Raw genomic sequence first — 71613 nt, forward strand, 5'->3', positions numbered from 1 at the left:
AATGACAGAAAATATTTTTGAACAGCTGCACAATGTATTTGTGGCTTAAGCTAAGTATTATTACAAGAGTCAAAAGGTTACAAATTTTTAAAGTTTTTAAAGTAAAAAAGTTACAATAATCTGGCCGGGCACCGGTGGCTCATGCCTGTAATCCCAGCATTTTGAGAGGCCCAGGCGGGTGGATCACAAGGTCAGCAGATCAAGACCATCCTGGCTAATACGGTGAAACCCCGTCTCTACTAAAAATACAAAAAATTAGCCAGGTGTGGTGGCGGGCACCTGTAGTCCCAGCTACTCGGGAGGCTGAGGCAGAAGAATGACGTGAACCCGGGAGGCGGAGCTTGCAGTGAGCCGAGATCAAGCCACCGCACTCCAGCCTGGGCGACAGAGAGAGACTCCGTCTCAAAAAAAAAAAAAAAAAAAAAAAGTTACAGTAATCTAAGGTTAATAATATCAAAACAAGAAAACTTTAAAAAATAAATTTAGTGTAGTCCAAATGTACAGTGTTTATACATCTACAGTAGTGTGCAGTAACGTCCTGGGCCTTTACCTTCATTCACCATTCACTCACTGACTCACCCAGAACAACTTCCTTATCTTTTATACCTTATTTTTACTGTACCTTCTCTATGTTTAGACATATGCAGATACATAAATACTTACCATTCTTTTACAATCTCCTACAGCATTCAGTACAGTAACATGCGGTACAGGTTTGTATCCTAGGAGCAATAGGCTATACCACATAGCCTAGATGGGCAGTCGGCTACACCCAGGCTAGGTGTGTGTAAGTACATCCTAAGATGTTAGAACAACGACAAAAATCACTCAATGATGCACTTCTTAGAAATATTCTGTTGTTAACTGAGGCATGATTGTACCAAAACAAAAAAAAAAACAACATACCACCAGCACCAAAGGTGCGCAGAGATGAAAATTAGAAAGACGACTGATATTCATTCAACTGCTGACAACAGATGTTTTGGGGGTGAGATTACAGGGCACAGTCATCTTTCAGCAACTAGTTCGATCGGCCAGGCGCAGTGGCTCACGCCTGTAATCCCAGCACTTTGGGAGGCCGAGGCGGGCGGATCACAAGGTCAGGAGATCGAGACCATCCTGTCTAACACGGTGAAACCCCATCTCTACTAAAAAAAAATACAAAAAAATTAGCACGGCGTGGTGGCGGGCGCCTGTGGTCCCAGCAACCCGGGAGGCAGAGCTTGCAGTGAGCCTAGATCGTGCCACTGCGCTCCAGCCTGGGCAACAGAGCAAGACTCCATCTCCAAAAAGAAAAAAAAAAAAAAAAAAACTAGTTTGACCAACATGCTAATTTTAAAACAAATAAAATTTAAAAGAAAATAAACAATAATTGCAACTACTTTTATTGAGTGTTTAAATTATGTGCTATGCAATATTTTTTGTTTGTTTTGAGACAGTCTCCCTCTGTCGTCCAGGCTGGAGTGCAGTGGTGCAATCTCGGCTCAGTGCAACCTCTGCCTCCCTGGTTCAAGCAATTCTCCTGCCTCAGTCTCCCAAGTAGCTGAGATTACAGGCTTGTGCCACAATACCCGGCTAATTTTTGTATTTTTAGTAGAGGCGAGGTTTTAACCATGTTGGCCAGACTGGTCTCGAACTCCTGACCTCAAGTCATCCACCTGCCTCGGCCTCCCAAAGTGCTAGGATTACAGGTGTGAGCCATCACACCCAGCTGCAATGCAATATATTATAGTCTCATTTAATCTTAACTCTATTATGCAGTAACTAGCCATTCTGCAGATGAGGAAACAAAGGCTCAGAAAGTTTAGTAACTCTCATAAGGTTATACAGCCAGTCAGTGAGGAAGACAGGCTGGGACTAATAAGGAATGTGCCCTAACTTCTACTGTTCTTAGCAATGTTCTGTGTATTCCCAGCACACCCAGCAGGCACCTTCTGCACCTTTTCCTTTGTTCAGCCTGGTCCTTCTGCGTGAATAATACCAGCTTTGCTGACATACCACTCACCTTTCAAGTCCAGTGCAAATTCCACTTTTCCCTTAACACCTTCCTAGAACACAAACCATGATAAGCATTACCAGAGTTATCTACCCTTCTATTTCCCCCACAGCGTGGGACCTTAGTTCTCTTACTGCCACGCACAGAGCAAGCAATCGAACACTGGGTGAATTAAGTTGACAATATAAATTCTCTTTCTGACAAATGTAAAGGTAACAGATGAAGACCAAAAGTTTTAATCTGTGAGGAAAATTAATACCAAGAAAGGGTTTCCATAATCCCTACCTGCATTCTCTGCTCTGAACCTCACCTCTCACTGAGGCGTAAGGAAAGGCAGGTTAATTTTCACCTCTTCCAAAAAGTGGCTTTACATAATAAATCCCACTTCTGAAGAATAAAAGCTACCTAACTTGTTATTAAAAATGTAAGCAATGAGAATAAAAAGGTTTCTTTAGAGTTTTTAAAATTACTTTCAATGCCTCTAGCCCTTGAAAGAAAGCACTTAAGTTTAGTACAAACAAAATGTAAAAACTTGAAAACTTACTTTCCATATACATAAACATGGAGACACAAAACCAGTGAAACAGACACGTTTAAAATTCAAAATGCTCTTAACTGACCACATCCTAATTTACGAGCAGAAGTCGAGTCCAAACAAAAACACACTGCAAAACAAAAGTGCTGGCTAACAACCTTAGAAAGAAAATATAGGAGGGGACAAACAGATTTTAATGTGTCTTTGGCCTTCCTGAGCAAAGCAATGAGAAATGCAGTCAACCAAAGCATTTAGACTTGATTTTACTGGAGGTACCAACACCATAGGTCAACCTGTCAAATGAAGCAAAAAGCAGAACCGAGTTCTATGGGTTTAGTCCCCTCCAGATAAAAGCCAATGAACCTTTTTACAGTTTATGGGGTCCTCTCCATATGGCTGGGGATGCAGGCATGGGAGGAATATTGTCTGGACCATTAATTCCTGTGAAATGAACACAGGAGTTAGGAGGAGCGGAGGTGAGTCAACACACTCTACACTTCCACAGTTGCCTCAAACTCACCACAATTCCAAAATACCAAGAAACAATGTGCTAGTTCTTGCTTTTTTTAAGTGTCCATAAGCTAAAAGTCCTTCTGAAGATTGAGCGTCCCACTTAAAAGCCCAAACCAAAAAATAGTTTGCAGGATTATTTCAAATATATTAAAAACATCAAAATGCTAACTCCAAACTAAGGTGAAATAGTTACATCTAAGTATCCAAGAAGAGCATCAAGAATTAGCAAATTAATTTAGGGTCAGAAAACCTAATTAATTAGGGTCAGAAGAACAAAAAGATCATTTCGGTAGCATAAGAACTTTGTGCCGGGTGCAGTGGCTCACGCCTGTAAATCCCAGAACTTTTGGAGGGCAGGGCAGGTGGATCACGAGGTCAGGAGTTCAAGACAAGCCTGGCCAACATGGTGAAACCCCACCTCTACTAAAAAAAAATACAAGAATTAGCCAGGCATAGTGGCGCATGCCTGTAGTCCCACATACTCGGGAGGCTGAGGCAGGAGAATTGCTTGAGCCCAGGAGACAGAAGTTGCAGTGAGCCGAGATCGTGCCACTGCACTCCAGTCTGGCCAACAGAATGAGACTCTATCTCAAAAAAAAAAAAAAAAAAAAGAACTCTGTAAATGTCTGTCGCTCTAGACCTTATTTTAGGGTGCAAGCCATAACTATTATAAGGAGGGTGCCATGTATAAATATAACAGACACTGAGACAAAAGAAAACTACTCCTGACAGCAGTTTGCTGTGTTTCCCAAGAGATTTGAGGAACAGTAACCATAAAACCTTCCTCCTCCCTTCTCAACTGGGGACTTCTCTGATGTAATATCAGGGAGAAGAACAAGGGAACACTGGGTATCAACTGGTGCACACCATCTCTCTCCTGAAGTGACAGAAAGAACATTGAGTAGTACTATCTTACCTAGAGTCAAACTAAATGACTTGAACAAAGAGACCAAGAAAAACATGTTTAGAAAATCATCTAGACATAGGATTTTATTTTAGTAAGCAAAGTGAACAAAAAATACAATTTTATTTGTACATACAATTGCTTCCACTATTAAATTTGTTTTCTATTGATTCTCCTGGGTCATCTGTTGGAAAAAGTACTACATTTAGAATTAAGAAATCTAAATACTTCCTAGTCTTGCCACTTGTTCTGTGACCTGGGCAAGTTATTTAACCCATATGTCTCACATTCTTCACCTGCAAAAGTGGAGTTAACCTACCTTGCCACCACACAGGAATGTCCCACAATAAGTCTGCAAACAGCTAAGTACCATATAAATCAAAATTATCACTGTTAGAATTACCACCCTCTTTCCCTCTCTCAGGTAAAAACTTGAACCAATAATAAAATAAGTAAAAGACACCAGACATGGTGGCTCACGCCTATAATCCCAGCACTTTGGGAGGCCGAGGCAGGCAGATCACTTGAGGTCAGGAGTTCAAGACCAGCCTGGCCAACATGGTGAAACTCTGTCTCTACCAAAAATACAAAAATTAGCTGGGCATGGTGGCAGGCACCTGTAATCCGAGAATCACTTGCTTGTACCCAGGAAGCAGAGGTTGCAGTGAGCCGAGATCTCACCACTGCACACTCCAGCCTAGGTGACAGTGAGATTCCACTTCAAAAAAACAAACAAAAACAAAAAAACAAGTAAAAGATAACAAGGAAAAAAATGGAAAAGAGGTTATCAAACAAACAAAATAAACCCTAAAAAACACAATAAATAACTACTGATTGGTGTAACAGCACTCTGTGACAGGTAATTTTTGTCATTCTCGAGTTAGGAAAGATCCCACACCCTGGGATCTACAGTCCATTCAAAGAAATCACAGCAGGGTTAAATCCTCATCAATCCTCTAATTCACAATGAAGAATGCCGACGGAGCGCATTCTTAATCTATATGGCAAGAACTATAAGCCACAAGACCAATCCCCACCTTCCCCACAGAGGGACAGTGGCCTGACAGTTGGAGCTCTACTTGGAGGCAGATAGCCTCTAAAGTGCAAGAGTTTTCCCTTCTTCCCTGACCACTGGCATGCAATTAGCAAACACCCTAACCCCAGTGATTCTGAAATAAGCCAATGGAGAGTCACCTGCAATCCTAAATTTTGAAAATAAAAAAGTCAAAGAGACACAAACATTCTATGAAAAATCAGCCACAAGCATAACATTGCAGGTATTGTGGGTTTGGTTCCAGACCGCGGCAATAAAGCTAGTCACACAAATTTTCTGGTTTTCCAGCACATATTAACTTTTATATGTGTACACTATACTTCAGTCTACTAAGTGTGAAATGGTACTATGTCTAAAAGACAATGTTCATACCTTAATTTAAAAAATACTTTATCGTTAAAAAATGCTAACAATCATCTGAGCCTTCAGGGAGTCCTAATCTTTTTGCTGATGGAGGGTCTTGCCTCCATGTTGATGGCTGCTGACTAATTAGGGTGGTGGTTGCTGAAGGCTGAGGTGGCTGTGGCAAATTTCTTCAAATAACACAACCATGAAGTCTGATGCATCGACTGGCTCTTCCTTTTCTAAGAGATTTTTCTATAGCATGCCAAACTGTTTGATAGCATTTTACCCACAGTAGAACTTCTTTCAAAACTGCAGTCAGTTCTCTTCAACCCCGCCACTGCTTAATCAACTACGTTTATGTAATATTCTAAATCTTTCATTGGCATTTCAACAATGTTCACAGCATCTTCATCAGGAGTAGATTCCATCTCAATAAATCACTTTCTTTGCTCATCCATAAGAAGCAACTCCTCATCTGTTCAAGTTTTATCATGAGATTACAGCAATCCAGTCACATCTTCAGGCTCCACTTTTAATTCGAGTTCTCTTGCTATTTCTACCACATCTGCAGTTCCTGCCTCCACTGAAGTCCTGAACCCCTCAAAGTCATCCATGAGGGCTGGAATCATCTTCCAAACTCCTGTTCATGTACTGACCTCCTCCCATGAATCACAAATGTTCTTAATGGCATTTAGAATGGTAAATCCTTTCCCAAAGGTTTTCAATTCACTCTGCCCAGACCCACTAGAGGAATTATTATGTATAGCAGCTAGAGCCTTATGAAACATATTTCTTAAATAAGACTTGAAAATCAAAATGATTCCTTGATCCAGGGGCTACAGAATAGATGTTGTGTTAGCAAGCATGAAAACAACATTTATCTCCTTATACATTTCCATCAGAGCTCTTAGGTGACCAGGTATACTGTCAAGAAGTAATATTCTGAAAGAAATCTTTTGAGTAGTAGGTCTCAACAGTGGCCTTAAAATATTCATTAAACCATTCTGTAAACAGATGTGCTGTCATCTAGGTTTTGTTGATCCACTGACAGAGCACAGGCAGAGTAGATTTAGCATAAATTTATGGGCCCTAGAATTATTAGAATGGTAAATGAGCACTGGCATCAACCTAAATTCACCAGCTACACCAGCTCCTAATAACAGTCAGCCTGTCTTTTGAAGCCAGGCACTGACTTCTCCTAATTATGGAAGTCTAGATGGCATCTTTTCTGACATAAGGCTACACTGAATATCTGTTCAATATAGCCACCTTCATCAGTGATCTTGGCTACATCTTCTAGATAACTTGCTGCAGCTTCTACATTAGCACTTGCTTCAACTTGCATTTTAACGTTACAGAGATGGTTTCAAGAACTTCGGGAACCAATCTGTGCTAGCTTCAAACTTCACTTCTGCAGCTTCTTACTTTTTTCAGCCTTCACAGAAGTGAAAAGACAAAGTCTTGCTCTGGGATTAGGCTCTGGCTTAAGGGAATGTTGCGGCTGGTTGATTTTCCATCTGAGTCACTAAAACTTTATCCATATCAGCAATAAGCTGTTTCGTTTTCTTCTCATTCATGTGTTCACTGGAGTTGTACTTTTAATTTTCTTCAAGAACCTTTTCTTGCATTCATAACTTGGCCACGTTTGGTGCAATAGGCCTAGTATTCAGCCTATCTTGGCTTTTGACATGCCTTCCTCACTAAACAATCATTTCTAGCTTCTGATTTAAAAGTGAGAGATGTGCAATTCTTCCTTTCACTTGAACATTTAATGGTCACGATCAGGTTATTAACTGACCTAACTTCAATACTGTTGTGTCTGAGGTAACAGAGAGACCTGAGGAGGTGGTGAGATGGGGGAACGCCCAGTTGGCAGCAGTCTGAACACACATCTATACACAACATGTATATATTAAGTTCGCCGTCTTATATGGGAGTGCTTTGTGGCGCTCCAAAACAATTACAAAAGTAACATCAGCCCGGACGCGGTGGCTCACGCCTGTAATCCCAGCACTTTGGGAGGCCGAGGTGTGTGGATCATGAAGTCAGGAGATTGAGACCAACCTGGCTAACACGGTGAAACCCTGTCTCTACTAAAAATACAAAAAAATTAGCCAGGTGTGATGGCGGGCACCTGTAGTCCCAGCTACTCGGGAGGCTGAGGCAGGAGAATGGCGTGAACGCGGCAGGCAGAGCTTGCAGTGAGCCAAAATTGCACCACTGCACTCCAGCCTGGGCGACAGAGCGAGACTCCATCTCAAAAAAGAAAAAAAAAAGTAACATCGATGATCACTGATCACAGATCTTCATGACAGATAACAATTTTAAAAGTTTAAGGCTGGGCGCGGTGGCTCACGCCTGTAATCCCAGCACTTTGGGAGGCCGAAGCGGGTGGATCGTCTGAGATCAGGAGTTCGAGACCAGCCTAGCCAATACAGAGAAACCCCGTCTCTACTAAAAATACAAAATTAGCAGGGCGTGATGGCGCATGCCTGTAATCCCAGCTACTCGGGAGGCTGAGGCAGGAGAATCACTTGAACCCCGGAGGCGGAGATTGCAGTGAGCCAAAATCACGCCATTGCACTCCAGCCTGGGGAACAAGAGCGAAAATCTCTCTCAGAGAAAAAAAAAGTTTAAAATATTCGGGCCAGGTGTGGTGGCTCATGCCTGTAATCCCAGCACTTTGGGAGGCTGAGGCAGGCAGATCACTTCAGGTTAGGAGTTCCAGACCAGTCTGGCCAACACAGTGAAACCCCACCTCTACTAAAAATAAAAATATTAGCCGGGCATGGTGGTGCACACCTGTAATCCCAGCTACTCACGAGGCTGAGGGGGAGAATCGCTAGAACCCAGGAGGTGGAGGTTGTAGTGAGCCGAGATGGCGCCACTTCACTCCAGTGCAGCTCTGGGAGACAGAGCGAGACTCCGACTCAAAAATAAATAAAATAAAATAAATAAAATGTTTAAAATATTGGGAGAATTACCAAAATGTGGCACAAAGACACAAAGTGAGCACATGCTGTTGAAAAATTGGCACCAACAGACTTAGACTTGCTCAATGCAGGGTTGTCATAAACCTTCAATTTATAAAACAAAAAAATCCCACAATATCTGTGAAGTACAATAAAGTAGAATGCAATAAAATGAGGTATCCCTGTATTTCCAAAGCTTCTAGGTGGTAATAATAATAGCTAAAATTTATCTAATGATTACTGTAAGTCTGGCAATGTTCTAAAAGCTTTAGTTATGAACTAATTTAACTGGCACAGCCACCCACGAGGTAGGTACAATTATTATTTCCATTTTCTAGACAACGAAACAGAGGCAGAATAGTCATTTGCTTGACGTCACATTGCAAACAAGGGGCAGAGCTGGGATTCAAAAATCAGGCGACTGGCTGCAGAGATCATGCTCTAGATAGTGAGTCTTAAAGCACCCACCAACCAATACCACCCGGTTTACCCAAACAATTCAGGCATCTTAACAGTGTCACACAGAGACATAAACAATAATACAGTATAATAGTATCACTCACCATATGGTCACTTGTTTCAAGGTTAATGTTAGAATAGCATGAGTCCATGAAAATAAGACCTTGTTTTCTGTTTACAGTAATACAGACTAAATAACTGCACAAAAAACTGGATACAATATATATACATCTTTCCAAAAGTAACAAAAATCTAACAAGATAGTGAGATATTACCAAATTAATATCCTGAAAAAGATGGAAATCCAAAGAAAGAGGCAAGACCTGGGGGCATTTGTTGATTTGCCAGTGGAGGCCCAGAAAGTGCCTGGCTCACTCCAAGGCCTTGCATAGGAGATAACTTATAACTCATAACTCAGTAACGCGCTCCTCACCCCAGCGAACCTGTGAACAGAGGCCCCATAGGGCTGCATCCTAGGAGTAAGACTGAAGTAGAAGTAAATAAGCCCTCCCATGGACTCAGCTTCAAACCATCTGGATAGTCCATAAAAAACTCAAATCTTCAACTTTTTTTTTTTTCTGAGACAGAGTCTTGCTCTGTCCCCCAGGCTGGAGTGCAGTGGCGCCATCTCAGTTCACTGCGACCTCCGCCTCCCGGGTTCATACGACTCTCCTGCCTCAGCCTCCCAAGTAGCTGGGATTACAAGCACCCGCCATCACGCCCGCCTAATTTCTGTATTTTTAGTAAGGAGGGGGTTTCACCATGTTGGCCAGGCTAGTCTCGAACTCCTGACCTCAGCTGATCTGCCTGCCTCAGTCTCCCAAAGTGCTCTGGGATTACAGGCCTTAGCCACCACGCCTGGGCTTCAACTTGTATTAAAATGATCCTCGTTGGCCAGTGCTGTCAGTCACCTGGAAAAAGACATCACACCCAAAGCCTCTAATTATTTCTATAAACAATTTTTCAAATACCATGTCCAGCACACAAACATATGAACAAAGTACCATGAGTAAGAACCATGAGAGGCAGTTATAGATCCAAAGTAACTCCAAATACTGGAGATATCAGGAGACTATAAAAGAATTATATTTAGTATGTTCTAGGAAATAAAAGCGAAGTTTGAAAAATTTAGCAGGGAACAGGAATCCATAAAAAACAATGTAGCAGACTTGAAAAAAATCACAACTGAAAAATACAGTAAGATATTGGTAAGAACTATCCATTGAGTTATTAAATTAAAAGCAGATTAATCGGCTGGCATGGTGGCTCATACTTGTAATTCCAGCACTTTGGGAGGCTGGGGCAGGTGGCTCACTTGAGGCCAGGAGTTCAAGACCAGCTTGGCCATCATGGTGAAACTCCATCTCTACTAAAACTACAAAAATTGGCTGGGTGTAGGGGCACACACCTGTGGTCCCAGCTACTCGAGAGGTTAAGGCACAAGAACTGCTTGAACCCGGGAGGCAGAGGGTGCAGTGAGAGCCAAGATCGTGCTACTGCACTGCACCCCAGCCTGGGCGAAAGAGTGAGACTCTTGTCTCAAAAAAACGCAGATTAGTCAAAGAGAAGACTGATTAACTGAAAACAGGTCAAAGTAATCTACCCAGAATGAAAAATAGAAAAGAAAAAAAACACTTGTAATGGATGCCATTTAATCCCAGCACTTTAGGAGGCTTAGGCGGGCAGATCAGGAAGTCAGGAGATCGAGACCATCCTGGCTAACACAGTGAAACCCCGTGTCTACTAAAAATACAAAAAATTAGCCAGGCGTGGTAATAAGTGCCTGTAAGTCCCAGCTATTCGGGAGGCCGAGGCAGAAGAATCACTTGAACCCAGGAGGCGGAGGTTGCAGTGAGCCGAAATCGCACCACTGCACTCCAGCCTGGGTGACAGAGCGAGACTTCGTCTCAAAAAAAAAAAAAAAAAAAAAAATCAGAAAAGAAAGGGTGACTACAAGGTTGAATGTATCCCTGTATGGGTGGACTCTTAGAATGAGAAGGGAATGGAGGCAAGGCAGTAAGTGAGGAGAAGTATTGGGAATTTTCCAGAACAAATAAGAGATATCACCAAAGAATCAAGAATCTTGGTGAATACAAAACAGATGGTCTCTATTATCTAGAATGTCTTCCAAAAATAACATGAACCTGTCCTGTAAGTATAGTACCACCACAATTAAATATCTATTGTGGTCATATTAGGGGTTATCATAGGGTATACTATATAGACGAACTTATAACACTCTCAGCACGTGAGGAGCTCAAAGTCAAGGATTTAGAAGAGGTATTTTCAACTGCAAAGATCTCTCTACCCGGCCAGGCAAGGTGGCTCACACCTATAATCCCAGCACTTTGGGAGGCTGAGGCACGCGGATCACCTGAGGTCAGGAGTTCAAGACCAGCCTCGCCAACATGGTGAAACCCCATCTGTACTAAAAATACAAAACTTGGCCAAGGGTGGTGGTGGGCACCTGTAATCCCAGCTACACGGGAGACTGAGGCAGGAGAATCACTTGAACCCAGGAGGCAGAGGTTGCAGTGAGTGGAGATTGCACCACTGCACTTCAGCTTGGGTGACAGAGCAAGACTCTGTCTCAAAAAAAGAAAAAAGACATGCAGGAACCTTAAATGATTATTGCTAAGTGAAAGACATGAATCTGAAATGGCTACATGACTTTAGCTATATAATATTCTGGAAAACACCAAACTGTAAAGTCAGTAGGAAGATCAATGATTACCAAGGATCCAAGGGAAGAGGGGGAAGGATGAATACGGAGAGTACAGGTGACTCCTGGGATAGTGAAACAATTCTGTATAATACTGTATTAGCAGATGTAAGACATTATGCATTTGTCAAAACCCACAGAATATACAACAAAGAATGAACTCAAGTCAGTTGCTGTGGCTAGCACCTGTAATCTCACCTGAGTCCAGCAGCTCAAGATTACTGCGAGCTATGATTGTACCACTGCACTGGCTGGCAGAGCAAGACACTGTCTCAAAAACAAACAAACAAAAAAAAAAGTCAGGCATGATGGCTCACGCCTGTAATCCCAGCACTTTGGGAGGCTGAGGTGGACTGATCACTTGACGTCAGAAATTTGAGACCAGCCTGGCCAACACAATGAAACCCTGTCTCTACTAAAAATATAAAAATTAGCAGGCATGGTGGTGGGTGCCTGTAATCCCAGCTACTCAGAAGGCTGAGGCAGGAGAATCGCTTGAACCCTGGAGGTGGAGGTTGCAGTGAGCTGAGATCACACCACTGCACTCCAGCCTGGGCAACAGAGCAAAACTCCCTCTCAAAAACAAACAAAAAAAGGTCAAATATGAACTGGACTTGAGTTAATAATAAAATATCAATAATGTATATCAAGTGTAGCAAATGCACCACACTGATATGAGATATTAGTAATAGTGGAACCTATGGTTGGATTGAGGGAGGGTAAACAGGAACTCTCTCATTGCTCATTTTTTCTGTAAACCTAAAACTGCTCTAAGCAATAAAGTCTACTAACATTTCTCTTAAAAAGTTAATGTATCAGGAAAAACGAACCACAATGACACAGCACTTCATACCCAGCAGGATGGCTATAGGAAAGAAACCAAAAAATTACCAATGTTGGTGATGATGTGGAGAGACTGGAACCCTCACATATTGCTGGTGGGGGCCAGGCACACTGGATCACTTGAAGCCAGGAGTTAGGAGACCAGCCTGGCCAACCATGGTGAGACCCTGTCTCTAAAAATACAAAAATTAGACAGGTATGGTGGCACATACCAGTAATCCCAGCTATTTGGGAGGCTGAGGCAAGAGAATCACTCAAGCCCAGTGAGTAAAGCCTGTAGTGATCCATGATCATGCCACTGCACTCCAGCCTGGGCCACACACGGGAATATAAAATATTCAGCCACTGTGAAAAAGTCTGGTGGTTCTTCAAAAAGTTGAATACAGAACTACACGATCCAGCAACTCCATTCCTAGGTATATACTCAAAATAAGTGAAAACAGGTATCCAAACAAATAGATATACACACATGTTCACAGCAGCACTATTCAAAATAGCCAAAAGGTGGAAACAACCGAAATGTCCATCAACAGATGAACGGATGAACAGATTGTGGTATATACATAAAACTGAATATTTATTCAGCCATGAAAAGGAATGAAGTACTCATACACAATACGATGTAGATAAATCTCAAAACACTATGCACTAAGTGAAAGAAGTCAGACATGAAAGGTCACATATTGTACGATTCCATCTAATGAAATATCCAAAAGAAGTAAATCTAAAAACAGAAAGCAGATTGGTGGTTGCAAAGGACTGGCAGAAGAGGGCAAGGGGAGTAACTGCTTAATGGGTAGCAGGTTTACTTTGGGACTAGATACAGGTTGTTATGGGTGCACACATTGTGAATGCAGCAAACGCCACTTGAGTGTTCGCTTAAAAATGATTAATTTTGTCACGTGAATTTCATATCAATTTAAAAAAATCTGGCTGGGCGCAGTGGCTCACACCTGTAATCCCAACACTTTGGGAGGCTGAGGCAGGAGGATCACTTGAGTTCAGGAGTTCAAGACCAGCCTGGACAACATGGCGAAACCCCATCTCTACAAAAAAAATACCAAAATCAGCTGGGCATGGTGGTGCGCACCTGTAATCCTAGCTACTGGGGTGGTTGAGGCACAAGATTTGCTTCAGCCTGGGAGGCGGAGATTGCAGTGAGCCGTGATCATGCCACTGCACTCCAGCCTGGGCAACAGAGCCGGATCCTGTCTCAGAAGAGAAAAAGAAAAAGAAAAAAAATCTCTAAAAAGGTGTAACTGAGAAGAACCTAGGACATGCAAGAGCAAGTAATTCATTACATAGTCTTCCCCTTTAGTTATCTCCCTTACTCCTTTTTTTCTCTTTGTAGCTGGGACTACAGGCATGCACCACTATGCCCGGCTATTTTTAATTTTGTAGAGACGAGGTCTCACTATGCTGCCCAGGCTGGTCTCCAACACCTGGGTTCAAGTGATCCTCCCACCTAGCATCCCATTGTAGGCGTCAACTACTGTGTCCAGCCTCCTTTACTCCTGTCTCATTCCCATGGCTACTCATCTCGGCCCTGCAAAAACATGAAACGTGGAAGAACAAGATGCTATCCGGGAGGTTTCTAACACGAAATTAAATACTGTTTCTTTGAACACTGACCTACTTCTCCCTTAAGAACTGAGTCCAAGTACTAAAAACTAACCTTTCACCATCATCTTCCTAAAATATTCTTGTGATACCTTCTGCAATGCCCTTTTAAGGGGGTCAAGACAATTCATGTATTCACCCTAAGACAGCTTCCTCCAGCGCGATGCCAACCTTTCTGCCCACCTGCTCAGGACCTCAATTTTGCTAAGATCACTAGCTCTTACTAAGCTTTGGTAGAATTAACCAATGTTTTCTAGCGCCTTTCCCTCTCTATGGCCAATTTTATTTTTAAATTTTATTTATGTATTTTTTGGAGAGAAGGTCTCACTACGTTGCCCAGACTGGTCTCCAACTCCTCGCCTCAAGCAATCCTCCCACCTCAGCCTCTGAATAGATGGAATTACAGGCATGAGCCACCACAGCCAGCTCTATGGTCAAATTTTTACAATGTACTATCAATGATCTAGTTGTCTGTTTCCCACACAATACTGTTGAACACCCTGAGGACAAGTACTAGGACTCATCCCCAAACTCTGAAAAATGGTGCTTCTCAGTTGTTTCCCCATTTGGTTTCTTTTCTTCTACTCTAAAATACTAGACCCAATTTGCTTAATTCTTTTTCTTTTTTCTTTTTTTTCTGAGATGGAGTCTCACTCTGTCACCCACGCTGGAGTGCACTGGTGTGATCTTGGCTCACTGCAACCTCCACCTACCAGGTTCAAGTGATTCTCTTACCTCAGCCTCCGTGTAGCTGGCGTTACAGGCGCATGCCACCACGCCCAGCTAACTTTCGTATTTTTGGTAGAGACAGGGTTTCGCCATGTTGGCCAGGCTGGTCTTAAACTCTTTACCTCACCTCAAGTGACCCACCCGCCTCGGCCTCCCAAAGTGCTGGGATACAGGCATGAGTCAGCAGGCCTGGCCTCAATATACTTAATTCTTTACCTACATTGTTTCTCCTGGCTTCAAAAAGGTTCCTGACCACCAAAACTAATCCTTGGAAAAGGATAAGTCTTCCCTACACCAAAACTAAATACCATTGTTTGCCTTTTTCTCGTACGTGTTTTTCTCTACCTCTAAAATGATTGCTTGTTCATGTGTTCAATGCACCGTAGAGGATACGGCAAGTGCCAATACCATAATCTTGCCCTCAGGGAGGACTGGGGAAGGAGGGCAAGAACACATTTAGAAAGGTATAATAGGCTGGGCACGGTGGCTCACGCCTGTAATCCCAGCATTTTGGGAGGCTGAGGCAGGCAGATCACGAGGTCAGGAGTTTGAGACCAGCCTGGCCAACATGGTGAAACGCCGTCTCTACCAAAAATACAAAAATTAGCCAGGCATGGTGGCGGGTGCCTGTAATCCCAGCTACTTGGGAGGCTGATGCAGGAGAATTGCTTGAACCTGGGAAGCAGGGGTTGCAGTGAGCCGAGATTGCGCCACTGCACTCCAGCCTGGGGGACAGAGCAAGACTCTGTCTCAAAAAATTAAAAAAAAAAAAAAAAAGGAAAAAAGAAAGGTATAATAAAAAGCAAAAAGCAAAGATTAAAGGTGCACCAGAAAATTACAAACGTCATGAAGGAAACATCCAGTTAAGGGAATGTTAGATTTCGTGGAGAAAAGTAACACTTGAGAAAGGCCTTGAAATATAACTATCTCAAAAGATGGAGAACAGGCTGCACGCGGTGGCTCATGCCTGTGATCCCAGCACTTTGGGAGGCCGAGGCAGGTGGATCACCTGAGGTCAGGAGTTAGAGACCAGCCTGGTCAACATGGTGAAATCCCAACTCTATTAAAAATATAAGAATTTGCTTGGCGTGGTGGCGGGCGCCTGTAATCCCAGCTACTCAGGAGGCTGAGGCAGGAGAATGGCATGAACCCGGGAGGCGGAGCTTGCAGTGAGCCGAGATGGTGCCACTGCACTCCAGCCTGGGTGATAGAGCGAGACTCCATCTCAAAAAAAAAAAAAAAAGATAAGATGGAGAACAGAAAAGAGGACACGGACCCAGACCTGGAAATAGAGGCACCTCTGGGGACACCGAGCTGCAGCAGAGGATACAACTGGGGAAACCAGGAGATGTGGTTAGACAGGCAGGGCAGGGTCCTACCATGGAACCCTGAAGACCAAGGCAACGTGTCTAAATTTAACTCAGTACACAAATGAAAAGGATACAACAAGAGCTACCTTTCAGAAGATTTTCTGGCAGTAGTTGGGAAGACACTAGACCAGGGACTGGGGAAGAAAGGTTACTATTCACGAAGCTACAAGAGCTCAGGCAGGTCCAGCACCATGCTCATTCAAACCACTACCAATCTCTACTTCCACAAGCCTTGACCTGTCTCCTACTTGACTGGTTCCTCTGCGTCTCTTCAAGACACCTCTCTTCAATTTCCTCACTTAAAATCACTAACTAGAAAGAAAAAATTAATAGTCTGTTCTACAGAAGTGACTTTAAAAGTGAATATTGTAGACTGATACAACCTTCTGGTTCATAGCCTTTACAACAAATATGTTGGCTCCTACTGTGTGCCAGCCACTACTCTAGGAAACATGGATACAGACAGGGATGGAGTAGGCAAAGTTTCCATCCCATGGTGCTTACATTTTGTGAAGGAAACAGATACAAGACAAGACTGTCAGATAAATGCTGTGAAGGGAGAACAGGGCAGAGGGAGAGAGCACGTACTCATGTGGGCGCTGCCTGGGCTCAGGTGGGCAGGGAAAGCCTGTCAGTGTGGGGAGAAAGCAGCAGCCACATGGTGTACATTTTTACAAAGTATACATTTTACACTAAAAGGGAGAAACAGGTTTTGAAGCCACATAGAGCTGCATGCCAGCCCTGGCTCTATCACTTGGTGGCTGAGGAACCTCTTCCAAATGAATGAATCTCTCTTCAGTCTGTTTCTTTATCCCCATTTTACAGATAAAATACTGACTTTATTGGGTTATTCTGAGAGAATTAAATAATGAATATAAAACGTGCACTGTGCCTGGTATTGGGTAAGGGATCTGTAAATATTAACTACTGATTTACTACATCAGTGATTAAATATACATAGAAATTATTTTGCTGCTATATCTAAACACTAGATTTGGCAAAAACTGTCTGCAATCAGTACCAATCATAATCCCAAATGCCATAATCCTGAATGTTAAAATCCCAAAAGACTAAAGTCTAAAAATCCCTAATGTTTAAAACCACAACCCCAAAAGATTAAAATCCCAAATGATGAAATCCCAAAAGCCGAATTTTGGGGCAGGGGATTTGCATAGTTTTGGTTGTACACAATAGTTACACCATGCTAGGTGGAACTATGACCTTGCTATTGTCATTATCTGGAAATTAAGTATGGTTTAAGGAGATGCCCATGGGTACCAAGTTGCCGAGGATAGATTTGTGGACTTAATTTTAGCTATCAACTTGACAGGAACACCTAGAAACCTGGTAAAGCACTGTGTTGTGTGTGTGTCTGTGAGGATGTTTTCAGAGATTAGTGTGCGAGTCTGAGTAGGCAAGGAGAGCCCTCTATGTTGGTGGGTATCATCCAATCAGCCAGGAGCCCAGGGAGTACACAGAAAGTGAATTGCTGAGAGCTGGGACAGACTTTTCTTCTGCTGCCTTGGACATCAGAACTCCAGGCTTGCCAGCCTTTGGACTCCAGGACTTAACCAGTGGCCCCCTGAATTCTGAGGCTTTTTGACCTTGGACCGAGAGATAACAGCATTAGCTTCCCTGGTTCTGAGGCCTTTGGATTTGGACTGAGGTATGCTACTGGCATCCCAGGGTCTCAAGCCTGCAGATGATCTGTCATGGGACTTCTCAGCCACCATTAATTATATGAGCCAATTCCCCTAATAAATTCCCTCATATATCTATACACATATCCTATTGGTTCTGTCTCCCTAGGGAACCCTGACTAATACAGATTTGGTGTTGGGGAAGCTGAGTATCATTTCTTCTTACTTTATTCTTTACAGCACAATTGAAGAGATCTGTGAAACTCTTCCCTCGCAAAAAGGCTCTGATAAGTGTACACGGCTACTTAATGGCGAAAGATAAAAGTTTAAAAGCTAATTATCACTGGTGCTGCAAAAGCAGAAATTGCAATGGCCAGGCAATAATCAGGCTTTCAAATAGACAGTATATACTTACAAAATTTGTGGATCACAACCACTTTGCAAATAAAACTGGAGCAAGTGCTTTGAAGATCACAGAAGTGAAAATACAGGCAAAAAATACAAGAAATCTCCCCTGCCAAATTATTCAATGGTGTATTATTTCTGCTCCTTCACACATAGTGCCAATTTGCTATGCTATATATTTTATCTTCACATCATTTCTAATACTGGAGATATAAATTGTGTAGAGACTTTTGGAGAGTTCTAATTAATTCTATGCATTTTTTTTTGCAAACTGAACTCCACAGAAGTGCATTATCACAACACTGACTTCATGTGTAAGCTCTGGCTGTGTTCATCAAAACGTAGAAGCCAGGTGTGGTGGAGCACCTGTAGTCCCGGCTACTAGGGAGGCTGAGGTAGGAGGATCACTTGAGGCCAGGAGTTTGAGGCTGAAGTGCACTATGATCATGCCTGTGAATAGCCACTGCACTCCAGCATGGGCAACATAGCTAGAAGACTACGGTCTCTTTAAAAAAAGTTGAAACTGGCCAGGCACAGTGGCTCACATCTGTAATCCCAGCACCTGTGAGGCCAAGGCGGGCAGATCACCCAAGGTCAGGAGTTCGAGGCCAGCCTGGCCAATACGGTGAAATCCTGTCTCTACAAAAATTAATAATACAAAAATTAGCCAGGCGTGGTGGCGGGGCGCCTGTAATCCCAGCTACTTGGAAGGCTGAGGCAGGAAAATCGCCTGAACCCAGGAGACAAAGGTTGCAGTGAGCCGAGACCACACCACTGCACTTCAGCCTCAGCAACAACAGTGAAACTCCATCTCAAAAAAAAAAAAAAGTGAACCTTTAATGAGATGTCCTTTTTTAATATCTGTTTTTGTGAAAGATAAAATTCGACAATATCTCTGCTCTTCAGGAGACTGCACATACAGTGATGACCCATCCTTGTTTTTACTACCTCATCAAAAGACCTAGTTTGTCCATCATGGTATTTCAGAGGACCACAGCTACAAAATGTAACACCCATGCAACTACGGTTAGTATACTGAGTGATTAAACTTGCAAAATACATTTGTTACTATTTTATTGTGTAAAGTGGTGTACTAGGCTGTTCCTGCATTGCTATAAAGGAATACTTAAATGAAAAGAGATTTAATTGGCTTACAGTTCTGCAGGCTGTACAGGAGGCATAGTGGCACCTGCTTCCAGGAAGGCCTCAGGAAGCTTCCAATCATGGCAGAAGGCAAAGGGGGAACAGGCACATCACATGATGAGGACTGAGCAAGACAGAGTGTGAGGTGCCACACTTTTAAAACAGCCAGATCTCACGAGAAGTCGCTGTCTCGAGGACAGCATCAAGGGGATGGTACTAAACCATTCATGAAAAATCCACCCACATAATCCAATCACCTCCTACCAGCCTCCACTTCCAATATTGGGGATTACAATTCAACCTGAGATTTGGGCAGGGACACATATCCAAACTATATTAAGTGGCCTATGAAGTGTTGTCCTGTTTTTGTTTCTCAAATAAATCCCCTTTAAAAAACGTAAATAAGTGGTTTTTCTGTTTGTTTATTGAAGACAAAGTCTTGCTCTGTTGCCCAGACAGCGCCATCACAGCTCACTCCAACCTCTGCCTCCCAGACCCAAGAGATCCTCCCACCTTAGTCTCCCAAGTAGCTGGACTATAGGTGCACGCTAGCTTGCTAATTTTTGTATTTTTTTGTAGAGACAGGGTTTCTCCACGTTGCCCAGGCTGATCTTGAACTCCTGGGCTCAAGCAATCTGCCCACCTTGGCTTCCCAAAATACTGAGATTACAGGTGTGAGACTCTGTACCTGGCCAAACAAGTGTCTTTTTTTTTTTTTTTTTTTTTTGGAGACAGAATCTCACTCTGTCACCCAGGTTGGAGTACAGTGGCATGATCTCAGCTCACTGCAACCTCCGCCTCCCATGTTCAAGTGATTCTCGTGCCTCAGCATCCCGAGTAGCGGGGACTACAGGCACATGCAACCATGCCTAGATAATTTTTGTATTTTTAGTAGAGACGGGGTTTTGCCATGTTGGCCAGGCTGGTCTCAAACTCCTGAGCTCAAGTGATCTGCCCACCTAGGCCTCTCAACATGCTGGGATTACAGGAGTGAGCCACCGCACCTGGCCCAAATAAGTATTTTTTAAATAATGTTTTAAAATTATTTTTTCCAGAATTATATTGTTTGGATTTTGATATTTTGGGATTTCAGTATTTGGGATTATGGCATCAAGAACTGTGTCTTTTAGGCCAGGCGCAGTGGCTCATGCCTGTAATCCCAGCACTTCGGGAGGCTGAGGTGGGCAGATCACCTGAGGTCAGGAGTTTGAGACCAGCCTGGCCAACGTGGCAAAACCCTGCCAAGGTGGGCAGATCACCTGAGGTCAGGAGTTCAAGATCAGCCTGGGCAACATGGCGAAACTCTGTCTCCACCTGTATTTTTTTTGTAAAAATACAAAAAAATTAGCCAGGTGTGGTGGCACGCACCTATAATCCCAGCTACTACTTGGGAGGCTCAGGCAGGAGAATCACTTGAACCCAAGAGACAGAGGTTGCAGTGAGCCGAGATCGCACCACTGCACTCCAGCCTGGGCGACAGAACGAAAGTCCATCTCAAAAAAAAAAAGAAAAAAAAAAAAAAGAACTGTCTCTTTCAGAATTATGGCCTAAACCCGTCTGAAACAACTATTCAAGAAGTCTTTGGGAGAGCTAACACCTACAAACATAAACTTCGGTAATATTTTATAAAATATTCTTAAAAATCACCTTTATCCACACACAAGACAGTTTTAAAAGCTTTGGAGACTGAGTCCAGCTCTGTCGCTAGGCTGGAGTGCAGTGGCACGATCTCGACTCACTGCAACCTCCACCTCCCAGGTTTAAGCGATTCTCCTGCCTCAGCCTCCCAAGTAGCTGGGATTACAGGCACGCACCACCATGCCCAGCTAATTTTTGTATTTTTAGTAGAGACGGGGCTTCACCTTGTTGGCCAGGATGGTCTTAATTTCCTGACCTCATGATCTGCCGCTCACCTCGGCCTCCCAAAATGTTGGGATTACAGGTGTGAGCCACGGTGCCCAGCCTTTAAAAGCTTTTTTAACTGAAACACTAGAGTAACAATCTTGGCATTTTTAAACGTATATAATTATCCCTATATATAAAACTATTTCAACAAAAATAACTATTTTCATACAACCATTTTAACTCTAGAATAAAAATACTGTTATAGTGAGATTTTTTCAAATATTTAATTTAGTAGAGTCAAATGTTTAACAAAAATAAAATATTATGAAGTATATAGTATATATTTTAATAAAAGGCTAATAAACTGAATCAGGTCAATAAGAGAAGCAAAATACTGGTTTATAAAACTAAGGCCTTCAAGTGACAGGGGGCCATAGGAAAAAAACAACAAAACAAAAACTAAGGCTTTATTCATTTATAAGTGGCAAAAGAAAAAATTTCCTATTTCCCTATTCCCTAATGATTTAATGTAAACGAAAGCAAAGAGAATGCATTAGTTCACTCTTCCTTAGAAACCTACACCATCTACTAATTTGCTAATGAAATCAGATACATGAGTTCTACATGATCAGTGTTGTGACTTCACATTAGTAGAGACGCTACTTGAGTTGCACTGTCACTGGGTTCCAGAAAGAGAATTTCCTAACGAATCACTAAGAAAGCTTCTTCAACAGATACAGGATGGGCTGGTATCAAAATATATAAAAAAAAAAATAGAGATAATGCTTTGTCTGTTGAAAAATATTTATTAAACTTCTCTAAAAGGGATTACATAAATATATTATCTCAACTACTATAATTAGATGTCAATTCCAATTCCTTAGTAATATTTTCAAGATTTACCCCTTAAATATAGGCATATGAAAAACCAAAAGCATCAACAAAAGTTTTATTTATATAAAAAGATTTATGCTGGAATGTTAAAATCTAATATTTTGATTTTGAAACCAAGTTGATTTTTTAAAAACCCTGAAAACAGTAGAGTGAACTGGCATTCCTTGAAAAGCTGAACAAAATAAGTTCAGTAAAAACAAGTAATAAATTTATTAATTCAGAAAGGATCCTGAACCATGAACCAAAGAGAAAAAAGTAACTGAAGAGGCCGGGCATGGTGGCTCATGCCTGTAATCCCAGCACTTTGGGAGGCCAGGCAGGAGAATCACCTGAGGTCGGGAGTTTGAGACCAGCCTGACCAACATGGAGAAACCCTGTCTCTACTAAAAATACAAAATTAGCCGGGTGTAGTGGCGCATGACTGTAATCTCAGCTACTTGGGAGGCTGAGGCAGGAAAATCGCTTGAACCCGGGAGGCGGAGGTTGCGGTGAGCCAAGATCATGCCATTGCACTCCAGCCTGGGCAACAAGAGCAAAACTCCCTTTCAAAAAAAAAAAAAAAAAAAAAAAAAAGTAATTGAAGCTTCCACAGCATATTCCTTTGAGAGCTGGCAGCGAAATTTTATTTACTGATTCACTCAAAAATATCTGCTAAGCATTAGCTACATATCAAGCACTGTTCTAGATGCTGGGAATATGATGGGCAACAGACAAGTCCTTGCCCTCACACAGCAGACTATTCTCCCAGGTAGATCCCAGGATGGTACTTCCCAGCTCCACTCCACTTTCCTTTTCTTTGTTTCTATAATCCAAAACTAAACTCTTCCTCTTCAAATGGCCACAAACTTATCCTGCAAGTTATATTCCAGCTCATTTAAATTAAACATTCACACAGGGTACAGGTTAAGGGCACAGAGTCCAGAGCCAGGGTGCCTGTGGTGTCATGATATATACTGGGTATTGTCCAGCCCTTGTAACAGTCTTTTGTTATAATATTGGGTATGTTAAGGCCTGGGGAAACAATCTCTCACCTGTCCTCCATTCACCTGCCCTAAGGCAGGACTCTAATCCTTTCCCACCTCTCAGACTGTGGCTCTTAAGACCCTCCTCAGAGGGCGTCCAGCCCTATACCCTGGGAGAAGAAATTGACATCAGGAAACTTCCATAAAAATCCAAAAGGAGCTGGTCCCAGCACTTTGAGAGGCCGTGACAGGCAGATCACAGGGTCAGCAGATCGAGAATATCTTCACCAACACAGTGAAACCCCGTCTCTACTAAAAATACAAAAATTAGCCGGGGGTGGAGGCGGGTGCCTGTAGTCCCAAATACTCTGGAGGCTGAGGCAGGAGAATGGCGTGAACCTGGGAGGCAGAGCTTGAGAAGAGATGGCACCACTGCACTCCAGCCTGGGTGACACAGCAAGACTCCGTCTCAAAAAAAAAAAAAAAAAAAAGGTAGAGGAAAAACATGATTAGAGGTGAGAGTTTTTCCCAATTCCCAATCCTGGCTCTGCTACTTAATAGTTGGGCGACCTTTGGCAAGTCACTCAACCTCCGTGATTCAGTTTTCTCGTTTGAAAAACAGAGGTAATAACACTATCTCCTAACTTTTTGGTCAAATGTTTAGAACAAGTCCTGGCCCTTGGAATTTATTGTTTATATAAAAATATTCACATTGTTGGCTGGGCGCGGTGCTCATGCCTGTAATCTCAGCACTTTGGGAGGCCAAGGCGGGCGGATCACAAGGTCAGGAAATCGAGACCATCTTGACCAACATGGTGAAACCCCGTCTCTACTAAAAATACCAAAAAAAGTAGCCGGGCTTGGTGGTGCGTGCCTGTAGTCCCAGCTACTTGGGAGGCTAAGGCAGGGGAATCACTTGAACCCGGGAGGAGGAGACTGCCATGAGCTGAGATCGCGCCACTGCACTCCAACCTGGCAACAGAGTGAGACTTCATCTCAAAAAACAACAACAACAACAACAACAAAAAACCACATTATTTATTATTATAAATGTTTGGGTAAATAAAATATCCTTGCCGACCTGTTTTGGAATCAAAATGGGTTGATGCCAAAATTTCCTGTAAATTCATTTTATTTAAACCAACTGCTAAATTTTACAGATCCTTCTTATGCAGACTAGGGCTTTGGGCATGAGAACATCAGAACAGTAAGAGGCCAAGATGATCAATTCATCATCTGTTTCCGGCCCTCCCCTCTCCTTCCCACCACCATCTCTCCTCAGTCAGAACAACGCCCCCAACCATGTATTCACACCTCTCTTCACAAAACTTTGTTCCATTTATGAGACTCAAGTGCCCCAGCCCCAGGTTCAGCCCCTTGCTCTCATACTATTAGGCCCACGCTCCCTTCTGACCTTCCCCTCTGTCATCTCTAGGCCCTTAGCCTAAGAGCCCAGGGTTTGATTGATAATATGCTACATACTTTTGAGCCTTGGTTCCCAAAAGACCTCTCTTAGGGATGCTCTTTCTCCACTCTTCCACTTGTCTCTCTCTCTCTCGTCCATCCTTCAAGGTCTACCCAAATGCTCCCTCCTCTACCGGCTTCTCCAATATTCTTCCCATACTTGATCAGGAGGGAGCAGCCTCTTGCCTAGTTCTCCCCAGCACTCCAGCTACACCACTATTACAGCCTTATCAATCGTTCATATGTTTGATAAATGTTAATTTTCCATATTGGACTCTCCCACAGACCCCGAACTCTAAGGAAAAGTAAAGTGTTTTATTTGATTTTTGTGTGTGTGTGCCTAGCATGGCAACTACTTAGCAAACTTGGCTGAACAGAAATTTTCTTTTTTCTTTTATTTTCTCTGATGTGTTTCATTCCCATAGGCTTCATTTGGCCTGTGTCCCTTATCTTTAGGGGAAGCCAACTTTCAGCACATGCGCTAGCCAATGTAGCAAAGTTTTTTTTTTTTTTTTTAAAGAGACATTTAACAAATTATGCAGGCTGTGATGTCCTTCATTCCAGCTCAAATTTCTCCTACTGAATATGCTAGAACTTAAATCCACTTCCACGAAGACTTTCAACAAGAGAAGATGAAAATCCTATTCCTGCTATATTTAAACTCACATCTACTAGAAAAAAAAACAAAAACAAAAAACAAAAAAGTAGCATTAAGTTCAATGCATAGTGTACCTTTTCATTTACATCTGTTTAGTAATGTACAGGTACTGGTAAATCTGTTTAGGTTCATTTAAACTGACTGTATGTTGTGTTTATAGGAGTCATCTGGCTGGAATCTGGCAGGCATGTTCTCTACACTTCTGCCATGGAGTAACAATTCTATTTTATTGTTCTAAAACTCTCCAGGGGCCAGGCACAGTGGCTGATGCCTGTAATCCCAGCACTTTGGAAGGCCTAGGCAGGAAGATTGCTTGAGGCCAGGAGTTCAAAATCAGCCTGGTCAACATAGAGAGACCCCAATCTCTACAAAAGAAAATAAAATTAGCAGGGTGTGGTGGCATGCGCCTGTAGTCGCAGATACTCAGGAGGCCGAGGAAGGAAGATCATTTGAGTCCAGGAACTCAAGGCTGCAGTGAGCCATGACTGTATCACCACACTCCAGCCTGGGTGACAGTGCAAGACCCTGTCTCAAAAATTAAAATAAAACCCTCCAGGAGAAATACCCAGCATTCCTTACAGGGCAGGCAGTTCTCTGGGTTCTTCACCTAAACCGCTAATATTCCATCTGACCCTGTCTGCTATGGTTTTCCTGCTTATATTTTCTCTGGATTTTTTCCCCTATTCTTTACTGATTTTAGTTACTCTTAGAAGAGCTTTGCAAGTTTTCTACAACAAATCCAAATTCAACATTACTTTAATAGAATTATGTGAACAGGACACAAAGACATAAATTAATAAGACATGGTGATCACCTAAGAATATACAAATTTGCGATGAAACAGACACATTCTATTTTAACTCTAATATACGGCTAGAGATGGGAAGGAAGGAGAAGTATTAGAGAGCAGAGGCTCAGAGGCAAAATGGTACATTCTTTCTCAATGCACTGGCAGGCAACAATGCAGATGATGGGGCTATAAAAGCAAAACACAGCCCTGACTATAAGGACCTTAGAGCCTAGTGAAATGGTGTTTGAAAATATTCTGCAAGTCTTTTTTCAGCAAAAATCTTATGTTGATATACCCAAAAGATAAGAGAGATGATGAGCTGCTCTGGCTGGAGTTGAGAAGAGGATGACCCTCACTTCTACCCCAGCCAGGCCACCTGTTTCCCAAAATGCCTCTGCAGACCTGGGGGAGCCCAGCACGGAAGAGATGAGAGTGCCCCCCTGCCGCCTTTCTTCCATCTTATTCTGTTTTGATATAACACTTAGCACACTGCCACCTAACTATACAGCTAGTGCTACATGCATATTTTTTAAATAAAATGTGAGGGCTCTGAAATAATTTACAAGTCACTGGTCTAATAAATGGGATTGCTCTAATATATGGGGAACAGTGGAATTGCCAGACACAAGGCACAAAAAGTTGTGTCCAAATCACTGGAATCCAAAACTAGACAAAGGATTATAAAGGTCTGACCAGTTTCTCTAAAATCCCAGGAAGTAGAAAGCTCATCTTAACTACTTTCTTACTTTATCCCTACAATTACTGTTTCCTTAGTCAGCTCTATCCGCTTGGCAGGAAGTTTCTTAAAATCTTTCATGCTTTCTTGAAACCTCCAACTCTCCATACCCCCACTCCTCCTCCCTAGGCAGAGGATCTTCAGTGCGCAAAGAGTACTCCTTACATTCCTGCCCCATGCGCAGCCTGCTTCTCACCCACACACCTCTGCTCGCACCTCTGCTCTCCTGTGGGAGAAGGATATTCTTACTACCCAACGCCAATCACAGGGGATCACACTGGGTTCTGAGTTCCCAAGGAATGTCCTCAATCCAACATCCTCTCACTCTCCTGCATCTTCAACACCATCCTGTGTGCTGGCTCCTCATCAGAATTTACGCATGCTCTGGTTTCACATACACTTAGGATTTTCACTTCAGGATGGTGCCAAAGTGACAAGCATTCAGTAGAAACCCTACTTTGAGTACCCACACAACCATTCTGCTTCTCACTTTTTCAGTATAGTATTCAATAAATGCAACACTTTTATTATAAAATGAGCTTTGTGTTAGGTGATTTTGCCCAATTATAGGCTCATGTAGGTGTTGCGAGCACATCCAAGGCTAGGCTAGGTTATGACATTCAGTAGGCTAAGTGCATTAAATATACCTTCGACTTAGGACGGATGGGTTTATCAGGATGTAACTCCATAAGTATTTATATTAAAAGAAAAAAACACATAAAAGAGTTCTCTTGATCCCAGATTCTCCCTGCATCTGTATTTTACTTTTCTCTAACAGCCAAACTTTAGGAAGGTCTGATTCCCAATTTACTGTCTTCACTTCACCTTTCTCATCAATACATGACAATCTAGCTTTAGTTACCACTCCCCAGAAGCCTGCCTCCCTCTCCACCCAACTGACATTTCTCAGTAATCTTGTCTACTGCCTCTGACACGAAAAAGTCTTCCCTGGTTCCATGCTCTCTGGAGTTTCCTCCAGCCTGTCTGGTTGGTCTTAAATAGCCCTGCTGCTATTTAAGAGCCACCATGCTCCCTTAATCGCTAGCTTTTCTCAGAGTTTCTGTTCTGGGCCCTTGAGCACTTGTCATTGTTAGCAAGAATAACATAACTCCCTGGGGGGTTCTGAAACTACAAAACCTTTTAGGGGGCTGAGACCCAAGTTAAGTCTCTATTACTAGCAGGAGATGCCCATCAATTAGGAAGCAAGGAAGAAACAACTTCTCTACATACTTACATTATTAATCTACCGCTAAGGGCAATCTCATGTACTCCTAGGCTGGAATTATGATATATATGCAACCTCCAAGTCTTAATCTATAGCCCAGTTCCTTCTCCTAAATGGCAGATCTGTGCTCAAACACGTGATGTCTTACAAGCATCTCTAACTTACATTCAAAACCAAGTTCATCACTTTATACCCTATTCCAATATTTGCTTCCTCAGCTGTTTTCTATTTTAATGAATGGCAATGCCATCACCTAGTTTCCCAAAACAAGTTTTGCCTCTCCTTGGCACCTCCTCCCTCACCAAGTCCACTTTCAACAGCCCTCATCCTACCACCACTATCCTCAATAATGTCACTTAACACATCTGGCCCACTGTGTATCAAATACTGCTGCCTATATAGCAGTGAAGGAGGCACGCTTAACCCTGAGAGGAAAAGGGAGATAAACAAAAGGACAAGATAAATTCAGGCTGTTCATGGAGGCTCATGCCTGTAATCCCAGGAGGATCGCTTGAAGCCAGGAGTTCAAGACCAGCCTGGGCAAAGTGAGACCCTTGTCTCTATTTTTTAAAAATAAATTAATTAATTTAAAAATGTTTTAAAGAATAAATTCAGACTATGATAAAAGCTATGAACAAAACAAGGCAGGGTGATGTAATGGGGCACTACTTTAGACAGGAAGGGTCAGAGAAAACCTTTCAGAGAAGGTCACATTTAGGTTGAACCTGAATGACAAACAGAAACAACTCAAAGATTTGAGAAGCAGAGTGTTCCAGACACAGGAAGGAGCCAAGTGTAAAGGTCCTAAGGTAGAAATGAGCTTGAGGAGTTCAAGAAACAAGAGGGAAGGTGAACAAACCTGTAGCTTAGAGAGCAAGAAGGAGACCAGGTCAAATGGTTTCAGAAGGAGGCAAAGGTTAGATATGACCCTGTTGGCCACCATATGAAAGCAATGAAAGACCACTGGAGCATTTTAGGAAGGCAATTGACATAATCCAATTTGAATTTTTAAGAGATCACTTTAGCTGATAAGTGGAAAAAATGGTTTGGGAGGAAGGCAAAAATAGGGGGTAGGAAAAACAGGAAACTAATAATACAGTTCAGATAAGAGGGTATGGTTCTTGAGATGAGAGGGAACAAATTCATGAGAGATACATATATGTATATGGTTTTTGTGAGGCACAATCACAGCTCGCTGATGCAATACGCCCACCTCAGCCTCCCAAGTAGCCGAGACCACAGATGAACATCACCATACCTGGTTAATTTTTTAAAAATTTTAGAGACAGGGTCTCACTGTGTTGCCCAGGCCTTTCTTAAACTCCTGGACTCAAGTGATCCACCTGCCTTAGCCTCCCAAAGTGCTGGGATTACAGATGTGAGCCACCACGACTGGCCCAAACTTATGTTTTGAATATAACGCGAACAGAACCTGCTGAGCAATTAGATGTTGAGAGTGAGGGGGAAAAGGAATCTAGAACAATTCCTGGGTTGTTTTTGGCTGCAGGTTACAGGTGATTTTTACAGTCAAATCACATACAGCATATGATTTAATCAGTTTTGATGAATGCCTATCAAGACCTAACCATTTCCATACTCTAAAAAGTTCCCTCACATCTTCTCCTGGTCAATCCCTTTCTACCCAAGAAGCAACACCAATCTGAAATCTTGTACATAAATAAGTTCTGCCCATTCTGGAATGTCCATTAAGTGGGATCACCCATTACGTATGATTTTTGGTTTTTCACTGAGCATAGTATTCGTGAGATTAATCCTTATTACACGTATCTGTAGTTTGTTCCTTTTTGTTTGTGGTCTTCCATTGTATGAACATGCCAATTTGTTATCTACTGTCTCGCTGATGGACATCTGGACTGTTTAGTTTTGGTTATTATTTGGCTATTAATATTCTTATGTAAGTCTTATTTGTGGACATTTTCATTTCTCTTGGATAAATACCTAGAAATTAAACTGCTGGGTCACAGGGCAGATGTATGTTCAACTTTTTGAGAAACTGCCAGTTTTCCAAAGTGGTTGCATCATTTTATACTCCCATCAGCAGTGCATTCAAGTTCCAGCTGCCTGACTCCTACGTGTTTTGCTTAAATAACTCTTACCTATGCCACAATCAAACTCACAGTCTTTCAGCTCTTCAAACATATTTCATTCTACATTTTTTTTTTGAGACCTTTGTGGATGCACTCAGGATACATTCCTCCTTGCCCCATCCCCTTTGCTGCCTCTTATTCATTCAACAAATATCCTGAAGGATGAGAAAAAGGCTAGGCTTGCCAGAGTGCTATGGATACAGGAAACAGTATATAAAAAAGTTCCAGATGGTGGCTCACACCTGTAATCCCAGCACTTTGGGAGGCCGAGGCGGGCAGATCACGAGGTCAGGAGTTCAAGACCAGACTGGCCAACATGGTGGAACCTGTCTCTACTAAAAATACAAAAATTAGCTGGGCCTGGTGGCGGGCGCCTGTAATCCCAGCTAGTCGGGAGGCTGAGGCAGGAGAATCACTTGAACCTGGGAGGCGGAGGTTGCAGTGAGCAAAGATTGGGTCACTGCACTGCAGCCTGGGTGACAGAGCAAGACTCCATCTCGAAAAAAGTTCCAGAGGTGGGAAAGAGCTTGCTACCTACTGGGGCCTAAAAAAAGTGAATGTGACTGGAGGGCCGTGAACAAAAGCAGCAGGAGGGTCAGAGAGGCAGGCAGAAGCCAGATTATTCTGGCCCTTGTGAACCATGTGGGGGAGTTTGGAATCTAAGTGCTATGGAAAACCATTAAAAGATTTTAAGCAGACACATACGACTCTTGGCCGCTCTGGGTGAAGTGGAATAGAGGCAGACACCAGCAGAAATGAGGCGGCCATCATCATGTTCCAGGTAAGAGGTAAAGAGGGTAGTGGCAGTACAGATGAAAGAAGTTATCATCTTACGGAAATAGCACTGACAGTAACTTGATGATAGATTTAGAGGTAGAGGGTGGTGAGAGAAAAGGAGGAATCTGATTTGAGAAACCGGGTAAACGGTAGAGCCCCTTACGGAGTTGGGGACAAATGCAGGACAAAGAGTTTGTGAGGAGGCCGGGCGTGGTGGCTCACGCCTGTAATCCCAGCACTTTGGGAGGCCGAGGCGGGCGGATCATGAGGTCAGGAGATCGAGACCATCCTGGCTAACACGGTGAAACCCCGTCTCTACTAAAAATACAAAAAATTAGCCGGGCGTGGTAGCGGGCGCCTGTAGTCCCAGCTACTCGGGAGGCTGAGGCAGGAGAATGGCGTGAACCCGGGAGGCGGAGCTTGCAATGAGCCGAGATCGCTCCACTGCACTCCAGCCTGGGCGACAGAGCGAGACTCCGTCTCAAAAAAAAAAAAGAGTTTGTGAGGAGTAAGTGTTCAGTTTTGGACTTAAGCTCACAATACCAGTTTGATGGTCAAGCCGCTGTGTCGAGCAGGAGTTGAAGGCGCTAGAAGACATCTAGCTGAAGATGTGAATGTGGGGATCATCATCTTATGAACAAACAAAAGCCTGGGGAGATCAGAGATCACCGAGGGAGAAAGGACACTGAAAAAATAGGGTCTGGAGAATGCCAATGGTCAAGCATAAGAGGACAAACAACCAGAGGTGGGAAGAGACACTGAGCTCAGCAGGCTGATGAGGAAATACATGGTCCCGCTCTGAGAACCCTCCAGTGACCTCTCAAGTCAGGGTTATACACCTGGTACAGCATCTTCTATTCCCCTTATGAGAATACTTTTGATAACCCTATTTAATTGCCCTTCTCTACTATATACTAGGCCAATATTTGAGAACATAAAATCAACAGAATTAGCAGGGACCAGCCCTGCTCTAGTCCAGTGTCTTAGTACATAGCACAACATAGACTGATGGTTTAATGGACAGCTACCATTCTGAGTGCCACCTGCAGGCAGTCCACTTCACCATATACTTTTCCTATTTTAGTGCCTTCCCCCAACAGCCCAAAAGAAGATATATCTCCGTTGCACAGATAAGGAAACTACAGCTCAGGCAAAATGCCCAAAGTCACTGATAGCAAGTGATGGAGCCAGGATGAGGTTGCACATCCTCCTTCACACGCTCTGCTGCCTTCCATCACGTGGACTTTCTTCAGCAATAGTATCCTCTCACATCACTACCAAAGGGATACAGAATCTGGCCTCAGGTAATTGGTCTCCCACAGCACTAAGTCAGGGAAACGCCCAGAGAAGTACCCCTGCTTGACTTCTCAAGAATCCCTATTCTTGCCAAGCACAGTGAACATTCTCCAGACTCTCAAAGTAGTGCTTCATCCTTAGGGCACTTCTAAATGCAGCAGTGAAATCTGGCTTCCCTGAAACTGAGGTCTGGAGGTAAGCTGCTGGAGCCTTAACTCTTTCTCAATTCTAGAAACCCATTTTAGCCACCTATCAGGAGTTTCACCCTACATCTAAAAGGCCTCACTCTAAATGAACTAATCTGATCATGGCCAAGGAAGTTTCTCCATGTCACCTATTTTGGACCAAGGCATAATTAGGATGAGAGAAACCAATGGGGCCTAAGAAGACAACACTACACATCTTTGTGAAAATTAACAGCAGTACAATTTTGTCTCTGCTTTCAAGCTTGATGTGTGCCATCTGTCCTTGATATCTTAAGATTGGAACTACATAGGCTTTTTCCTAAGCGAGTACATTAACACCCAGGAGCTTCCTTTTTCCCCTCAAGAGCCACTGTCAACTATGCTGGTAAGAGCGTGGGGCATAGATGGCAAAGAATAGGTCCTACCCTTGATTCTGTCAGTATAAAGCCACATAACTTTGGGTAAATTACCAGCCTCTTGGCATCTTCCTGAGTTGTAAAGCCAAAGGGTTAGACTAGACAATTTTTTAGGTGTCTGCCAGCTCTAAAATTCTATAATCAGAGAGTATGGAAAGGATGGGAGAAGGCACGCTGGATGCCAGCTGGCTGGGAAAGACTGAGAGGATAAGCCCTCCTGGCTATGGTTAACAAAGCCTTTCTGACCCGCACAGTTCCCTCCCTTGCCAGAGCCTCTGCTTAGAGCTATCCTTGCTTTCCTTGACATCCCCACCCCCCTACCCAAACAGAAGATCCCCAACACAGAAACATGAACACATCTACAGGTCTAGATCTAAAGTGGGGCGGGGGCGGGGCGGGGGAGGGGGGAGAAACAGACATAACCAGAGAATGTTTCCTACACTGTCTAACACTCACCAATATTACAATACATCTCCACATTTTTTATCAGGATGATTTTTTAAAAAAAGCAGACAGCACTCCTCTTTCTTAGCCTTTACAAGGTACCACTAATGATCTCCCTTAAGCTCTTTTGAGCCAGGTCCCTATTCACAAACCAAAAAGATATAAACAGGGGGAACACTTCAACCAGCCCACTTCCATCCTTTGGATTAACTTCTCAAGATGCTCAGGGCTAAAACAAATTATTTACTTTATGTAATGTCATTTTCATCCAGCCCACAGATCAAGTTCGACTGCCCTACTGGCAGAAAAGGCTTCAGAACAGGGATTATCTTTGTGACCACTCTAAAGTAACATCCCCTGAGTTATTTCACATTGTTTTCTTATTTTCTTCACCGCTATTATCATCACCTGACATTTTTATTTACTGTTTACAGTCTGTCTCCAGAGTAGGCTCTTTCTTGCCCACCATCACATTTCCCATACTTAGGATGCCTGCAAATACTTGTTAATGAAAATTAGCACACACATGCACGCGGACCTTAATCCACATTCAGGGACATGACATTCAAAAGTGGAAACCATCTTCCAATCATACTGATATCAAATGTTCCAATGAATTTCTACTCTTTCCTATAGAACAGCTTACATATGCATACTGCAATAATGATATTTTCCCTAGTAGTTTTAATTCCCCACTATGAAACACCAGATAATAAGCCACGGATATACCAGCTAACTCATGTTATAGTTCATCTTCCTGCTGGGTCACGCATATTACCCAAAAAGCAAACATTGCTCTTACGCAGAAAGTACTGATTGTGTTTGTCGCCATGAGAACCTTTTCACCCATACCACATGTACCAAAGGTATTACAGGACTTTCAACAGCCTAACCAATAATCAAAAACTATCCAGTGCAATGTGACCAAATTATGCTCTACTAACTATAAATACCTTGATTTCAGTATACTGTATTCTTTTTCTTTTTTTTTTGGACAGGATCTTGCTCTGTCTCCCAGGCTGGAGTACAATGGCAACAACATGGCTCACTGTAGCCTCAACCTCTCAGGTTCAAATGATCCTCACACCTCAGCCTCCTGAATAGTTTGGACTACAGGCACCCACGCCACATCTGGCCTTTTTTATTTTGCAGAGACCAGGTCTCACTATGTTGCCCAGGCTTACTGTATTTCAAAGGTATCACTGTCACGTACCGTTTTACTTCAATAGTTTTATTGTTTTGCTTTATCTTGTTACTTTTTTACCTCCACAAAAAGAAAATGAAGACAGCAGAGACAAAGCCCCAGACAGAATGAATGAGTACTAAGGTGCCTTGAACACAAAGTCCCCATGAGTAAGAAGGCTTAAGGCATACTGTGGAAAGAACTGTCTTTGGTAAATATATCTTTTGAGTCCCACCCAGTCGAACTGAGTGAGAGCAGTCACCATACAAAATGATTCTAGTGCATTGTAAACTAGTCAGGAAGAGATAGCCCTTTACGTATTACGTTACTCTTTAAGCTGATACCAAAGTTTTCAGCTCAGGACAGAATGACGGAATTAAGTATGAAGAGAGAAATTTTTTCACAGATTAAATCTCAAGTACACTGGCAAAACTGACCAAGTATGGGCAAGGTAAAAGTTTAGGGAACTCCCAGGGGGTCACAAAACCATAAGCAGTCACAAAAACCACCCTTTCCAGTATTTCACCTAAATCTAGATTTCAGGTTCATCATAGCTTTAAAATTAAAAAAAAAAAAAAAAAAAAAAAAAGAGGGGCACAGCAGGAAGATATGGATTCCAGGGCCGCACTTACCACTGACTGATTTGTGCCTTGAGCAGGCAACAAACCTAGTACAGCACAGGCTCTGGAGACAACAGCCGGAGGGTTATATCTAAGCCTTGAACCTCATTAGCTCTACCAGCTCTCAGGGAAAGGAAAGGTCATCTACCTCTAAGGTCAGCTGGGTGGATATTGTAACACAATTTAAAATGCCTTGGACAGAGTCTAGCACAAAAGCTTGTTTTTTATACAAATGCCAGCATTTTTTCCTGCCTATATGAAAAGTTGGTTGGACTCATGAGAAAAAGTCCAACTCCAATTAAGTGTGATCATTTCAATTACATTCCATTTTATCTTACAGAGTTTTAAAAAGTTGGCCAGGTGCAGTGGCTCATATCTGTAACCCCAGCACTTTGGGAGGCTGAGGCAGGGGGATAACCTCCTGACCTCACCTGAGATCAGGAGTTCGAGACTGGCCTGGCCAAGATGGCGAATCCCCATCTCTACTAAAAATACAAAAAAATAGCCAGGCATGGTGGCAGGAGCCCGTAATCCCAGCTATTCGGGAGGCTGAGGCAGGGGAATCGCTTGAGCCTAGAAAGAGAAGGTTGCAGTGAGCAGAGACTGTGCCACTGCACTCCAGCCTGGGCAACAGAGCGAGACTCCGTCTCAAAACAAACAAACAAAAAAGTATACCACTACTAGGTTATGGAACCTAAAAGCCATGTCTCCCGATATCTTACCAACTTTGGCAACCTCTCACGTGAATACACACAAATTTCTTTGTAGAATGAAAATTTTATAACAATTTTTTCCCTTCTAAGTTTTATAAGACAAGTGTAATATACATGTGAGCATGATAACTGCTTACAATTTAATAGGCCGGGCACGGTGGCTCATGCCTGTAATCCCAGCACTTTGGGAGGCTGAGGCAGGCGGCTCACCTGAGGTCGAGTTTGAGACCAGCCTGACCAACATGGAGAAATCCCGTCTCTACTAAAAATACAAAATTAGCCAGGCGAGGTGGCGCATGCCTGTAATCCTAGCTACTCGGGAGGCTGAGGCAGGAGACTCGCTTGAACCCTGGAGGCTGAGGTTGCAGTGAGCCAAGATCGCACCACTGCACTCCCAGCTGGGCAACAAGAGCAAGACTCCATCTCAAAACAACAACAGAAAAAACAAAACCAATTTGAGTAATCAGAGTTTTTTTAACCACCACACTGAACGCAAGGTCATAATTCAAATCCTAACAAACTGTTTATTCTAGAAAATCACAAATAATCTGTGTGGCTATATAAAAGTGTCTACTTGTGGGCTGGGCACGGTGGCTCATACCTGTAATCCCAGCACTTTGGGGGCCCAAGGCGGGTGGATCATGAGGTCAAGAGATTGAGACCATCCTGCCCAATATGGTGAAATCCCATCTCTACTAAAAATACAAAAATTAGCTGGGCATGGTGGTGCGCACCTGTAGTCCCAGCTACTCAGGAGGCTGAGGTGGGAGAATTGCTTGAACCCGGGAGGCGGAGGTTACAGTGGGCCGAGATAGTGCCACTGCACTCCAGCCTGGCAACAGAGACTCTGTCTCAAAAAAACAAACAAAAAAGTGTTTACTTGTGTGATAGGCCTGATGGTAACATACAAGAAAATTACTACCAAACCGTCTCCGAAGTCAATAATTATAAGCACTCTGCCCCTATGCTGGGATCCTTTTGGAAACTGTTCAAAGAGACTGAATCAAAAAGTGATCTAGGCCGGGCGCAGTGGTTCACACCTGTAATCCCAGCACTTTGGGAAGTCAAGGCAGGCGGATCACCTGAGGTCAGGAGTTCAAGACCAGCCTGGCTAACATGGCGAAATGTTGTCTCTACTTAAAATACAAAAATTAGCCGGGTGTGGTAGTGTATGCCTCTAATCCCAGCTACTCGGGAGGCTGACGCAGGAGAATCACCTGAACCTGGGAGGTAGAGGCTGCAGTGAGCTGAGATCATGCCACTGCACTCCAGCCTGGGCAACAGAACAACATTGTCTCAAAATAAATAAATAAAATAAAAGGGGATTTAATTTTAAAAATTAAATAATATATAAAAATAAAAAGTGATCTGAGAAAGACATATTGTAACATATTGGGCTCATATCCGGCCCAGCAGCACAGTTCTAGAAATTTAAGACAAATTCTGAGGTTGGTATAGAAATACTTACCAGTCAAAAGCACAGCCTAAGGCCTTCACACACCATAAAATCAGTGAAACTAATTGCGGTTCTTCAGCATCTGCGGAGCACTGGCTACCAGTAAGGAGAAAGTTGGGGATGCAGATAATCAGTGCACCCTGAGGTGACAGTTAATTCCACTAGCATACCATTTCACAGGAGACGTTATGGCATTCTACTTCATCCCCCTACTCTGAGAATGCTGAAACTGGCTGGAAATTTCAACAGTTAGCCAAATGTCAAATGTCCTTTGAAGAACTTTAATAAAATCTGGATCCTCCAAAATCCCCTGCGTAGAAAGATCTTGGAACTCCTCTGAGCCAACATACACAGACCCAATCACATGTTATCCACACATTTTCCAAGTAGACAAATATTCTCTGAAACATTTTCTGATAACTTCTTTCACAAAGACAAAAAATATGTTAAGGTGCATTCCACCTAGGTCAGAATAATACACTTTCTGATCTGAAGCACAGAACAGCAAGTGGGATTTCAAAAAAGAGCGTACCCTGACCAACTTTTATGCTCTGTTGAAGGCAGAGGCTGGAAGCTAAAACACAGGCTTTTAAAAGCCAGCTAAGGTACAGTCTACATTTCTCAAAAAAGTTGCCTATGGCTAAAACAGAGCACAAAATGAGAGAGAAAAAAGCAAAACCACAAACCCCTGTACCGTCTGATCCGGGAGTCCTCACTTAACAGATGAGAAAATTACCAGGGAAAGTAACTTGCCCTGGGCTGCAGTTTATTTGGCGTCAAAGCTGTAAGCAGATTCCTGGTCTCCCAGGTCGGAATTCAGTGTAGCTTCCCCATCCACCAAACTGCCACCCCACGGAAGATGCTGTATAAAACTCTTCACTCTTCACTGACGCTGTTAACATAAGGGTCCAATTATCATTCAAAGATCAGCCTGTTAGATAATAGCTCGAAAATTCCATCCATTTTACAGCAGTTACCAGAGACATCTAATCTTCGAGGAAAAAAAAGCAAAAAGGAAAAGGGGGAAATCCTAATTTTGACCTGACCCCTAAGGTCAAACTAAAGGATTGAATACAGACCAGCAGACCGTATTGGTATCCGCAACCACAAAAACAGACAATAATCCCACCCACAAGCAGAGGAAGACGGCCGCTCCTCGGTACCGCCCCCCAACTCACTAAATTCCACTCCCATTCCGGCGTCCAGAGGACAGTGCACCTCCCGCCGTAGCCTGAGAGGGATCGGCCCGATTGGCCACGCTCCTTCAAACCACCACTTTCCCCCGAAAAAGGGACGAAAGCCTCAGGTCCCCAAACGAGCGCTCCCTCGCCCAGAGACCCCGGCTTGCACACCCCGCCCTGTTCCCCGCGGCGCGGGAGGAGAGGCCGCCCCACACAGGAAGTGTGTCCTGCGCCGGGACCTTGCGCCCAGCCCGCCGGTACCTGCCCTCCGCCCCCAACAGGCGAGAAGCAGCCGCGTCCACATGGCTTCAGGTGTTCACATGGCAGTAAACGGGCCCCTGCTCTCCTGGGCGCCCCAGCGCGGCGCCCTCCCGCCCACATCCCGGCCCAGCCCCGCTGGCCTCGCCTCCAGCCCGTAGCCAAGAGGCGAGCGCGGCCGGTGCCCCCGGGGCTGCCAGGGGCCCCGAAGCAGGCGGCGCTGACTCCCGGACGCCGCCCGCTCACACCCGCCGCCTTTGCACCCAAGGCCTCGCGCGACCAGCAGGTACCTTCCCTCCGCACCCTCGGGCCAGCACCGGCGCCCAAGCCCCGCCGGATCCCCGGGCCGGCCCAAGACACCTCAGCCCTCTGATGCCAGGCCTGGCCCGGGCCCCTGCCCGCACTCTCGGGTCGGGCCGGGCAGCAACACTCCCTTCAACACCCCAAGCCCTGACTCGGAGTCCAGGAGGCTCCGCACTCCCAGGTTGGGTCCGGCCGGGACCTCTGCTCCCAGCCCCCCAGGCCGGACACCCCGGCCCGGCCCCAGTCCTTCAGGCCCAACCCTCTCCCTGCCCCTCAGGCCCGGGAGGCGGTTACCTGCAGGAGCCCCCCGCCCAGTCCCTCGGCCTCCGCCGGGGGCGGGCGGGGAGGGAGCGGTGGCGACGGCGGGCGGCGCTGCGCGGGGTGGGGGTGGGGGTGGCTCCACCGCCTCCAGCTCGGGCGCCCGGGCCGGCGGCAGGGCGGGCCGGGGCCGCGGCCCCTCGAGGCTCGCTCCGGCCCGCGCGCTCGCTCCCCGGTCAGGCGCGCCTCAGGGCGGGCTCCCCTGGCGGAGGCCGCGGCCGCCTCGCAGGGGCCGAAAGCGGCTGGGCTCGGGGTTTTTTCTCTCCATTCTCCCAACACACAGGAAATAACAGAGCGTCAGGTGACGGCGCGCGGCCAATGGGGAGGCTCCGGGCCGCGGCGCGCGGGCGGGCGGGAGGGCGCGCGGCGGGGCGGGGCGCACGGCGGGGGCGGGGCGCTGGGGGCGGGGCCGGGCGCGCGCGTGCCCACCCGCGTGCGGCAGCGTCGAGGCTGGCGCGCGCCGGGTAGGGATCGCGAAGGCCCCCACCTCGCGGCAGGGTCGCAGGGGGTTCTCCTCTGCGGCCGCTGGGCGCAGCGCGCCACCCGCCCAGTGCCATCTTGGCCTGCGCCTCAGGGCCGTCTTGGGGGTGGACGCGAGCCAACTTTCTGGGGAGTTGGTGGCCCGGAATCTCTCTGGGATTTCTGGAGTTCCCTGGAGCCTCCAACTCCAGAATCGCGCCTCTTGCGGCCCGGGAAGTCCGCGGGCGAGGACCCGGTCTCCTCTCGGTGACCTGTTTAGTGGGGTCGGGCGTGGGGGCGGCTCCTGCCCGCCAAGAGCCCTCTGGGCCGGGGGCAGCCCAAGACCTAGCTGGTCCCGCCTGGGTCCCTGGCAGCCCCCGCCCATGGGTTCCAGGTGTCCGTGGAGGAACGACTTGGGTCCTCTCAGAGCCTCAGTTTCCACCGCCGAAAACGCGAGGAGGGAGGCCCACCTACCTCACCTGTAAAACGGACGCTCCAGCTGCCTTCTGCTGCGGCATTAAGAAGCTGCAATGCCAGGCTGACTGCGCCCAGGGTCCCGAATTAATTTGCCGATAAGGCGGAGGATTTGTGGTGCCAAGGCCTCAGCTTGTTCCCAGCCTTCCTTTGCAAACCTGATGTTTCTAGAGCAAAGGAAGGGCTTGACTTCTTTATAAAGAAAATCGCAATTGTAGAGCAACTAATATGTAGATGTTGGTGCCCCCACGGCCATCAAAAGTGACAAGGCCAGCAAGAGTAGGATGCGTTGAGAATTTGTGATCCTGCCCCTGACCTTTGACCTGGCCAAATTCTCTTCCCACGTTGGGCCTCAGTTTCCTGTGGGTGAGGAGAGTTTGGATTAGATGTCCCTAATGTTGGCTAAAATTGCCGATTCTAAATTAGGCTCCCATCTGTCCTAGATGTTAGGGGAGTATGTGGCTTCCTCTCCTGAAGCAACCCAACTTACAAGTTGGGATTGGAAAAGTGCTTCCGGCAGCAGGTGGGGATTGTCAGGAACCAGGTGTGGTCTGGAACCCAGATTTCCATATATTTGAGGTACACAGCTTCCCGGGGCCTGCTTTTATTTTGACCTTTCACCCCACCTAGCCATTGCCTTTTCTCAGGCTACCCAAGGAGGGTCTCAGGGTCCCAGGCAGAGCCCCAGGTGGTCCTGGGCCCCTTGGCAGGAGCATGTACTTGGGGAACGCAGTGATTTCTCCTGGCTTCTGTCCAATCTCACAAAGTGGGGGCTGGCTCCAAAGCAGGGCAGGACTATTCCTGGGGACTTGATTCCCCAACACCTCCTACATGCCAGGCTCTTCCGGGGCAGAGCTGAACAAGCCACGAGGCCCTGCCCTCTGGTTATTCCCATTGTTCTTCTGAGTTTCATTTTCAAATTCTCAGGCCTCAAGACTTTTAAAAGACCAGTACCTGGCTTCTCCTGGGATCAGGGCTGTAAAGGGAAAGGTGGAAGAGGCACTCAGCACAAATCAATGTTTTCTGGACAAAAATAGGAGAATGCAGGGCCTCCTGAAGACTGGTGTTGGGGGCACCCTTAATTTCTTGAGAGAATTCATGAAGAAAGATGAATCCTTTTTCCTTAGAGTCCCCTGCCCCATCATTCTTCCATTCTTTCCCTTCTTCATAACCTCACTTGCGTCTCAGATGCAGGGCCCGGGGGATGCTAACAATCTGTCGCAGAGCCTCATTCAAAAGGGAAAGAATAAAGAATGCAGACAGATAACTGGAGTCCAGGCGCCTGTCAGCTCCTGCCTCTTATAACCATGCAGCCCCCTCCCCGCCCTTTCAGACCCTGCCAGAACATTGCCCCAATGCCCTCCACCTGGAAACTTCCCCAGTCCTTGGACCAGGCCAGCTGGGCCTCTTTATCCCTGAAAGCCTGCCACTTTTTCTTTTGGTTCCATCTGGAAAAAGAACGTGTATGGGCATCATAGCCAACAGGAAGACGTGGGTTACTCTTGGACTGTGTGGCCTTGGACAAGTCACTTCCCCCTTTGGTTTCCTCAGCTATAAAATGGAGATAATATTATCTCACTGGGCCGGGTGTGGTGGCTCACACCTGTAATCCCAGCACTTTGGGAAGCCGAGGTGTGAGGATTGCTTGAGGCCAGGAGTTCAAGACCAACCTGGGCAACACAGTGAGACTCCCCCTCATCTCTATTTATTTAAAAGAAAAAAAAATTTTTTTAATTACCTCACTCATAAGGTGTTGTGGGACTCTCAAGAGAGCTGCATAGGCCAGGCACAGTGGCTTACACCTGTAATCCCAGCACTTGGGAGGCCAAGGGGGGGGTGGATCACCTGAGGTCAGGAGTTCAAGACCACCCTGACCAACATGGTGAAACCCTGTCTCTACTAAAAATACAAAAATTAGCCGGGCGTGGTGGCGGGCGCCTATAATCCCAGCTACTTGGGAGGCTGAGGCAGGAGAATCGCCTGAACCCTGGAGGCAAAGGTTGCAGTTAGCTGAGATTGTGCTGTTGCGCTCCAGCCTGGGCGACAAGAGCAAAACTCCGTCTCAAAAAAAAAAAAAAAAAAAAAAAAAAAATTCAGTGCAGTACCAGGCACTGTTAACACTAGCTGCATGTTCTATCACATGGACACAAAAGGACATGAGTAGACTGAGGCTCAAACAGGTTAAGTTGCTGCTCAAGATTGCACAGTGGCAGGCACTCAATAACTGAGCGCCCCTTCCTCTGAAATCACATTAGTGTTTTCTGTTGTTCTCTCATTGTCTCAAATGCATGGATCCTGTTTTTCCTACCACACTCGGAGCTCTTTAAGGAAAGAACAGTAAAAAAATAAAACAGAAAAACAAAAACAGTAGACTAGTTTTTTTCCCCCTCCCTCCTAACCCAATCCACTCAAAAATTACTCATTGAACTGAATCAGTGTATCAATTCTAGAAACAAAATTAATCCTTTCCCTCCTCCTCTGGCTCAAAGATGGCTTTTGGAAACACTGTATCACTCCTTTTATTACAAACTCCTCTGCCCTCCTCCAGGCGCCTGGGCCACTCCAGGATTACAAATGGAGCCTTCTGCCTCTAGGTCACTGATTCCACTACCATCTGTCAGCGTGGATTGATTGAGGAGACTGGCCCTGCTCGGCAGATCAGTGACTTGTGCGAAGTGAGCCAGGGTGTCGGTGCCTTCAGAGCAGGCGGATGTCCTTCCTCACTTGCCAGCTCCCGTGAGCAGACACACAGCCCTCACCTTTATCCTTCACCAAGCTCCAGCTCTCCTTCCTCTTGGGAGGCGCCGCCTGCTAACTCAGTCACACCAAGAGGGAGGCCTGGAATTCCTGCTCACAAGCTCGGGGCTTCATCTGCAGTCTGCCAGGAGGCAACTTACAAAAGCCTCTGGCTAACAGAGCGGGAAACTCCCCACAGCCTCCTGCTGTGCCTGTCCCCAAGCCACGCACTGTCCCCTTGCAAAGCACAAGGATACTGAGAGTGCACAAACAGCAGGGGTGGAGAGCCTCTGTGGGCACGCCCTCATTCTGTGCCCTCATTCCACAGGAGCCCCTGCTTTGTGCAAGTCTCTGAGCCCGCATGGAGGGAGCATGGGGGCTCAGAACAGTTCTTTCTGGGGCAAGGTCAGGGGAGGCTCTAAAGTTATGGTGGTGGGGAGGGCCTTAAAACAGAGGACCAGAGAATACCAAGACTTAGGGGTGTGGTGGAGAGCCACCTGCTGTGCCCAGGAGGACTGTGCCCAGTGCAGGGGAAAAAGATGAAGCTGCGGAGTTGGGCAAGGGTGGGATCCTGCAGGGCCTTAGAGCATTGGCATGTTTGGCATGGATTTGTTTCACAGGGTCCCACAGAAACTTCTGCTCTCCAGGTTTGCCCCTCCACTCTGCCCTCCAGGATAGAAGTGTGGCATCCTAATCTGGGATGCATCCATCTCTCCCCCTGGACTGTGAGCATATGCAGGGCAGAGACACCTCTGCTTCTCTTGGGTCTCCGGCATCCTGTGCAGGGTAGGGTACCATGTCCATTAAAATGATGTTAATGAGGATGATACAGCCCAGAGGAATCCAGGCTTACTATGAACCAGGCACTATGCAGATTTCCCTTTATCATCCCAGTTCTTCTTATTTGCAGCAGTCTAATGAGTTTGGTACTGTTATCACCCCTATTTTACAGATGGGGCCACTGAGGTGCAAAGAGTTTAACTTATCCCAAGTCACACAGTTTGGAAGAGGCTGAGCTGGTATTTGAACCCAGGTTTTCAGAGGCTGCACTCTTAACCACCAAGCTTCCCAGCACTCAGCAAACACTGGAAAGACAGAGATGGACCTAGACAGTCAGTAGGACCAAAAGTCTGCAGGCCGATAGGGAAAGAATGTAAGAGGACGGCATGGGCAGCGCCACCCCCTCCAGCAGTCATATATTAAGCCCTGGACACTGGGCAGCTGGGGCAGGTGGGGGGGCCTCAGACTCTCGGACCCCATGCCTGGAAGACCACGGTCTGCCCAACAAGCAGCAGCTGCTGTGAATCGACTTACACATCTTCCCCACAGGTGAGCAGAGAGCTAACACCTGAGGATAGGCCAAGAAACGGGAAGCCCGTGCAACCTGAGCGCACAGATCACCCCCACCTGCCCGGCACTCACTGTCCCCAGTGGCTGGACTCTCACCGGGCCAGTCACTGAGCTGGGGCCAGCCTGGTCTCACCAGTGTGTGTCTTTAAATCATCCAATTTCTTCAGCTGTAAATTGGGCTGGGAGGGGCCAGGTGAGCTGCCTGCCTCAGGGGAGTCGGCGCCCTTACCTGAGTGATCCCATTCACTCCTCACAACAAACCCATGAGGCAGGGATTGTCATCTTCATTGTACAGAGCAGGAAATGGGTGCACACAGAGGTTAAGAGACTTGCCCAGGTCACAAGCTAGGAAGAGGCTGTGATTTGAACTCAGTCTTCTGGCTCCAAAGCCCCCACAGAGTCACTCAGGGCACTACAAAGAGTTAACCTGAATATGAAATGATCTAAGAGCCGCAGTGACAAAGGCATGCTCTAAGCGCTTTTCCTGCAGTAACTTGCTTAATCCTTACAACAACCCTATAAAGTGGGTACTGTTCTCGCCTCATTTTGCAGATGAGGAAACTGAGGCACAGAGCAGCTCGGAGGGGGCAGAGTTGAATCTGACAGGCTACAGGGCCCCTGCGTTGCTTTGTTATAAGATGACAATAAGGAAGTTCCTTTCCTTTGGGATTATTTCTGCCTGAAAGCTCAAGACTTTTAGCCACATCATTGTCTGGGCTCCACGGGAAGGCAGTGCCACATGCTGAGGCATGCTGGGAAAAGACTTTGTTCCATCCTGTTTTGTTGACATGCTCTTCATTTTTAAGCCTGAAACCCAAGCTTCCTGCTAAGAATTCAAACCATGGAGAAAAACGCAGCCATGATAACGGCCACTACTTCCTGAGCCTCCAGTGTTCCCTGTGCTTGGGGATCCATATATGTCACTTAACCTTAACCTTCACAACACCAGGGCAGCCTCCATTTTCACAAGTGAAGAAATGGAGGCCCAGAGTCACTTAGAAGATGCTCGAAGGTGCACAGCTGCTAAGTGGTGGCGCTGGGATTTGTCCTCAGGTCCTCAAGAGTCCTGACTCTTATGTGCTGGCTCCCCACGGAGGCGTGGAGTCTTGTTTGCTGGGCATTTGACAGAAATGTTTCTGCTCATCTTCTGCCACAGGTTGGTCCTTCAGCATCAAGATTCCTGGGCCACTTATTAATAGAAGGCACCAGGACACAGGTGCAGGGATGCAGAGCTGGATGCTGCCTTCTCAATAGGAGAAGCCAAGAAACGCAGATGCCAATGCTCAATCAACTCCGTCTCTCCCTCTAGTGACTCGGGAATAGCTGCCCTGACGCCAAGGCGATTGTCTTCTGGAAGCAGCCACACCGTGTGAGGTTCCTCATCACTGCCCTGCATCTCTCTGCGAGCTCTCGGGGATAATTGCCAAATCATGTTTGATTCTAGGGGAGCAGAAAGCAGCAGGAGCCGTGAATTCTCCAACTCTTAACTGGTCCTCGACTGGAGCCACTTTGCCCTGCCCACCCATCCCCGTGGCGGATTCATTACAGTTATCCAAAGCCGGTTTTGACTTTGCTCCCCCTGGCTCAGAAGTCTGTCAGTGGGTCCTGAGCGGCTTCACCATTCAAGTTTATTCCTATTAGCCTGGAATACAATGCTGTATCTGGCTCCGCTTGCTTCTCCAAACCTTCTCTCCCAGGTCTCATTCTGCCTCTCTGTCTAACTAGACAAGTTGGCTTCCTGTCCTGTGCCTGTCTGCTCCCTGCAGCAGGAATGCTGTTCCCTCTTCCCTACGGATTGAAATTATATCCTCTTTCAAGTCTTACTCAAATGCCACCTCCTCCACAAACTCTTAACACTTATTCATTCATTCAACAAACATTGACTGAGCCCTTATGACAAGCATTGATCCCAAGGGTCCCTGTGGTCATGAAGTTTATGGTGCCATGGAGCTGTTAGAAAAAGAATCATCACATAAATAATCATCTGATAACAGCCATGATACAAATTAGTAAGAAAGTGTGGCAGGAGCACAGCAGATGTACAATAGGGACCCTGAGCCTTGGGGATCTAGGACATTTGAGCTGAGGCCTGAAAGACAAATAGGAAGTAACCACATGGTGAAGTTGGAGGAGAGCTCCAGGCAGAGGGCACGGCATGGGCAAAGGCCCTGCGGTAGGAGGGAACAAGTAGATTTCCAGGAAGGGCACAGGGGCCTGCAGGGTAATGTAAGTGAAATGAGAAAGCTGGAGATGCAGCTGGAGCAGGACAGTACAGGCCACAGAGGCTTTGCGACTTTATCCCTGGGCAAAAAGAGGAGATGATGAAGGATTCTGAGCACAGGACACAAGCCAGTATGTATTTAGAAGCGATCCTGCCCTATGGCTGAGCCTCTTCTGAGAAGTGCAGGCCCTGTGTCACGTCACCCTGAACCTCAGTCATCAGGGTTTTGGATGTGAGTTTCCACATCCCTCTTCCTAGGCCAAGCTCTCAAAGGCAAGGCTGACCTCTGGTCTTCAGCTTCATCCCCATCAGCCAGGCCAGTGCCCAGCACAAGGAGCTGCTCCAAAAACATATGTGGGTTGAACCAGTGACCAGGACAAGACGCTTATCAGCATTTCCCTGCGAAGGAGCAGGGCTGCCTGTAAAGCCTTCCACATTCTCTAGAAATTACAAAGTTCAAGGGTTTTAGTGAGGCCACGACTCAGGGAGCCCTTGAGAGCCAAGCTGGCATCCCACTGCTGTGCACACCCTGCCTGGGCACACAGTATGACCCTGCCCAGGCATCTGCCTGCGGCCGTCTGGTGAATGACCAGAAACAGAACCGAAAGCTCTGTAAAGTGCTCTCGAGGTTACAAAGCAAGTTTCACAGGAGCAGTTTCATCTCACATAGGCAGCCCTCTGAGCTGGGTAGTTACTGCTTTACAGATGAGGAAACCGAGGCCCGGGAGAGGGCGGGTCCTCAGCAAATCAAGAAAAAACTGAGACTAGGACCTAACGGAAGTCCAGGCTATGAATGGCCCCTGTAGGGTTAAAAGAGCTTTCTAGAAATTTCTTTGAAAACTATTGTAAAGTGACATATTTCCTCAGGATGTCTGTCACGCCAGCAGTGGGAGCCAACACACCAACTCTCAGAGGCTGTTCCCCCTGCGCGGCAGATCCAGACGCTCAGCTCCCAGGCCTGGAGGCTGGCGGCTTAGCCCAGGGCACAGGAGGAGGCTGCCTGGGTTTGGCGCTGACTTACAGCAGGTGCTGAGGGAATGCTGAGGAGAGGCAAGGCTGATTCAAGAGGCCGACAACAGAGAACATTCCTAGAGCTCTCGCACCAGCTGGGCATGGTGCTAAGTGCATTACCTGCGTTCACTCATAACATCCTCACAACACTGTGAATACGATGACCATCCCCATGTACAGGCGTGGACGCTAAGGCTCAGAGCAATAAATAATTAGCCTGAGATCACACGGCAGGTGAGTGCAGAGGCCGGATCTGAACCCACACATTGCCCTTAAGCAACCCCATGTCCTGAGCAAAGGTAAGCAGAAACATCTTGGGAAGAGGGAACCACGACTGTATCTTCCTCAGCAGACATGATGGTGCAGGGTACCCCTTCCCCTGCCCACCTGACGACCATTATTCCCATTATCAGTATATCCCTCTGTGGACAAATGATGACAGACATGCATGGTAACCACTTCTTCACAAGTTTTGTGTCTCCCCAGCCTCCTCCCCTAGGGCTCTCTAGGCTTCCTCTACCCGTCCTGCCTCAGATGGACTCCCAGCATCATCATCTGCCTCTGTGCCTTCTTGGTAGTAGGTGGGTGTTAAAAAGAAAGGAAGGGCCAGGTGCAGTGGCTCATACCTGTAATCCCAGCACTTTGGGAGGCTGAGGCGGGCGGATCACCTGAGGTCAGGAGTTCGAAACCAGCCTGGCCAACATGGTGAAACCCTATCTCTGGTGGCAGGTGCCTGTAATCCCAGCTACTTGGAAGGCTGAGGCTGGAGAATCACTTGAACCTGGGAGGCAGAGGTTGCAGTGAGCAGAGATTGCGCCACTGCACTCCAGTCTGGGCAACAGAGCGACTCCCTCTCAATAAATAAAATAAAATAAGGAAGGACAGAGGGCAATGTGACCTTCAGCAAGCTCCCTAAGCTCCTGAAGCCTCAGCCTTTTCACCTGTAGAACAGGGACATTAACATCACCCCCGACTGAGGGCTGCAGGCACACAGGGCTCAATCAGTGACTGCGCTTCTCAGTACCAGAAGTGCTGTTGCCATCATTCCAGCCTCAGGTGCTCCATGAGGTGGGATGATTCACCCCATGAGCAAACAGGCTCAGGGAGGTGTGGTGCCCACAGTCACCCAGCAGACACAGCGGAGCAAGGAGTAAGCCACACCTGTTGGATCCCAAAGCTTCTGCTGAGCGGAGGAGGGAGAGTGAATGAGCCACTGGGGGCCTCCGTGGCAATCAGGCTCACAAAGCCACGTGTGGGCTGGATGTGGCTCCCCAGCCCCGTAGACACCACCCCAGGTGCTCCTCACAGGTGATGGGGTGTGTTGTCTATGGGGCTCTTGTGCCCTCTGGGGGCCTCTGGGGAGCTGCTACTGGGCTGGGCCCTCTCGGTCCCTGAGCCTAGACCAGGTGAGTTACTAGCAGGGACAGGAGGAGAAATGGGAAAGCTAGGCAAGAGGTCACTCATCTGTGGGCTGAGTGCGGAGTGGGAGGGAAGAAAGCATCCTTTCTGGAAAAATCAATGGGCAGATGATACCGCCCAAGTCACTACCTACATGGAAACCTTCCAAGAAAACCAAAGCAACAAGAGAATCACAGCCCCTTAGAGCAGTGGCAGGCCTGAGAGGTGAACAGACCCAAGTCTGCCTCACACAGCTAGGGAAATCGAAGTCCAGGATGGTGGTCACGACTCGCTCAAGGCCCCACGGTGTGTAGGTGACTCCGCCACGTATGAGGGGCGTCCAGCCCCAGGCAGCTCATTTACAGTGGTGGGTGGGCCTTTGTGGTCTCCATGCCTCACACTCCAGCCATCCACTTCCCTCTGTTCTTGCCTTTGCTAAGCAAGGGGACTGGTTTAGCTTCACCCAGAAAATACCAAATCTCTGGGGCTTTTCCCTGCACACTTTTAGTTTCTAGGCTGCCCTGGCCCCTGCTCTGCCCCTACATGTGGCTCAGGGCGGGGAGAGACTATTAAGCTAATACATAGTTAGGCAACTAGAACACAGCCTGCAAATCTCGCAGTCAGTGCTCCTCAGTCTTGGCTATTATTACCAGACACGATGACCATCTCCATTTTACAACTAGGGAAACTGAGGCTCAGATGGATTGAGTGATTAGACCCCAGACACTAGGTGCTAGAGCCTTCACTCTCTGGAGTTATCTTTTTTTAAGCTAACAATGATTCAGTGCCCCCTGGGAGCCAGGCTCTGGCTGACTGCTTTGTGAGAATGATCTCATGTAATCCTCACCTCAGCCCTGTGATGTAGGTATTATTATTACCCAAGAACACAAAGACTCAGAGAGGGCAGGTAACTTCCTTGAAGCCACACAGCTAGGAAATGGGAGAGCCAGGATTGAACCCAGGCAGTCTGGCCTCAGGACGTTGGCCACCCCTCTGTGCTGCCATCTCCGTTGGGGATAGGTCTGGGGGACTAGCCACCCCAGTCTCCCACAGGAGCCTCCAGTCATCTCGGGGTCCCAGGCTGGAGGAGCTGCTCCTGAACCCTTCACCCCTTGATCGGCATCCAAAATGCTTCCCGCCAATTTGGTTCCAGCTCAGAATGTGGCCTGGGCTGGTCCTGAGACTCCAAATTAAAAGAAGACCCAAGCTGGTCTGTAAATTCAAATCTGAGGCCATCTGGGAATCCCAGCACAAGGCAGCCTGAGAGAGGCTGGCTTGGGAGCAGCTAGAACAAGCCAGCTTTGCAAGATCCTGAAAACGGGTCCAAAGAAGGCGAGTTTGCAATGACTGCGGTGTCCATGTGGCACCACCCAGTCTGTCATCAGGTCAGGTTCTCCCTTCCTCCACAAGTGGCTCCCCCAGCCAGTGAAACAAGGGCCCCACTTCCACTGTCACCGCCTCTCCCCACTCTTCCCTTCCAACGGCTTCAGCCACAGAGTGCAACCCGCCTCTTACACCCTGGATGCGCTGTTCTTGCACTTCCCTCTGATGGTACACCCTCTCCTGCCTTAGCACGGCAAACTCCTACTCACTCTTCAAGGCCTTCAAATGCCAACTCCTCTGTGAAGCCTCTCTTGATTTCCCTGTCAGACCTCACAGGGGTACTCAGGGAAAAGATTTCTGTGGGGAAAAAACCCCTTGGGGTGAGTTTGCCCAAAGGAAGTGAGCCCATCACACCATCTAGGACATGGGGAGAGGGCAGCTGTTCCATCCTGGTGGTCCCACTTCCTGGGGGGTCTGAGTCTGGGTCTGTTCCTCTGAGCTCTAGGCACAGGGCTCCTCTATGCCCAGCTCTGGGCAGGTGCCAGGAGTGCAGAGGGGAGGCCTTAAGTGTCCCTGTACCCAAGGATGGTCACCCAGGCTCTGCACCCAAAGGCCTAACAGGGAGACAGACCCACCTCTGTGTGGTCAGGACTGTGAGAGGGCAAAGACGGTGGGCCAGGCACAGGACCCAAGTCCACCTGAGAGGAGGACAGGGAAGGCTTCCTGGAGGAAGTGAATTGAGACCATAAGACTTGACCAGAAACGAGGAGGTGGTGAGGTCAGGTTAGGGACCAGCTCCAGGGGAAGGGAGACTGGAAGGAGAGCCACAGCCTTCCCCTGACCCTCCGCCTGTAGATGGTTCCTGCCCTGGCTTCTCAGCTTAGAACTCACAGTCTCTGCTAGGGCCTGAGCTACGGCCTGGCCCTGGTAAAACTCACTCCACCATGCACTCTCTGGAGGCCTGCTGTAAACACACTGACCACCTGCGCCCATGTCACTGCACCTGCCTGAGCCTTGTGGCAGCCCAGAGACTTGTACCATGGCCGCTTCCTGGCCCAGGGCAGGCTCAAGCTCCCTTGCCCTCATGGGCCCGTCAGAGGAGTCAAGGTCCAGGAGGCTGTGCTAACAGCCCCTGGCTGCAGAGCTGTTTGCCAACCTCCAGGCCAGCCAGGCCAGCACTGTAGCCGGGGGAGCGCCCAGCCCTGGCCTTCGTTCTGCAAAGCCCCATCCCAGCCTCGGTCCCAGGTTCTCGGTCTCTTGTCACGCTTGGGAAGCAGCTGCGGGCAGAAGTAGCCTTCAGAGACCTCAGGCTGCCCAGGCTAAGAGAATGATGGAACGGTGACCCTGGCTGGGGGCAGAGACCTGGGAGGGAGGCCGGGGAGCTGGGACAGCGCCTGGGGGTTGGGAGAGCTGCCCAGGCCTCCTCCGGGGTGAGCTGAGGAGGGGCTGCCATGCCTGGGAGGAGGGGGCCGGCTCCTCCTGCCTCGCCGGCCTGTCTGTCTCCAGCTCTTCACTGTAAAATAAATGGAAGAAGCACACGCCAGATAGAAAAAAAGGGAGGGCCAAATAAAGCCCCACGCCGCCCAGCACGGGCTCCCTCCGTGGGTCTGGGCCAGGGCCTCGGCCTGGGTTACTTGCTGCTCCTTTTCCCGGGAAACCACTGGTGCCAAATTTGCATTTACCACAAACAGAGACAACACAATGTCATAATCCTTCTCCTGTCATTCTCCGCTCTCTTCCTCCTCCCACCTCAGACACACACACGCTAACACAAAATGACGGCTCCCTCGACAGCCTGAATGAGCAAAGCCCTCGATCTGCCTCTTCATTGTTGGCGTTTCTCTCGGCCCTCGCTCCGTGCCCATCGCCCAACTCGCAGCAGACCACCCACTGCCCCTCCTTTGTCCCGCATCACCACTGACAAATGGCCTGCTGGAGGTGGAAGAACATGCCTGGAAATAGTGGAGGGGGGGAGAGGGAGCAGCCAGCCCCAACCCCCCGCCGCTCTGCACCCTCACACCCGGGCTGGCTGCGCACGGCGGCTGGATCTGGACCGGAGGGGACGGGGGCGGGCACTCGGCCCCTGGGACTGTGACCCGGGGCCCTGCCCTTCACGCCCCTGCTGCTGCCGCGCTCCCCGAGCAGCCCCCTCGGGCCCCTCCTCTCCCGGCCACCCTCCTGGGCACTGCTCTGAACATCCCCCGCCTCCCCGCCCTCCATCGCTCTTTATGGCAGTTTCAAAGCTACAGCCGCCACTCGAGCAGCTGCGGCCTTTGATGGGGACAAGGCAGTAAAGGCCGCCCGGGAGGCCCCTGCCCAGCCCTGCCCTGGCCCGGCGCGGCCCCTGCCCGCCCCCGGGGAGCCTCGGGCCAGGGCAGCGCGGCGCGGCGGAGCACCCGGCGGGCACGCCTCGCACGCCAGAGCAAACTTTCACGACCGCGGGAGAGGCACCGCGCACACCGTTACCTTTGCAGCCGCATCCTTCCCTGGCCCTTGCCCCAGACCCCCTGCCAGCCCGGCGACCACGGGGGAGGAAAACAACTCCTGAGCCGAGGCGGGGGAGGAGGGGAAAGGGAAAAAAGGAGAAGAAAAAGGAAAGGGGGGCAGTTTCTCGGCTCTCAGCCTCCTCGCGGCTCCTCCTGCCCAAGCCGGCAAGTGAAGTCACAGGGCCGGGGCGGTGACATCAGCTGAGCCTCTGACATCACGGCCCCTGCCGATCTCACCTCTGCAGGGTGGAGATGGAGGAGCAGCGGGGAGGAGGGATGGATGGATGGAGGAGGGAGGGGAGCACCCGATCCCTCCTCGCCTTCAACTGCGGAGAGCGCGTGCCAGCGTGGAGGGGGGCAGGGGAGGGGCGGGCTCATCTGAAGAGTATGTCTTATCTCTATAGATAGGGGCGATTATGTGTCTATTTATAATTGGCCCCAGAGTGAATGGCTTAAAAGGGGCCAACGCCCACCACAGGTGAGAATCGCAGCTCACTGCTGTGCTTGGAGACTGGGGTAAAGGCAAGTGTGACCGTTCATAGAGCACCTACTGTGTGCTGGGGATTTGCACCCAGCACCTTAGGTGGTCGTCATGAGGACCAGAGAGGGCTGCATTTTACCTGGCAAGGCTCAGAAAGGGAAGGGCATCTCTGAGGCTGCAGAGCAGGAACGTGAGCTGGGATGTGAGGCCAGCAAAGTGGCCCAGAGCCTGAAGGGCTAGCTGGGCAGCTCCAGGGCTAAAGCCTTCATGGGCCACTGGAGTGAGCCCTGGCTGCCCCCTACAAAGGTGGGCTTGGAAAGGGCAGGGCATGGCAGTCCCAACCACCTTTTGTCCCAAGTCCCATCTCAGGGAGGCCACAGCAAGAGGAGGCCTGGCCTGGGGTCCTGGCTCTGTTTCTCTGTGTACAACAGCAGCGTCCGTTCCGAGGGGCTGAGCACCTACTACCTGCAAGCCCAGCACAGGCGCTTCACACCCCCTTCCTACCCCATGGCAATGCCTGAGAGGTAAGCACCAACGCCCCGTGTCAAGATGGGGAAACCAAGGCCCAGGAAGCATTGGGACACAACAGAGACCCAAGTGTCCAGTGCCTGGACTCTGGGCTGTGGCCAGATCCTTGGCCTGAGCCGCCTGCTCCGTAGCTGTTCAAGCCATCCTTGGCCTGGTGGGGACTTCCCTGTCCAGTGTTCCAGCCTCTGCCCTCCAGTGAGAGGCCATGCACTTCACTCGGCCATGCTCACTTCAGCCTGAGGCTCCTGGCCCAGGGCCCCTCCAGGCCCTGCTCTGCCTACTCCACGGCAGGGCCCTTCCCCTCTTCCCTGGTGCCATGGGGCAGCCGGGCTGCTGACCACTGGCTGCCCCAAACTTGGCACACGCCTGCCACTGAGCTTCTATGCCTGGCATCTGGTGAGGGCCTACTAAGCACCAGGTCCTGGTTATCTCATTTCATCCTTCCCATATCTAGGATGTCAGGGTTACAGGCAAGGACACAAGGCAGCTCCCACCGACTATAAAGTACTTCCATTCCTCCTGGCCCTTCCCAAATCCTGGAGCTAGTATTCCCGCCTCAGTCCTTGGGACCCCCACCGAGCAATGCACCAGTCCCTACCCCTACCAAGGGCTGAGTCTGCATTTAAGACCTAACATGGTACAGAATCCACATGAGGCATTCCGTAAACCCTTCTAGATAAACTGACTACTCAAAGATTGCAACTGGAAATGCCAGTGAAGAAACCTAGAACAAACACCTTCATTCTGTTCTCTTTGGTATTTATTTTTATTTTATTTTATTATTATTATTATTATTTTTGTAGGGATAGGGTCTCACTATGTTGCCTAAGCTGGTCTCGAACTCATGGGCTCAAGTGATCCTCCCACCTCAGCCATCCAAAGTGCTAGGATTAAAGGCGTGAGCCACTGCACCCAGTTCTTTAAACAAACCATGCTCTCTCTTGCCTCTGGGCCTTTGCACATGCTGTTCTCTCTCCTCCCCCTACTCCCACCACTTCCTGCATTACATGAGGGTCTCGACTTAGACCTCACTTCCTCTGAGAAGCCTGACCCCCAAGTCCAAGTCAAATGCCACTTTCTATGCTTTTCCCCCCATAGCAGCTCATATGCCGTGTCCTGTAAGGCAGGAAGAAATGGTGGAAAGGGGTAGGGACTCTGAGGCTGACTGCTCAAGTTCAAATCCTGGCTCCCCAACTCACTCACTGGGTGACCTTAGACAAGCCACTGACCCCTCTGAGCCTGCCTCACCCTATGTGAAGCTGACAGCATAACAGCAGTGTCCCTTCAGAGGGTCTCAGCACAGTGCAGACCCTCGAAAGACCTCAGAGAACTGTACCTGTCCCCTCCCAGTGGGGCTTTGAGATTGGCCAAGGACATGGGTCTGTCATCCTCTGCCCCTTGTCCTCTGACCCACACAGTGCAAACTCAAGAAATACGCCCTGAGGAACCTAGGCAGGCTTGACTGGAACAGTGAATTGAAGAACTGCAATTCAGTTTGGCAGGCACCTACATCAGGCTGTCTGGTTTTAAATCCTGGCTCCACCACTTCCTTCCTGTGTGACTGTGTGACCTTGAGTAAGTTCCTTCTTAGAGCCACACATGCTCCACCTGTAAAACGGGGATAAGAATAGGACCTACCTTATAAGGTTGCTATAAGATTACATGAGATAAGAGATGCAAAATGCTTACAATGGCCTCTCTAAGCAAGAGCCGATCCCAGTTAGCGGCCAGCATGATTACTTTATCTGATCAGGGTAATCAGAGCAAGGTGTCCAGAGGACAGAACACAGTCTGAGAGAGATGTGCTGTGGCAGTGGGAAGAAAGTGCGCTTCAGGGGATCAGAGACTAGGCTCCAAATAAGCTTGCCAAGCCTCAGTTTCCTCCTTTGAAGCAGGGTAACACTCTTTATGTCACTGAGATTTTGAGTGGGTAATTTCAGACAAGGAGTACAAATGTGCCTCCTCGTACCAGGCCAGGCACTTCGTAGATAAGGAATAGATGTGGGTTCCCATCAGTCCCTTGAACCGTGGAGGACGTGTGCACAATTATTCAATAACTTCTCACAAACACCCTAACATGAGTGAGGCGGGATCCCAGGCCAGGAGCAAAAGATGCAGAGAAGGGCCTTTGAAAGGAGTACAGCTGGGAGTCGGCATCAGGAAAGGCTTCCTGGAGGAGGAGGTATGTAAGCTGGATCAGGATGACTGGGGGGAAGGGAGGAGGGGGCAAATGCATGGATAGGAGGGTATGGGCACCCAACCCCAGAAGCAAAAAAGCACATTTCCAAGGCGACAACTCCCAGGCACATTTGGGTAGAGAGGACATGTTGCCTCTATTTGGGAGCACAGGTTTTTGGGAGCATGGTGGCTGAGCTAGAGGGCTCAGGGAGCACCATGCCTTTGTTCTGGACACATTATTGTTGGGGATGAAGGCCAACAAAGAAACCAGAACGTCTGAGCTGGGAGGAATGCTGGAATCATCTAGTTCAACCATTTCACAGATGAGCAAACTGAGGCCCAGAGAACGGAACTGAGTTACCCAGTCACACCACTAACAAAGAGCAGAGCTAGAGTTCCACTCCAGGCTGTCCAGTTCTAGAGCCTAGGCTTTTAACCAACATACTCTACTGCATCTCATCATAGCACAGATCCATCCCATCATGTATGCATGCATTCATTCCAGCAGGGCTGTGTGAGCTCTTACTGTTCCCGGCACTGAGGAGTCAGCAGTGAAAGCACAGCCAAGCCCAAGGAGCCCCACCTGCCTCTCCCTGACCCCTGCCACCTTGCACTGTGCCCAGCTGTTTCAGAGCTCAGTTGATCCTCCTGAAAAGCCCGGTTTCAAATTTAGCTGCTCAAGACCACAGACCATTCTACTGCTGGAAAACCACAAACCAGCCCCCTTTCAAAGGCCGTTACATTGCTTGCATGGGAAAGGGGGAGTAAAGACAATTGGTCCAGCATCCATTTCTGGGCGTGGTGAGTTGCATGGAAGTCTAAAGCCTCACTAGCCAAAAAAAAAAAAAAAAAGAAAGAAAGAAAAGAAAAAAAAGTCCTGCAAATCAGATTTGGAAATGTTCAACACACAGGGAGTGAAGCAATTGAGCGAAAAAGTGCAATGGTTGAATTCCTTCACCAGAAGAGCTTTCGGCAAGTCCGGTACCCTGGGCAAAGAGGAGGCAGGCCAGTTGTATGTGCTGGGCACCCTTCAGAAAGCCCTCTTGGGCTCCCAGGAGAACGGGACCTTTTCCTATTAAGAGATCAGAGTGCTGGCCTGGCGTGGTGGTTCGCTCCTGTAATCCCAGCATTCTGGGAGGCCAACGTGGGTGAATTACTTGAGGCCAGGAGTTCAAGACCAGCCTGGCCAACATGGTAAAACCCCGTCTACTAAAAATACAAAAATTAGCCAGGCATGGCCAGGCACGGTGGCTCACGCCTGTAATCCCAGAACGTTGGGAGGCCGAGGCAGGCAGATCACGAGGTCAGGAAATCGAGACCATCCTGGCCAACATAGTGAAACCCTGTCTCTACTAAAATACAAAAAATTAGCCAGGCATGGTGGCACATGCCTGTAGCCCCAGCTACTCGGGAGGCTGAGGCAGGAGAATCGCTTAAATCCAGGAGGTGGAGGTTGCAGTGAGCCGAGATCATGCCACTGTACTCTAACCTGGCAATAGAGCAAGATTCCATCTCAGAAAAAAAAAAAAAAAATAGCCGGGCATGGTGGCGTGCACCTGTAGTCCCAGCTACTCATGAGATTGAGATGGGAGAATCACTTGAACCTGGGAGGGCGGCAGAGGTTGCAGTGAGCCGAGATCATGCCACTGTACTCCAGTCTGGGCAACAGGCTGTATTTTTGAGACCCTGTATCAAAAAAAAAAAAAAAAGAGAGCAGAGTGTCTGCTCTGTTCCTTGCCCATTACACTGTTCCACCCCAAAAGGCTGGCACAACGTTGCCATTCTACAGATAAGGAAACTGAGGCCCAGAGAAAGAAAGACTTGCCCAAGGGCAGTGCAGGCCTGGCTGGCTCCAAAGACCACAATCCTCCCTCCACACTGCCACTTTGGTGCAAGCCTGGGCAGGCCTCATTCCTTCTCTGCGCCTCGGTTTCCTTGCCCTTAAGTGAAGACACTGGGGAAGATCAGGAGGCTCCTTTCCAGCCCTGGCATTCAGTGCTTCCATCCAGTGAAGCAGTCAGGCAGGGGCCGATGACTGGGAGGAAGGCCAGACCAACAGATATTCCCCGACCCACATCACCACCAGTTTCACCTAGTCTCCACTGCTGCCCTAAGTTAGACTACAAAACAGCCCCAGAACAGCAGATCTTAAAACAGGCACCCGCTTTTCTCACTTGGACCTCCACTTCAGGGAAGTGAGGTATTTTTATACCCATTTTACAGATGGGGCCACCAGTGCTCTCTCCCTGCCACCACATCCCACCGACACACTCTGGGAGGTTCCGAACACCAGATCTGCCATTGCCCAAAGAGCAGAGACAAAGCAAGAGGAACTGGTGGCTGCTGAACTCAGGTTCTTAGTAGAATTATTAACAATAATCTTTAACATCTGCATAGCACAGAGCCACTCCTGGCTCTGCAAAATGCTCACAGCCTGTTTTCTCCTCCATGAAGTGGGAAAAATAATAGACTTTCCCCTGAGATGGCAGGGTAGGAATGATGCATCCTGTTCTACAGATGAAGAAACTGAGGCCCCAAAAGGTGGTGTAAAGTGTGCGGTGAAGCTGCAACTCCAATGTGGGTCTGTGACCCTGAACTTAGGCGGCTAAAGGGAGAGAAAGGCCTGAGAGAGGCGTCAGATGGGCTGAGATTCTGAACCACACACACTTTTATCTGCTGGCAGTCCGCCAATGGCTGCAAATAAGGGATGATCTGCCCACCTGAGGCCACCAGGAGCCTGCAGCCTGCCCCGGGCACAGCTGCCACCCTGGCAGATCCCCAAAGAGCGCCCCAAAGGATTGCCCCGCCCCCGAGCTTTTTCCCATTCCAAACATGCCAGAGCCCTGCGGACCCCGGAGGCTGCTACTTAGCGCCAGATTAATCACACCGAATTCTCCATCCAGATATTGCGTGCAGGCCGAACTCCCACCGCTAATCGCCGTAATATTCTCCTCGGCGTGTGCAGGCGGCCGGGGCGATGTTCCAGGAATATTAATTCTCCACAGCCGGCTCACTCCCGCCGCACGCATGCGCCCCCTGCACCGCCGGCTGCGGCTTGGGGAGCGGGGGTCAGCCAGGGGGACAAGGGCCAGCAGGAGGCAGGAGGCAGGGCTGGGCCCCAACCCTTGCTGGGGGCCAGGGCCAGAGGTGGGCCAGAGCCTGCAGCAGGGCCTGCCCCCTTCATCCTGTCTCTTCTCCCAGTCCTGACCCCCAGTACCCTGCCCTAGGATGTGCAGGAGGCTCGGGGCCCCTGAGAAGCGGCCCAGCACAGGCGGTCTGGTGTCCTCTCAACACAGCAGAGCTCCGAGGAACTGGCAGCCAGGGACTAGCTAATCCCAGCCAAAACACACGGAATAAGAATCTTTCAGAATCTTTCATCTGCTCAAAATATAAAAACCCCAGTGAAGGGAGGCCGGGTCAGCTGTGGGTGTGACCAGGCCATGGAGCGGGCAGGCTGGGGGCACGTGGGAGGCCTCTGCTCCTGACCTTTGCTTAGCACAGGCAGGGGACCCTCTCCCCGCAGTGTGGCCTGTGATATTAGAGCCAAGGGCAGGCTGGGAGGGAAAGGCTTCTGGTTTCTGGAGGGTACCAGAGGAGAAGGAACGTGTGCCCCTGAGCCCACTCGCTGTGGCTGCAGCATACACCGCTGGGCCTGCCCCCTTCAGCGTTGGTCGCTGGGCTAACACTAGGCCTGGGGATGAGGCTGGGATGAGGTGCTGGCCTCAAGGACAATTCAAGGCAATTCAAGGACGAGGTCAGCCTCCCAGAGCACACAGGGGCCTTGGGGCAGGCCTGCTGCCCATCCTGGTCCACTGAAGAACCTAGAACAGTGCTGGGAGGACTCACATCTTCAGGGGCTTTGCAAAGCACCCCCTCTTACCTTACCTCGGTACAACCTCAGTACAACCATGAGAGGCAGCTTGAAAATGCCCATTTATAAATAAGGAAACTGAGGCATGGAGAGGTGAAGTAAGGGGTCCAGCCAGATCCGTCCCCAGGCTGCCAGGATCGGAACCTAGGGTCCTCTCCTCTGGACAGTGGAGCCTCACTCCATGCCCCATCCTTCCCGTCTCTGGGACTCCATCTCCTCTTCTCTGAACATTTTAAGGTCCTCCCAGTCCCCACAAACTGTCCAACAAACACAAGCATTTATTGAGTGCCTCCTGTGTGCCAGGGATCCAGAAATGCACGATGTTACTCAAGAAGCTCACAGTCTGGTGGAAAGGAAAGTAAGTAAACCAATGACCGCGTTCCAGCCTGAGCCCCAGGGGAGGGGCCCTCCCCACAGCCTTGGGGTTAGACAGGGCTTCCAGGAGGAAGCATTCCCTGAGGAGAGGGCAGTGTGTGGAGGGGCAAAGGAAGGGGATCTCCATACTAGAGTCTCGACCAGGGTAGACAGATGTGTGTCCTGAGCCCGCTGGAGGTCATAGGCCTCAGGGCTGCCCCTCGGCAAAGCAGCTGGGCCGTCTGGACTATGAGCCCTGGGGCAGCAGCAGCAGTGCCTGTGCTGGGACCGCCTCTGGGAGATGTCATCTGCCAAGAGAGCAGTTTTCCTGATGGTGCATGCAGCAAAGGCAGCCCCTGCATGGGGAATCAGAGGAGAGCAAGAAGGGTGTGGCTGAGAGGGGAACAGATGGGGCGCTGGGCAGCACTGCTGTGGATCCACGTGGATCCTGACCCGGCTGCCTGGCCTAGCCCAGGCTGGGCAAAGGTGGAGTCCTGGGGCCACAAGATGCCTAGGAGGGGCCTCTTCAGCCAGGGTCTCCTGATTCTGGTCCAGAGCACAGATACACACAAAGGCAGCCCAGCCTAAAGAAGCAAGCAGAAGGGCTAGCGTGAGGGGGTGGGGCCCTACCCAATTCCTTTCCAGCACAGATTAAGAGCATCCAAGTTGAAACCACAGATGTAAGGGAGGAAGGTCAGGCCCCTGGCTCCATGACCCTCCCTGACAACAGCCAGCACTTATTGTTTCCTGCCCCTGTGGACCTGAGGTGTCCGACCTGGGTAAAAGCAGGCACCTCTCACACACCACCCCTCGTATGAGTCCCGTGAGCACTAATGGGGCCTCACTCCCATTTCTTAGGTAAAGAAACTTAGCACAGCACCCACAGGCCCTCCTGCCATGCTGGGCTCTCTGCCCATAGTCTCACAGGGTATGGACGAGGGTCAGCACCCCCATTTTGCAAGAAGAAAGCTCACCCAGGTCCCACGGCGGTAGTAGGCAATACCTTACAGTTCCCAGGGTTGGGCCTGCGTGTTCCGTGTCCTGATCCGCTGAGGCCCCAGTGCTAAAATCAGGCCACGTGCACTAGGTCAAGGATGCCACAGAAGGAGCCCTTTCTGGCCTCATCCTGCCCTGCAGTCCCCAAGCACGGTTCTGTGCCCTGGACTCACTTGACAGATGAGGAATCCGAGGCAGAGCTGGGACTCAGCTAGGACCCAGCAGATACGCTGAGGATAGGGACATAACTAGGGCTCAGCCTGGCCCTCAGTGAGGTAACATCCTGCGTGTCAACTGTAACCAAGGTAGGTTGTGAGATGCCAGAAGAGTGGGCAGCACGGTGGCCTGGATAAATCCCAGAAGGCATCCCAGAAGAGGGGGTGTTTAAGCAGGAACTTGGAGGACAAGGAGGCCTGTTTGAGCTGGAAAGCAGCACACACCTGGGACACAGGACCCCACGGCTAGGAAGACAAGGCTCGGATTGGACTCTCAGGCCTCTCTGCTCCCGGTCAGCCCCTCTGCGCCTCCAGGGCCGGCCGAGCACTAGCCCAGGCCCAGGAGAGTCTACTGAATGACCGGGTCTCAGCTTGAGCGGCACAGACACATGGCTGGTGTGACCCTTCCACTGTCCCCAGCGCTGGATACTAGATCCCACATCCCCCTCCCACTCTGTCCTGCCCACCAGGAGTGGCGGGGTTTGAATTTCAGGAGCTGGGCCTTATAGGCAGGGCAGAAAGGCCAGGGAGTGGGGCCCAGCTCTGGGGCAAGGCAGGGCAGGATACAAAGCCCCGGGGCCAGCTCCCAGCAGGAGGCCTCCTGGCCAGGCCCAAGCCCAGGAGGAGGCCAAGTGTCCTTCCTTGGCACCTTCCCTAAAAGATTCAATAGTGTAGTGTTGGCCCCCCAGCCCCTCGAATAGGGGGAAGATCCAAGGTCAGACCCAGCTTCTCCACTCCTGGCTGACTGAGCAAACTGCCACCCTGCTCCAGCCCCAGTGTGCTCAACTGAAACAGGAGCTGGATACACCTGTCTTGCAAGGTTATTGCCAGGATTCAGAGTATTGTCCCTAGGTGGGTGCCAAACAAAAAGGGCAAAGGTCAGCTCATTCTCTAGGGCTCGGCATTCAGACAGACCCAGGGGAATAAAACCAGGTGATTTCCTGGAGGTGGGAATTCCCATTTGACCTCCTTTATCCTGCATGACTACCTGGGGAGGGTGGTTCTCATTCCACAAATGAGAGTCTGAGGACAGCGGGGTGAGGGGGCTCAGCCAAGGTCACAGAGCTCCCAATCTCAGGTGTCCCTGCCTGACTCTGTAAGGGGGTATCTTCAGGCTATGGGAAGGGGAGGGTAGGGAGGAGGCCTGGGGCACCTTAACCAGCCCACTGGCCAATCCTAGCCTAAGGGCAGGCCTGGGGAGGCAAGAGGCTTAGCCCCCAGGTTGGAGTAAGAAAAGAATGCCCTCAGGCTGGGCGCGGTGGCTCAGGCCTGTAATCCCAGCACTTTGGGAGGCCAAGGCGGGCAGATCACGAGGTCAGGAGTTTGAGACCAGCCCGACCAACATGGTGAAACACCGTCTCTACTAACATTACAAAAATTAGCCGGGTGTGGTGGCATGAGCCTGTAATCCCAGCTACTCAGGAGGCTGAGGCAGGAGAATCGCTTGAACCCTGGAGCCGGAGGTTGCAGTGAGGCAAAACTGCACCACAGCACTCTACCCTGGGCCACAAAGGGAGACTCCGTCTCAAAGAACGCCCTCAGCTGCCCATGTCTCCATTTGGGCTCTCGCAGGGGCTTGTTTTGAAAGCCAGGAAGTGATAGAGCCCTAGGACAGGAGCCAGGAAGAGCCTGGGAAGTGGGAACATCCCCGCAGGGCCAGCCTCACAGTGGGGAATCCTCCCTCCCCACACACACACCCGCCAGCCCGCTCCACCCCGGTCACATCCCGCCACTGCACCTGCAGTGCGGTGCATTAATAGAGCACAAACCCTGCGTGCACTACACTGGCAGGCACCTGCCAATCTCAGCCCGCGACCCCGCCCCAGCCCCCTCTCCCGGAGGACAGATAATTCTCTTGCTCTCCCAGCCTGACAAAATAACTAATGCTAACTCAATAAAGTCCCCCTTGAAGGTTTTTAATTACCAGACTGTGCTGAAGACTAAAGACTCCAGGAGCGGGAGGGAGGCCAAGGAAGGCTGCTGGGGGTCGGCGTGGCAGAGGCAGGGAAGTCACTGGCAGGCATTGCTCCCAGGCGAGCAGGTTGGGAAAGGGCCCTCCCTCCCAGCTCCGGGAGAGGGCAGGGCCAGGCTGTTGCTGTCCAGGGTGCTGGGCCCAGCGGTCACAAGGATTTAGGACTCACATTTTCAACAGCGGCCACTGATGGAGGCCAGGCTAGGCTCCTGGCAGGGACTTGATGGAGATTATCTCATTTAGGCCTCACAGCCAACCACAAAGTAGACGCTGATGTCCCAACTCTGTAGATGAGGACAATGAGGCTCAGAGGTGGGCAGTGGCTTGCTGTGGTCACACACCACGCCTGGACTGTCCAACTGCAGCAGGTGCAGGCGGAGTGCCTGGCAGCCTGCAGAGGGGAATACACACCGGTGCTGTGGTTGGGTGGAGGGCCCTGGGGGACAGGGATGACCCTCAGATAGGATCCAAAGGTGCTTGATGGCTTCTGTGCAGGGAGACATGCTGGCGCTGGCAGGATTGAGGCTGCCCAAGGAAACCTACGCACTGCCTAGAGGCAGGGGCCGCCTGGTTGGGCCCACCTGGAACACCACCAGCCATGGGCAAGGGACCTGAAGACCCAGTGATGAACCCCCACTGCCACTGAGGGAGATGACAGCGTGGGGGGCAGGGCACAGGAGGAGAGAGGGTGACACAGTCTGGTCCCTAAGCCTCCTAACCCCAGCCTGGGCCCTTCCTCCTTGATGGAGAGAGAAGACAGTAACATCTGAGGTGAAGCATACAGCTGTCCCTGCACCATAGCCACCCCAAACTCCTCTTTTGCTGCAGCCTCCCCACCCTCTGTGAGCCGGCCCTACCCTTTCAGCCCCATTCACTCCACACTCCCCACCGCTGGGCTGCCTTCTGGTCCTTCCCACCTGGCAAGCCTGCTGCTGCCTTGGGGCCTCTGCCCTGGCTGTCCCCGTCCCTGAGATGCTCCTCCCTTATGTTTTCTTTTCTTTTCTTTTCTTTTTTTTTGAGACAGAGTTTCGCTCTTGTTGCCCGGGCTGGAGTGCAATGGCACGATCTCGGCTCACTGCAACCTCCGCCTCCCAGGTTCAAGCAATTCTCCTGCCTCAGCCTCCCGAGGAGCTGGGATTACAGGCAGGCACCACCACGCCCGGCTAATTTTGTATTTTTAGTAGAGACAGGGTTTCTCCATGTTGAGGCTAGTCTCGAACTCCTGACCTCAAGTGATCCGCCCGCCTCGGCCTCCCAAAGTGTTGGGATTACAGGCGTGAGCCACCGCACCCGGCCTACTCCCTTATGTTTTCATACAACCAGCTCATGTCCTTCAGGCCAAAGCCTAAATGACACCTCCTCAGAGAAGCCTTCCTTGAACTCCCCACCTCAGCAGCAGAAATCCTGTGCAGCCTTTAACCCCAACCCATATACCCATCCCCTCCTCCTCCAGGCAGGCTTTCCACACAGCGTGACCAGTTCCCACATGGTACAGGCTGCCCTCCACAAGACCCTGGGCATCACTGAGGGCATGGACTTTGAAGCCAGCAAGCTGGGGTTCCAATCTTGCCTTCCCCGTTTTCTAGCTATAGATAGATCTGTTTCCTCATCCGTAAAATGGGGGTAAGAACAGTCCTTAGCCCATCTGAGTTTTGTGAGGACTACCGAGTGAAGATGTGTCAGGACTTAGACCCCTGCCTGGCAGGTGAGTGCTTGGCAGTGCAGGATCACCATCATGACCACCATCATCATCTTCAGCAGCAGCCTGGCCTCCCCGAGCCAGGCCTCAGCGAACGGGATGCTGTGTCCTTGACCCCCAGCACAGGCCCTGGACACATGGACACTCAGCAAGTACTGGCTCAGTGTCTGACCCTGTGAGACAGGCCTGAGGATGTGAACAGCTCCCACTGCCCTGGCTGCACTCTTTGCTGCTGCTTTGCAAACCTGCAACGGCGCCAACTTGGGGGTGGTGCCGAGAGCCAGTGCAGCTGTGCCCGGCTCCCCAAGGGCCATGAGGGGCAGTTGGAGGCCCCAACACCCAGCCCTGCCTGGAGTCTCCTGGCCGGGATCACAGCCCTGCGGCGTTCGAGCTGCTGCCCACCAGCCGGCCCCCTGGCATTGGGCCCGGGATGCCAGCCAGCCAGAGAGGAAGCAGCTTGGCTGGCAGCCAGCTCACAGTGCCCGAGCTGTCAGCCGGGAGGCAGGCCAGGCAGGGCTGAGACCCCCACCCCCAAACAGGGCTCCAGCCAGGCAGTGCGACAGGGCCAAGTTTCTCCTCACCACCCGAGCCACAAGGGGGCCCTGCTAATGCCAGCCCCAAGCAGGGCTCAGGGATGTAATCACGCTGCAGGGGTACCCAGGAGGCCCCGTCGCCATTTATTCAGCTCAGCTTTTCGCGAATGAGAAAGCAGCACGAGGAGCAGGGGGAGATTTTCAAGTCAAATAACAGTAAAAACAGCAGCAACTACAGCTGACACTCAGCAAGCACTCACTCCATGCCAGGTGCTCCACGCACTCCGGCACTGACATCTCTCCAAAGGAAGGTGCTATAGTTAAACCCACTCTACAGATGTGGCAACTGAGTTCAGAGAGGTGCAGTAACCCACCCAGAACCACACAGCAAACTGGAGAAGTCAGTTTAAACTTGGGCCCCAGAACCTGTGTCCCAACCCCTATGCACTACTGGTTCAGGCAGGCCTCAGTGCCCATACCCACAATGGATGGCCCGGCTGGGCGACCTTGGGCAAGGGGGCTGCCCATCTGGAAAATGGGCATGATCAGAGAGGGCTACACTGTAGAACTGACCAGGGGGCTGAAAAAAGAAAAACAGGTGAGGAGCTACTTCCTGTCCCCTGCCAGGCAGGTCAGACCCTGAGCAGAGGTCAGACTCCCTAGCTGGCTTAAGGGTTGTTCATATTCATGGAGCGGCAAGAATGAGGAGTGGGTCCTCATTTGCATTAGACGGTAAATCTAAGGACACTGGTTGTGCCTTCTTTTCACCAGCAACAAGAACTCATCAGAGCCCCTCCCAACCTTCTCCCATCCCCCACTGCCTCCTGAGCACCCTCCAAGGGCACAGCTGGGTGAGCCCCATGGCTGGGCTGGAGGGGCCAGACACTGGGGAGGGGCAGTTCACAGGGTCAGCCATGAAAGCCCATGATCCCTGAGCCTCGAGCTCAGCCCCCAGGAGCTTCCCCTTCATAACCTCTTCTCCCAACCCAGACCAGGCAGACTTAGGAAATACTGGCCAGAGAGAATCTTGAGCCACACAATTCAGACAAATGTGTGTGGACTCCCCTCTTGCCCCACAAACCACAACAGAAGGCCTCGGGTCGCATCCCCCCACCAGCTGGGGCCCCTGTCAGGCAGGGCCCAGCATTCCTGGCTGATGGTGAGGAGATGAGACCCAGGGTGGAAGGAACACATGGAGGGTTCACAGCAGGGCTCCTCTCTGGCACCCATGCAGAGCAGGCAAGGATGAACATGTGCTGGTTTCAGGGCTGGGCCTGGGGGTGCAAAGGTGACTGCTCAGCCCAGCTGCTCACATCTGTACAAAGTGGTGGGGCTTTTCAGCATCTGTCTTCTCAATAGACTCAAAGTAAACCCATGGGAGAGAAGGCATCACCACTGTCTCCATTTCTCACATGTCCTGAGAGGGCCAGTGACTTGCCCAAAGTCACAAAGCTGATCAGGGCACAAATCCCAGGGCCCTGGTGCTCTTGTCACCAGATTCCCTAGCCTGGAGGAGGGCTGAGCCCTCAGCCAGAGCCAAGGCTCAGCTTCCAGCGACTCATCCAAGAACTGAGATGGAGCAGGGGATGAGTGAGGACAGGCAGGGTTTGACATCAGCGAAGGTGCTCCTGGAGAGAGGGTAGGTGAAGGTGGGCACATGGGCAATTGACCCAAAGGGCCGACTGTTGTTGGGGCACCCATTGGGTGTGGAAGGCGACAGCAGCTGCTGCTGAGAAGTTATTCTAGGGAGACAGGAGTAGTGTCACTATGGTTTCAAGGAGGAAAACAAGGCACATGCTGGGGTGGTGACTCCAGGGCCGAAGCCTCCTTGGCTATCACTGAAGACCATCCTGCCCAGAACCCCGAAGCAGAAGGCCTGGGTCCCAGCCCTGCTGTCAAGTCTCGGCACTTCCCTGAGCCTGGGCTCTTCATCTTTGCACGGATGGTGCTGGGGGAGGGGGCAGCGGGACAGGCAACACTCTCACATCCCCTGTGGATAGCTGGGCACATAGTAGGCCTACCAGCTGGCATGGTCGCAAGTTTGCCCTAATTTCATCTATCTCTGCACTTGCCTTTTGTGGAGACACCCACCTAGATGACAAATTTGACCACAGAAACCACAGCAGGGATGGGCCAGAGCCTGGAGGCCAGAGCAGCAGGCAGTCCCCTCCCCACCAGGCCTTCCCCAGGACAGTCCAGAACCAGCGTGCCCAATGCCCCGGCCTCCAGGAGCCATCCCTGCCTCAAGTCGGGGGAGGACAAGAGGGCCCAGGGCAGGGAGGGGCCGGGCACCACGGCCAGCACAGAGGAGGCACCCACTGGTGTGTCCTCAGCCTTAGAAGCTGTGGACCAACTGGAACAGAGAATAACCATGGCAGTGATGGGTGGGCTCCAAGGGTTCCCACACCCACCGCCTGCCCAGACCCCTGCTGTGGAGGGGAACGGAGACCTGGAGGGGTACCCCCAAAAATCTGGACTTGGCCCTGCAGGCTTCTCTGGCCTTTAGAAGGCACGGGAGGATGGGGGCAAGGGGGCGGTAGGCAGACAGCAAGAGCAACCAGTGAGCCCAGAGGACAATCACAGGGAGGACAGCGGCAAGGAGGTGAGGCCATGTCTGGCTGGGGGCGCAGGAACTGAGGGTCCTTCCCAGCCCCTCTCCCCACATCCAGCCCCCTGCTCTGGCACTCTCTCCATCTGCCTCTCACACAGTCCTTACCTTGCTCTCCCTCCCCATGGACTCTCTCTCCCATCTCCCCTCCCCACTCCTAGCCAACCTCCAATGCCCTGGGGCCTCAATTTCCCCCAGGACAAAGGGGCCTCAAGACCTCATGAACAGAACATGCTGGCAGTGGTGGGTCACCCAGGAACCCCGAGGAACTGGAATGGGGGTGGAGGGGAATCACATGTCCCACTGGTCACCAGTCCCTCTTGCCTTTCTGTCCCAGCTAGCAGCTCTCCAACCTCTGTACCTCTCCCCGAACGCAGGCCCCCCTGCCTGCACCCCAACACTTCAAGACCTCCTAGGAGTGACCTGGCTGGGGTCTCTCTAGGTCAGGTAATTAATAGCAGGAGGGGAGTGCAATTAGCAGGTACCTGGAGTGGGGTCGGTAAGAGAGAATAGCAGAGGAGGAGGAAGTGGTGGGGATGGGGGAGGGGAAGAGAGAAGGGGGAGAAGGAAGCGGAGGGGAGGAGGGAGGAGGGAGAAGACAGAAAGGGGTAGAAGGGAAGCTTGGAGGGGGTGGAGGAGGAGGGGGAAAGGGAGCAGAGGAAGAAAGGAGAGGAGGGGAAGGAAGGGCGGGGAGGGGGAGGGGGAGGGGCGCGCTGAAATCACCCGCAACATCAAAGCCTTCCCCAGCCGCAGAGCAGTCACCTGCAGCCTGGTTCCTTTCGTTGCTTCGCTGGTAGAAGCCGCTGGGCCTGGGGCTGCTGAAGGAATTTTAAAACGAGGCAGACTGTCTGGAATATCGGGGGGTTGGGGGAATGCGGTTTTATCTCAAGGCAGGGTAAGGGGAGGCAGGTTTTGAAACCTGTTCCCCCAAGGAGAGCGGCAGGGCTTTGGGGCCTCTGCTAGGAGGCTGGGCAGGTGGCCAAGAGTGAAGACCACCCAGCTACTCCTGCCGGTGAGAGCTGGTGGCTGGGCCAGCCCAGATATCAACAGAAGCCAGAAATCTAGATTTGTATGTGAAAACTTCCCTGTTTTAATTTTGGCTCAAACTGAAAAAAAAAAAAAAAAAAAAAAAAGCGCCACATGGGCCAAATAGAGCATGTCCTGACTGGGGCCCAGAACCTCGGTCACCTCCCACTTCTGATGGTGGGCAGCAACGCTTTTGTTTCCCAGGGGGCACTGAGGCCCAGGAAGGGAAAGGCACTTGTTCAGGGACACACACAGTGAGCGCTCAAGGGGTGCGGGCTAAGACTTGGGGTCTCAGGACTCCCATGCCTGAAGCCTCCTGCGGTCAGCAGCCCAAGGGGCAGGGCTGTGGCTGCTGGGAAAGGGAAGTATAGGGAGGTTAGTGGCAGGGGAGGGTCTCAGAAAACCCCTCGTCCAGCCCAGGTCCAACACACTCAGCCCCACTCATCACCCTGATGACTAACCCAGGCCTGCCTCTCTGCCTTTGCCTCTGCTCAGCCCATCCTCCCTACCCACTCCTGACATTCCCTCCTCCCCCTGCCAAGACCTGGGCAGCTTCCCCTCCCCTGAGCCCCACCTGCAGAATGCACCATGCATTCAACCATTCATTCTTCTGTTGCTCCCCAAGGCCCTGAGTCAGCCTTAACCCCACCTTCAGAGGCCAGGACAGGGGAGGGTGTTTAGGATAGAGAGGTGTGGCCTCCAAGAAGGAAGCAGCTACCTCTGTAGGGTGGCGGTAGGGGAGTCTCCCCAAAGGAAGGTCCTAGAGCAGAGCATGGCATCTGCACTTACCAGGGTGGAGGTGTAAATGGCTGCTGGAAGCCAGAGGCAAGGCTGGGAGGAGGTGGATGTGGGGGTTCAGAAATGTGGGAGTTTATCTTGAGGGCACTAGGGAGCCGTTGGAGGTGTGTGAGCAGGAGAGAGGTCGGCTCAGATCTTCACTATGGGGCTGTCAGGACAAGGCGAGGATGGAGTCATTCATAGGTTCAACAAGTGTTTGCTGAGCACTTACTCTGTGCCACGCCCCAGGGAGACAGAGGAGAGCCAGACAGACAAGGTGTGCACCTTGGGGAGACAGACGTGACCACACAACCACCACCACAGGGTGAGGGGGCTATGGTGGGGGCTGGACTGGGTAAGGCACGTGGCCTGGTCCCTCCAAAGAGGAATCCACCTGCAAGGTGAGGACAGGAGGGGACACTGTTCCCAGCCAAGGAGGTGGCATGCACACAGGCCCAGAGGTGGAGAAAGCAGGGCTTCCTAAGTCAAAGTGATTCGACAGGCGGAGGTGTCTGCAAGAGCCATGCCAAAGGTGACAGAGCTCCCTGGCGTAGCTCCAGGGCAATGGAAACCTTTGGGAGGGGTCTGGGAGCAGCAAGGGAGGGAAGGTGGGAAGCAATGCTTGCAGGCTGGGGAGACCTGGCTGCGTCCCTTGGCTCCCTGAAGGCTGTCGTGGGGAACAGGGGACTCCCTTTCTCACTGCCAGCGGGCAAAACCCGAGCAGATGGGCAGCCATTCCCCTGGTAGATTTCAGTTCTCCGAGGAGGAGCACTCCAGTGCACAGCCGCTTGGCTGGACGGCCACAGGGGCTGGTGTGAGCAAGACTCAGGGCCGGCAGGCCTGGATTCTGGGCCCAGGGCTCGCAACTACAGCTGGACGACCTCAGGCAGGTCCCTCAACCTAAGCCCCCAGAGGAAAGGCCTCTGTGGAGGAGCTGGGAGAGAACCCCCTGATGGGTCTGCATGGCATAGACCCACCTCTTAGCCCACAGCAAGAGCCGGCAAAGGAGGGACAGCTAACGGGACAGGAGGCAAAGGGGCCAGTCTGGGAGAGCTGAGGGGCCCCTCACTGGGCAGGTGCCTTGATGCTGCCTTAAGGGCACTATCGGGTGTTGAGTCCCCTTCTCCAGATGGGGAAACTGAGACCGGGGCTCCCACAACAGTCAGGACTGACACTAGATGGCACTCAGGCTGGTGGTGGCTGCAGCTGGGGGTCTCTAGGACAAAAGAGAAGGTCTCTGTGGGGACCCATAGAGTGGGCAGCCTTCTCTCTCAATTCCAGCCATGGACAGCAAAGGGCGGGGGCTGAGCGTACAGAGGCAGCCTTGGTCGGGGAGGTGAGAGGCACGTTCCTCTACCCTCAAAGAGCTCCCACCCCACCCACTGGCCTCCAAGCCATGCAGGGAGGCCACTAGCCATGCCCCTTTCACAGAGGAAGAAACCAAGGCCAGGAGAGGAGGCTTTGCCAAGGTCACCAGCCAGTGGAAGGCACAGACAGAGACCGGCCTCTTTCATCCCTGTCCTTGCTTGGTGGGATTCCTGGATGTCTCACATGGTGGGGCCAGGGCAGGGAGAAGGAGGAAAGAAAGAAGGAAGAACAGAAACAGGCACTGGCCATGACCCTGCCCTGCAGGACTTATCCAGAACCCCCCACCCACTACACTCAAATCACAGACCACCCAGCACCTCCCATCCTGTAGTTCCGGAACAATTTCTTCACCCAAATGTGTGCCCCACGCCTGGGTGCAACTTCAGGCTGGGACCCCGTCAGGTTCAACCAGAGCCTCCAACCCTGGCACACGGCATGGGTTTAATAGATGCTGGGGTGACTATTCA

General features: G+C 49.4%; 1 protein-coding gene across 1 annotated transcript; it reads left to right on the top strand.

Moving 5' to 3' along the window:
- Nucleotides 1-15941: 15941 nt before the first annotated feature.
- LOC100969966 (proline-rich protein 2-like) lies at nucleotides 15942-45766 on the top strand. The gene is made up of 5 exons (XM_055105642.2): nucleotides 15942-16045; nucleotides 30662-30713; nucleotides 38253-38747; nucleotides 42610-42751; nucleotides 43704-45766. Exons 1-5 carry the CDS (start codon nucleotides 15942-15944, stop codon nucleotides 43730-43732), a joined length of 822 nt encoding a protein of 273 aa, XP_054961617.1. The 3' UTR covers nucleotides 43733-45766.
- Nucleotides 45767-71613: the final 25847 nt, after the last annotated feature.

The sequence above is a fragment of the Pan paniscus genome, chromosome 23, assembly GCF_029289425.2.
Source record: "Pan paniscus chromosome 23, NHGRI_mPanPan1-v2.0_pri, whole genome shotgun sequence".
NCBI lineage: Eukaryota > Metazoa > Chordata > Mammalia > Primates > Hominidae > Pan > Pan paniscus.

Coding starts and splice junctions, on each gene's coding strand:
- LOC100969966 (XM_055105642.2), top strand. CDS start 15,942: ATGGAGAACAGAAAAGAGGACACGGACCCAGACCTGGAAATAGAGGCA. Junction 30,714..38,252: donor CGGCCATCATCATGTTCCAG/GTAAGAGGTAAA, acceptor CTCCCGCCGTAG/CCTGAGAGGGATCGGCCCGA. Junction 42,752..43,703: donor TTCCTCACTTGCCAGCTCCC/GTGAGCAGACAC, acceptor CCTATTTTACAG/ATGGGGCCACTGAGGTGCAA.